Consider the following 72,089-nt stretch of genomic DNA (forward strand, 5'->3'; position numbering starts at 1 on the left):
CCTGCCTTGTTATTAAGAAAAGACCTGTTCTGTCCCATGGTAAGGAGAAGCCTTCCTGCTCCTCCTGCTCTCTGCGGCTTTTTCTTTTTTCCTCTTTCCCCCTTGCTTTCTGCACATTGCTCTCCTAGTTTTTTATGTTGCCTATAATTTCTAATTTAGTCCACTCTGCATTTTCCTTCTATTCTTGCTCTCTCCTCCTGCTCTGAAGTCACAACAATGCTCTTACTCTTAATGTCTTTCCTCCCAATGTTGTGCCTAAACTTCTGATTCTTCTTGAGTTTAGTTTTGTCTTAAAGGTGTTCTGTCTAAAAACTTTTCAACCTAGTTCCCTCTCACAGTTCAATTCTTCTCTGCTTAGTTCTGACTCTTCTCTTTGTCCTCAGCACTTAAATATCTTTCAGAATACATGATCACATGTTCAAAAGTTCATTAAAAGTTCATATACAAAATCAAATCATAAATTGAAATAGAAGCTTACAACAGAGAATATTTACATGCACATCAATTAGGAGTAATTATCTGACTAAACATCCATTACCTCTCATAGCTCCACAGGTTCACTGAAGGTTTAAAACCATAACTAAGATAGTAGTGAAGTTTTACATAGATAAACTCAGTCAATATTTTATCTTCTGTCCTAGCATCTATAATAAATCATTAGTTCCCTTTTTATGACCTTTGGTTAATTGTTTTACTACCTCTTACAATGTTCTCTGAGTATGAGAAAGTCTGGTTTCCATCTAAGAGGAATTAACTGGTGGCACACAGAAGACTGGAAGAGTTCTCATTGCTGTTTTGACTATCAGAAAAGGACCTATTAGCAATTCCACTATAAATGCACTTAATAATCATTGATAATCAATTGAATAATTTTAGGAATTCATATTGAATCATCATTAAGACCTAAGAAGAACTCTATTTGTCTATATAGCATCACTACAAGACAGTACATCTTTGTAGATCTATAGAGATTTGCTTAAAGTGGATGGAATAATACCTAGTGATTGTTATATATGTTTAGTAATTACAGAAAATGCATATTAATAGCAGAAATCACTCAAAATGAATTTTCCTATAGTCTTTCATTATACTAGTGAATCTGTCACAGATAATATAATAATCTGAAGCAGACCATCTCAGGAAGATTACTTGCTAGTTATTAACTTGTCCTATTATGGCTCCTGATAGACTTTCATAATAGAATATTCTTTTTCCAGTAGACAGCAATTTTTAGAGCAACCCACAACTTACCAGAATGCAGAAAACAACTGACCATGGTGTTCCCAATCTGATTTGACACATCTAGAGCAGAGTGGCTATACCAAAGGTTCAGAAACATCATGATAGACAGAACTGAAAGACTGTAAGAGCCAGAGGACCAGGAAGTCTACTGTAAGTTAGTGTTTTTATAAGCCCTGGTCTATGACAGCAAGCTTGCTGTACCAATATTAATAATATAATTACTTAAACAAGACCAGCACAAGGTCAATGCTAGTTGATGTGCACAGATGAGTGAGAAAAATCTCAGAGGCTTCACCTCTATGACGAGGTGAAGACAATTGAAAGAAAGCAACTCAGTCTTCTCCAGGAAAATATGTCAATAATAATTAACTAGAAACATGTTGGCATGGATTTGAGAGGAAGGAATGTGTAGAAATAATGTAAATATGGCACTCATGTATAAAATACTGAAGCAGTTTAGTATATTTTTAAATTAATTTTTAGATTATCATTACATCATTTACCCATTTTCATTCCTATCCCAAACCTTTCCATATGCACCTATATCTCTCTGTTTTCTTTCAAATTAATGTCTTATTTTTCATTAGTTGCTGTTACACAGACATATATACACAGTGTGAAACAAAAACATTTAAGTACAACATGCTCAGTTTCCATAATGGCATTTGTAAGGACACTTCATCTGGAAAGAGACAGCAATGATAGACATGCTAACATTAATGGGATAAAGCCTTAACCCTACAATAAGAAGTGCAGACAACTATGGAATCTGGAAAGTGAGAAAAAGATTCTGTTTTTAGTTAAAAATAAGGGCAGTGTGTACATGCCCAGCATAATGGCTCAGTGGGTAAGGCACTTGATGCCAACCTTGATGTCCACAGTTCAATTCCCTAGTACCCAGGAGGAGGAGAACTGAATCCTGAAATGGTCCATGAATCTCCACATATGCATGTGCACATAAATAAACACACAAATAATAAACAAACAAACAAATAATAAATCTATTAATGTAAAACTATTAAAAAATTTAGTGCCTGTAGTATTTAGGAATCCAAGATTTTGGAATAATTTCTTTTCCACAGTTATTGATGTACACATGCACGTGTGTGTGTATGCACATGCATGTTTTTAAATAGTAAGAGGCTCCCTATCTACATTCTAGCTCCTTTCTGAACATGCAGATCTTTAGTAAGCTTGCTTCTCTGTATTTGACCAGATTTGTGGGACTGTCCAATGACCAGAAAGCCTTTGGTGACCACTCCCATGTCCCATTTTACTCTTACAAGTAATGGACCAAATGCCAAGTCTAGGGTGGCTGTATTTTGGCTTCTTAAATACCAGGAATTTTCTTGTTTCCAGAACACAAAACAGAACGAAAACAAGCAAACAAAAACAAGCAAACAAATGTTTCAGCACAGCCTATTCTGGATGAAGTAGGCAAGTCTCTTGTCTGTCAAGATCCATGAACCATGTACTCTTTATTGCTCCTCCCTTGTTCCTCAAGGGAATTTTAACCATTTGTTCTCTTCCTTGGGTTCTTGGAAGCACACAATTTTGCAAGCCAAGCTACAATTGCATAATATGTACCAATTGTTAGCTTTCTGCATTTTCTCTTTTATTCTTCCCTTTCTATCAAAGCACTTGCTAATTCCTGTTGAGGCAAAAATAGAAAAGGGGTGGAACTGGTATGCATATCCTAGAGGTCTTGCTCTCTCACTAGTTCTGGCTCCAGTGGACCATTGGAATTAGTGCTAATTTATATCAGGGGCTCCATGTTGCCCCCATTCACTTTCTGACCTGCTAACCATGAGCCATTTCAATATGGCACCCTGTCAGGCCATCCAGCCCTCACTCACAGCTCACTTGGCTGGTTTCCATCATGCCAAGCATACACATCCCAATTCCATGGTCTATCTGGCCACCATACACTCTCTTGAACCCAATTAAGTCACCACATGAAAGAACACATCACACAATATCCTCTGATCCAACTGATAAGATATAATTTGCCCATCTAGACAACACAAAATCCTGTACACATGCATCCCTTAAAAACAGTCATAACAACATATAATATGTCAGAGAGGAATCTTAACATCTGCCACCATGTTCTCTCAGCTACCTTCCCCGTCGCTCCTACCTCCTCTTCCTCCCTAAAATTTTCTTTCATCCATCCTTTCTTCTTGGCCAATGACAAGCCTCATTCTATCCAGTACCTGCCTTCACATGCATATTGATATCAACCTACAATTCCCAACTGGTTGAATTTGGAACTTCAGTCGTTTTGCTGATATATAATGTTCTCTATTTCTTAGACTTATGAGAGTTCAAGGGAAAGATCCTTTGGGGAATAAAAGCAGTGCAGATGTTGAAGAGTACCAGGAAACAATAGTGCACAGTTTCACAGTGTGTAGGATGATCTAAACTAGTTGTACTATGATACAAATTTAACTTTTATTTAGCAGTCTAATAACTTGTACATTTGTTTCTTATGTTCATCTGTTTTATAACTAGATCTTTCAAATAATTTTTAGCATATTTGGTAAAGAAGTAAAATAACAAGTATCCAATGAATAGAACAAAATGATATGACAAAATATATCATAAGTATGTGATATATTTTTAGTAAGGAAGGTTAAAATTCAAAGAGATTATTTTGGAATAAAGGTTTTTAAATGAAAGAAGCATATTTTTTCATCCCTAGATAGGATGCCTAGATATATGTAAAATGAAAATGAGACAGACACAAAAGCAGAAACATTAACATTGCAAGATGTTTGGAAGTGATGAAACTCAAAGGTGATATATGTAAGATATTGAAAAGTTATTTATAGATCTCAGGTTAAACTCAGGCTAATAACATAATAGACCATACTCTTCTGTTTCAAAAGAAGTGAGGTTTCTCAATGTTACTCAAATTCATTAGTAGCAGACTACTTTTTTCCCTTGTTCTATTTCATCCGTGGTGCTAAATCATAAAAATTTCACAAATAATAAATTTCTATTCACTAAGAGTACACATGACTCCCAGAGTGGGTCAAAACACCATGCAGTGATATTTCCTAACAGTGATGGGTAGCTTTTTTACAAAATTTGTCAACAAAGATGCCATCAAGAGAATAAAAAGTCAATAAGAGGAGGGAAGGCGGGGAGTGAAGAAGGGGAGAACTATTTATTTACACATGTGCATGAGTAACTATCTATTATTCCATATCTCTACAAATAAATTAAACATATAAAACTTCAAAAAGACTGAGTAAAACCCAGAAGAGCAAAAAAAAGTCAAGAAGCTTGTTTTTAGGTGTGTGCTTTGTTCTTTGGTGTGTGTGTGCATGTGTGTGTGTGCGTGTGTGTGTGTGTGTGTGTGTGTGTGTGTGTGTGTGTGTATTTCATTTTTGTTTTTTTATTTACTAGGTGGGATTCAATGTGTTAGAGATTTGAGTGACCGCAGAGAAAAAATACTAACAGCAGTAGTTTTTAAGTGCTACTACAAAAGAACATATGTGTGATTCAGATTCATTGTGACTGTTACCTTAAATCACAATACTAACCTTCCTGTCTTTTCAAAAATCATAAGCTAACGTGATTTCACATTATAAACCTAGTGTATATATATAAAACACAGGTGTGCTTAACAAACAAATTCATTTGACAGGATATCAGCCAGTAACTGAAAAGTATGTTTAAAAAGACCCATAATTTTTATTATTTCAAAAAGGCACTCTACATTCCACCCCTGTAAATGAAAACCCGGCCTCTTGTGTCATAAACAGAAAGTAACCTTAAAAATAAGCATAATGAAAACAAAACAATGTCACTGAACTCCCCCTGGATCTGGTGGCCGGGACAGGGCTTTGGGGTCCCTTTCTCTGTTGAAAAAGGAAGTGTTCAGAGTGTAGAAAGCATGCCAGTAGTCAGGAAGACTGTCTCCGTAGTAACAAACTGAAGAGAACTGCAAAGAGAAGGTTCCACTCAGACCCACCACTGTTCTTTGATTAGTGTGGCTCCTAGGTGTGTCCTGTATGCCTGGCCCATTCAGAAGCCTGTGATTTTCTGTTCTTCCTTCCTGTGGACGGCTGGACACTCTCTTGCACACTAGGTAGACAAAAGGTCAGCTCGGTTAGCTGATGGCTCCAGCCTGTGCTCTATCAAAATAATGACCACCACCGCAGTTGGGACATTCACGTGCCCTTATAAGCCTCCCACGCTGGATGGAGTGGGTTGCGTCTTACCTCATATGCACCTCATTCTGTCTAACATCTCTTCCTTTCAGGCTTGAGGCAGCACAAGTACTGTGTACGTCCTTTCATCTCCATCCAAGTCCCATCCCACGATGCTGTCAGGTGACCTTGTCTTCTTTGAATGGGTTTTCTTTCAGATCACCTCTGCCAGTTCTCAAACTCTCAAAGGACACATTCTCTGCAGAACCACTGTGAAAGACTCATTAACATATGCTTGGCCTGAGTTGGTGGCTTACTAGTAGACTTGGACAGTTTTATTCTTGTATAAAGGATTTCATATAATACATTAAATTGACAGATATAGAAAAATGTCCTCAATCATACAATAATTCAAGTAAATATAAATAAAATGGAAATTTTTAGGAAATTACAGACCTAATTGTTGCATATTCCAAAAAGAGGAAGAAAAAAGGATGGGTGGGGAGCATTCTGTGTGGTGCTTAGAGCACACCCAGAGTCTCATGCATTATAGTATGCAGTCTTTCACAGAGCTCCAGCCTCCAAACCCACAAACAGTCATTTCAAATAGCAAAATAAGTGAAAGACAGTGGTTAACACTTGGAAGAAGAGTAACTCTTAACCAGTACTGAGTGTTGGTTGCTTATCTACTTTGGGAAATTACAGACCAGTAGCACTGCTTGTGTCATTCATTCATTTATTCATTCATTCATTCATTCTCCTGAGTGCTAATACATATGACAGTCTATGATCTATTTTCCCATTAATTTTCTGAGTTATTAAAGAAATAAATTACTCCCTTGTGTTTCCACAAATGGCTTACCATTTTGAATGGTCACATTTGTAGTTGTTACACAATTAAAATAATATGAAAAGCATTTTTGTACCACTCGTATCCTCATATGTTGTGTAATAAGACCTTGCTTTGATTTTATTGCTGAAGAACAAAGGAGATATCGAGTGATGTAGATCATTCCTGTCCAGGCAAGACCAGCTTAGATCAGTCACCATTTAATGCCAGCTTACACCTGAGCTAGTCAATGAGTAATAGAAACACCATACTCAACCTGGCTGTCAAAAACAGGTAAGCCACAGGTTGTTATCTTTGTTTATTTTATACATAGTCATTATACAAACATATTGTAAAAATAAAAATGGGATAAAAATACTGTTTCATACTTTTGATATTTTGGGCTTTTCTGTCCTACAAATGTCCATGTGTAGAAGGCAAACATCAAGGGTAACATTTCTAGGAACTGGTGAGTCATTGAGAAGTGGGGACCAATGGGAAGTTGTCAGATCATGGAGGTAATTCACTGGAAGGTGTTATGGAACCTCGTCACAATTTCCCTTCCTCTCCTTCACTTTGTGACTATGGAGTTAGCTGGTTTGCTCCATGACAAACTCTCTGTCATGATGTATTTGCCCATCTCAAGGCCAGAAGGAAGATCAGTCAATCCACCCAAGGCTAGAAGTGACTGTCTCAGATGTTTGCATAGGAATGGAACTCTAATCCTTTGAGTAAATTTGTATACCTTATAACTTCACACAGACACAGACACACATGTACATATATGTGCATGCATATGTATCTACATATATACATGCATACATGTATACATATGTACACATCTAAATACCTACATATATACATACATATCTATATATCTACATATCTACATATCTACATATCTACATATCTACATATCTACATATCTACATATCTACATATATACATATATACATATATACATATATACATATATACATATATACATATATACATATATACATATATACATATATACATGTATGATAATCCTAGGAGCAGATTTCACAAAAGGAAACAAAATGAGAGAAAACAAAATAAATATAGAAAGAGCTCAAGTGCTAAGCCATAGCTGGGAGTATGAATAATTTGTGGTGTCCTCGCCTGCTGAGTTATCATGCAGAAACAAGAATGATAAATTTGCACCGGCATATTTGTGAGCATATGAAGCCAGGGAGAAAGGAAATCATCTATGCTGTTGGAAGTAGGGTATCTAGATATCTGCAGTGAGCAGTGTAGCTTGATGAGAGAAGAAATAAATGAGAAGTTTCTCTGTTATGAAGTAATAATCTATACTATTTTTTGTGTCTTCCATTTGTAAGAGCATTCTCTATTGGATTAGACCCACATTTCCTAAAATGTTTTTCAACTCTCAACATGATAAACACACAAAAGGGAATGCTATAGTCAAACATGTTTGAGGTATGGTGTATGCTCTATATCCTCATGGAATTGTACCTTTCTTATCTCTGAGCATTAATAAACCTGACAGAGCTAACATATGTTTCCTTCTGAGAAGCATCAATTACTAATGAGCCCATAGGAGCAATATTCTACAGATTCACTGCAGAAAACTTCAAATTGAATAATCCCCAAAGCCTCTTTTAGGTTGAATAGTTTATAAATTCCAGTAGTAAATGCTTTATATGTCTTGAGAATATTGTGAAGTCTCTGGCTGGTAACTTCATACTTTATGAAAATCTTGACAAGCATGTAAGGGAGAATTAGGACAAAGAAAACCATTATTCTAGGAGCCAATTTCTCTTCCAACTTAGTTTCCCTCTGACCATCAGGGCACAGGTCTATGTCTGTGCCCTAACCTTTGCATGTGAAACATTGAGTCCATATCTGTAAGTAAGGTTTCAAAATAAATATGAAAAACATGGCTTACATTATATTTCACCTCTGTAGAAATCAAGGCAGAACAAGTTGCTTAATTTGAGGACTATAAAAGCAAAAGACAGACTAGAAATGTTGATATGTTTTGTGCCATTTTCAGACACCTTTAATTCTGAAACAGAACATTTTGGAGTTGTTGAAAATAGTTTTTCCTTAACCTAAAAGTAGTAGCAATAGGAGCTCTTTTGTTCTGTTTAAGATTATTCAGTTCAGGAGATAAATATGACTACGCGTGCACACAAAATATGCACATACCCAAAACAGTGGCCCGCAGATGGAATAACAGCAGCTGATTCACAGGGACAAGCCTGGCTTTGTCAACTGAGCTACCATGGTTTAGTGGCCTTCCGGTCCTTACAGGTGGTCCAGCCTTGCAATTCAAACTTTTCCCTGAGTCCCACATAGAGTGAGATAGGCAAGGTCCCTATCCTTCGCTGGATCTCATGTTAGAGGTATATCCTGCTGCATGCTTGACCCAATGTCCATAAGTGAAATACTCTGTAAGAAAACAGTCATGAAGCTGTCTCCGATACATAACGCATGTTTGACTTATGCAGTGAGTGCCCATCACTGTTGAAACTCTACAAGGAGTGTCATGGCACCGAGAATGACATAGCGTGATAAAATCATATGATAATCTCAAAAATAGAAATTTATTTATAAAAGTTCATTATTTGTACATAACTTTGAATTATTGTTTTTAATAAATTGCTTGAAATAGGTAAGTAACAATTTACTTAATAAGAACCTAAGTCTAGCCAGAGGAGATCATTAAATCCTGAAGTAGCAAGAAAATAAAGAGTAATAAATTCACTATATTTTAGTTCGACTTTAGTAAGGCCCATCGGGTAACTCACCAAAGTGATTTGCCTATTTGTCCTCCTGTGAATCTTCATGTCCAGTAAGACTGTTGGAAGCCAGCTCAAGGGGTCACCCTCGTATTGAAACTTTGGTGTTTATTTGAAGACAGGAGCCTAGACCCACAAGGATCAAGATCACCTCTACATGACTGCTTCACAAACTACAGCTTTCTTGTTCCTTAAAACCCAGTGTTTTCCATAAATCTTTATCAGATTACAGCCTACTCCTAAGTATAGTCCATATAATTGAAAGAACTTTGACTGACATGTGTGAGCTGACCTTATAGTATTTGGGTCCAGTTGCAATGACTCTGGCTACCCTATACCCTGACACGCATAGAATAACATCATTTCAAGGTGGCACCTCCGTTGGCAAGATTTTGAAACTAGTTTCCAAATGAGTATCTATCCGAAGCTAATTAATTCCGTAATGCCTCCAAACAGCTGATTAACACCAAGTAAACAGGCACTAGCTCAGCTTTATTTCAAAAGAAACTACTCACAAGTGATGACTGTTCAAATAAGGACTCGAGGATCAGAATAGACCACCTTGCTGTTTGCTGAGATCACCCCTGACTTGATTTCCTGTCCTAATTTCTATGCTTGGGGCAGAGTTCTTTGGAAACTGACTATGCCTTAAAATAAGGTGGAGATTTATGGGTAGATTATATAATGTTTTAATCATATTTTGGGTCTACAATGAGTTGGGATAATGGTAGAAATATATCTGTATTTATCTGTACATATAACCCAAGATTTTTTGGTAAAACTTCACTTAGGAAAGTGCACAGGATACAAGTACACATTATTTTTCTAAATAAATACATTCATGAGGTCAAATTGGAAATCAAAAATAGAACATTGCCAGAACCCAAAAGCTGTATTTTCCTCATTATATTCATTAACCTGTGCCCGCTCTAAGGACTAGTTCTTAGCCCATGATTTAATACATGAAATGGATTATGTAAATAAAATTATGAGTTTTAGAGATATGTTCAGAGAGAAGAAATTACTTGCTTTAGGTCACAAAACAATTTAGCATGGGAATTAAGGTAGCTTTCAAGCCTGCTATGGCCCATCCAGTATTCATCCTATCTTCCCCCTGATTTTGCTTTAATTAAAACATGGCAAGAAACTGACAAGTCTGTTGGATGTTACCTCACTATTTCTCCTCTATACAGTCAAGCCTCTCAAACATGAAGGTTTAGACTAAGCATCACTTCACCATCTTCCACAGTACCTATTTCAGAAATCTTGTTGTTACGACAAAGACAATTGGATGCACAGAGTTGGGTCTCAAAATACATTTGAACAAAAAGACAAAGAATAAACAGAAAACATAACTCTCCCTTTATCAGAAGCTTTCTTCTGGCAAAGATTCAACCAGGTAGTATTTCTCATTGGGTCAGCTCAATGTTGAAAGATGGTGACAACGGAAGTGTGGTGATTGTCATTTGTGTACTCCAAGTCACAAGATATTTCATGCTACAGGCTGGATTTCATAATACATTCAAAACTCCCTGATGTCCCAGTTTTCCAAATACAATACTTGGATCTATTCACTTTTCTCTCTATCTGTCCCTGAGTGTGTGACACAAGCGGATGTCTACTTGTTCTGTGAGAGCATCCACATGAGCTAGTTCTATATTTTGATTAGACTGATAAGTCCTGATACATTATCTCTCAACAAATATTCTTTTTCTAATTCCATCCACTTTTCGTGAGAGATAAAGGTATGTTTAAAAGGCACACCTGACCAGACATGATGGCACATACCTTCAACCTCAGGAGAAATGGGAGAAACTTGGAGAATTTAAGACTAGATTGTCTCCTTAGTGAGTCCAAAACAGCTAGTGATACATTGTTAGGTCATATAAAATAAATAAGAAAAAAAAAGAAGCAGGTAAGCTTGATCATACTTCCATGTTTCCTCAGCAGAAAATGTTTCCACAGAAAGTAGATCATCAGTGTTTCTCCACCTATTGCTTCTTACCCTTCCCTTGCTTTGTGTTTAGCATCCCCCAGTGTCTCCCCAGTGGAGTGATCAAGAACCTTTTACCAGTGGCAGTAAGAATGACAAGGATACCTTCTGTGCATGAAATGAATGCCGTGCCCATGGGCTCTCAGTAATATGGGTGCCTGCATAAGAACCACTCAAGGTCACACAAGTCAGCATGGAACCTTAGGTAAGGGATTATTACACAAGGGAACACCAATTCAGGGAGAACAATAAGTAGTGGTTGACTGCTGATGGAGAAAAGTCAGTCTTTTTCTAGAACGAGTCAATGGATAGTTTTTCCAGTCCTTAGTGGTCAATCTTAATACCTGTACAGATAGGCAACGCTAATTAAACTCAGTAGGATTGTGTGTGTGTGTGTGTGTGTGTGTGTGTGTGTGTGTGTGTGTGTGTTGAATTTGAGAGGGCATGGTGATGATATTATTATACTGAGAGTGGGATTAGAGTGATATAAATATAGTTTATTCCTTTATGAAACTATCATAAAATAAAATCCTGATTTCCTCAGAAGTCCTTATTGAACATCCTACATTTCGGCAATATGCATATCTGACCCTGCCGTATTACTGATGAAATCCATTCAATGTCACTTCATTGACTTCTCAGTAAAACCCATACTCTGGTGCATATTGGAACAATAACCACTGACTGACTTAACCTCTTTTACATACTTAACAGTTGGTTCTTGAGTTAACACCATGGGACGTTGGTGGATGGCTTAAAAGGGGAAGCCTAGTGGGAAGTCTGTGGGTCACTGAGGTGTGCTTTTAAAGGCGAGAATCACTGAACTTCATCCGAATCTTTTTCTCTCCCTGTGGCTTCTTAGTGCATTATGTAAGTAGTTTTGAACCTCCATCCGCTTCTAGCCTGATTTGCGATATCACCCACAGATCCAAAGCAGTAGAAGCAACAGATCAAGACTGGAAACTCCCAAGTTGTAAAACAAAAGAACTATTTTTAAACTTCCTTTTAATATTAATCCTTATACAATTAAAACTTGGCTATTTTTATTATAGAAATGAAAACTAACTAGCATACTACCTTTTGAATATTGGCATTCTTGTTTTTTTCTACCTATATTACATACAATTTCTCTACTTTATAATACACAAATGTAAAAAACAATAATTTAGCATCATGGTCTAATTTCTTTTCATTTCATTCTTGTATGTGAGCCTTGCTAAAAGAAAGACTCAGTAGAAATAAAATGGGCTTTGAACATTGTGTCTATCACTTGTCCTCCTCCAATATCTCATGTGTAAATTAGAGACAATATTAGCAGTTAGTGTGCAGGGTTGATTGACAGCAGCAAGTGTGGTAATAAGTACTTGGCAAACACTCCATAAATGTTAGCTATCATTAATATTCTCATTTCTTGTGTTCATTTCACAGATCTTCCACCATTTTTCAACATGCAGATTATACTTTTTCAAAGACCTACTTATTCATGCAACATGCTCACCCATTCATTCTCACAGTATCGTGGACATACCGAAAACAATTGGTCTTCCTTCAGAGGTCTGTGAACATTTTGAAGACAGAATTGAGTATTATCCACATTTGCATTCCTAGTACAAGGACTCAATGTTTAAAAAAAAAGTTTCCTTCATGCAACTTGGGTAAAATTCCTTGTGCAACAAGGAAGCAAGAAGCAAGGAAGCACAGTCACAGAAGAAAGGTCATCAAAAATGAGATTTCCTGGCTGGTTGAGGATTCTTCCTTCTATTGTCTCCCAAGTCAATGGTTAAAGGAATATTTCTTGATCCAGATGAGCTTTAGTAAATACGAAGAGCTGGTAAACCAGGGATCCCACTGACCCCCCGGATATAAACAGTTACAAGCCAATCAAGCCTTGGCTCACGTGAAGAACAGCTGGGTTTGATTTGTCTTTTCATGCATTTGCACAGCTCATGGTCCCTTGGATTTTAACTAAAAACTTTTCTTCAAAAGTGTCAGTAGATTATTTATTGTCAAAATAAATTACACCCAAGGAGACTTACGTTTGTGGTGAATACCAAGATTTACTATTCCCAAATTCAAGACAGAAGGATAAAGGCTTTTTTTTTTTTTTGTAACGATCTGACAATTCCCAGAGCCACATGTCTGGACATAGAAATTATATTCTTTTACCCGTAAAATTTAAAAATACTGATCTTTACTTGGACACATTCTCCTGTCAAGAAAGATCTTTAAAAACAGAACTAAAATTATAACAATCCCTGAGGCCATGTTAGTAGGTTTCATTACATTTCTTTTTTTTTTTTTTTTTTTGGTTCTTTTTTTCGGAGCTGGGGATCGAACCCAGGGCCTTGCGCTTCCTAGGTAAGCGCTCTACCACTGAGCTAAATCCCCAGCCCCTCATTACATTTCTAATATGTAGTAATTGGTTATTTTTCTCTTATTGTTTTCTCAAAATACATGGTAATTAGTCATGAGATACAAAATAGTATATATGAAAGGAACAAATGACTCAAAACATTAATATGAGTGTATGAATAATGTATATACACACATGTCTACATATTTTATAGATACACATAGATAAGTGATACATACATAGATGACAAATAGATGTTAGATAGATAGATAGAGGGGGGATTTTTCCTAATACTAGGTTTGGTATTATATAAAATTATTCTGAAGCTCTCTGAATTTGGATGGACTTTTTTTGTTCTGATCAGACTTATTTGGCAATAATTAGCACATTTTTTGGTGAGTACAAGCAAATAAACAAAACACAGAGTGAAGCTACTGTCTTGCAGATTGACTCTACCTTCTTTTTTTTGGTTTATCAAAAAGATTGCAATTAATTACAATTAATTGTATAATATATATGTGAATATATATATATATATATATATATATATACTGCCTAAAGGTACCTAATTTGCATGCTACATAGATAGTGCCAAGGATATCTGGGAAGATACACAAAATACATTCTAAAGAAGTTATAAAATAAAGCCTTATAGACCATGCTAACATAATTACGAACACAGAACCAGATCCATAGTACCTACGCTTTGGTTTACCCCTAGGCAGCATGCCCTATCTGTTGGGAAAATAAGGCTGTAGTTTTCAGAGTAGTAATTATAAAAGAGTGAGGTCTGGTGAACATCTATGCCCAGTTCCGTCCTCTGTGCCATGTAAGGATTGAAGAGATGGAGCTGTCATCCCATCCCAGGACAGCTTTCAAAGAGCAGACAGTGCAGGCTTCATAGAAAACTGAAGAGCAACTCATCTGCTTTGATCAATGATTCATGGCGGCCCTAGGGTGCTGTAGGGCTTGGGTCTGCTTAGTGACATCCTCTGACTGTACCAGACTTCAGCCAGGAAAACTGCCATAAACACGACTAACATGGCAGATATTCCCAGCTGGATGAGATTGCTCTTGGTATGACATTCTGATACGGCACTTGGGGAAATTGCCACTGAGATAGCAAGATGGTCACTTGGATGTGAGGCTCTGAAAGGGGATTCTGTCTGAAGGTACACACACCTCTGCCCTCCTGTATCACTGACTGTCACAATCTGAAGTGTGAAATCCACCATGTCACTTACTGAGTTCTGAAACTGTACAGGTGGTGAAGTTCCCTCCTTCAGCAGAGTGGACATTTTATAGTGTATCAAATTGTATGGCTCTCACACCTTAGGTTGACCTTTTCTGCTGTGGTCATCAGAGAGGTGGCAGAGGAGAGCCTCAGGCGACAAAGAAGGTACTAAGTTGGCCTAAAGTCAGAGTCTAGCAGTGGGAGCATGCAAGCCCTGAACCTGTGAACTCAGGGTCTGAGCTCAGCTGGAACCTCTGGAGTGCTCCTCAGAAGCAATGACAGTAATGAGGTGCCTTTCTGCAGGCCCTTGTACCTCATTCATGACTGTTTTTGCAAATGCAAATGTTGACCAAACAGACAGGAAGGAAGAAGTTACCCTTCCCAAACCCAGCCTCAGTGTTTGGCCCAACACAGTAGCATCCTAGAATAGCAACATGACCCTGCAGTGTGTGAGTCCCACCCTGGACATACAGCTTGTTCTCAGAAAGGGAGATATTATTTTGGATTCCAGGCTTTCACATCGTTTGAAACAGAGGACAGCTGGGTTTCATCTAATGAACCCACGACAAGCAGATGCTGGATATTGTACCTGTGAATACTAGCCAAAGGAGTCCCCTGATAGACTGTCACCTTCCAGTGATGGTCTCACACTATTGGTCACAGAATACTTATATAAGCCTTCCCTCCATGACTCTCACGTCTTAAGTCCTCATATTTTTCTTATTTGTGCCTTATGTGAAAATAGTTCGCCCCTTGTATGGGAATAAACTGAGCTGAAATAAAGATGTGTGTGTGTGTGTGTGTGTGTGTGTGTGTGTGTGTGTGTGTGTGTGTGTGTGTGTGCTATATAGATAGAGAGAGAGAAAGAGAAAGAGGGAGGAAGGGAGAGATGATTATATATACATACATGTGACATATACCACTTCACATAAAATGTTTTTATAATGTCTCACTTAATGAATTAAGCCACTCAATCAACAAATTCAAACTTGCATTATTTATTGAAAGATGAATAAATTGGATGGTTTATTTACTTATATTTCAAACATTATATTAGTACAAATGATTTAATTGCTTAGAAAAGGACAAAGGATGCTAACTCATGCTGACAGGCTGAAATAGACACGTGACCCACAGACATGTTATTTGTAACTGAGTGATCATTATGTTTATACGTTTTACATGTTGAAATAATTATTTAGACTATAAAACTATTTAAGACAAAATAAAGAGGCGTTGAGTTCCTGGTGAAGATACATTTTCACTCTGCTGAAAGTCATCATGATTCACGGTCTAACTGACATCTGACTTCATACCTATGAGCTGTCTTCAACTTTAATGTTGGAAGCTTTCTTTTTCACCACAAAAAAAAAAAAACCATTGTATTCAACTTAGCTGACCTTAGAATGGGTGATGAAGACACTTCAGTACAGTCAGAAAACTGTTTCAGTGTGCTTGGTTTTGTAATCCTTTTATCTAAGTGCCAACTGACGAAACATATATATGAAGAAACATATGTATATTTGTATGTATGCATGTATATATGTATATATGTATATACATATGTATGTAACAAATATAAATGCTTAAATATATATATTTCTTCCACATGGAAATTCTAATTTGTTGTACTACTAATGCCTAGTAATTTATTAGTTATTACTTTTGTGTCCTATTTCTCTATGTGACTCATCCCAAGAGTTATTTTTTATAAAGTCAAATAGAATTATAACCACTAGTTTCTACATCCTCACATGTCTGGATTCTATACAATCACCATGACTGATATCTTTCAATAATTCACCAGGACTTTCTGTCACACACCCTTGCAATAAATTTCTTAAGTAGAATTTATTCATATAGACATTTCCTTTTTGTTTACTCTGTCTGTTGTGTTGATAGGCAGAAGTCCTATCACCAGTCGCGTTTTCTTGCTATATATTCTTTATCCATTGCTATTTCTGTATGGAAATAATGACTTACATCATTAACTATCCTTTCTCCTCCTGTCCATTCTTTTTGTTTTGGCCAATCTAATTGGGAAGCTAACACATATTATCCACCATCAGATGACATCAAGGTGTCACAAAACCATGATAAAAAAATAAATGTTTTAGAAAGTGCCTGAATTCCTAGCTGACATCTTTGTAACTTCAAGACCCCAAAACAGCCAAGTGTGCTGAATTACGAAACAAGGTCCTGATATATTTTGTACAATGATCTCTAACTTTAGTAGTGAATTTGGCAAGGTACAATATACACCTAGGAAATTTTAGTCAAGTGACTGCATGATAGCATATACATGAATTGAGCTATTAAACTTGCCTGTGCTATTTTCAGGCAAATAGCATACCATTTTCCTTACTTTTCCCCTCTTCCAGCAACTTCAAGCATTTTTGTTAAAAAGCTGTTAGCAACAACAACTGGGCATTGAGTTACATAGGAAAGATAGAGATAAAGAAATAATGCCAGGTGGTCCTTTAGACTCCGGAGACAGTTTTAATTTCAGAAAATTTGTTTGCCTTTATGTGAGTAAAAAAAAAAAGTCTCATTTGCATCATCCTGTTCTGGAGAAAAGAGTAAATTAAGGCAGTGAAAACCCTTTGCTCTTTCTTGCAACATCTGTACAGACACTGAAAATTAAAATGTTCAACACAGCCAACACTGCTGTACTTTCCCCCGGAACAGGTCATCTTGCTTGAGTTTGCCTTACTTATTTCATTTTCTTTGAAATCTATTACAGAGTTCTGTGTGACTCTAAGAACTGCATTCATTAAACATAGGCAAGCATCCCGGAGCTTTAATCACGTGGATTTCTGCACAGAAGTACATTTTTCTGGTCTTTCTTGTTGACTTACTTCCTCTTTTGCTCACAGAGACTCAGAAGGCTAGTGCCGTGTGTGTGTGTGTGTGTGTGTGTGTGTGTGTGTGTGTGTGTGTGTCTTCAAAAAAAGCAGCACTGTAGAATCCAGTGCTTGAAGTCTTCAATGATGTTCTGTCCCACAAAGGACCTGGCTAGAGTCATACATGGCCATGAGTCCCCAAAGCCTAGAAAAACGCATTTGCTTAGAGATATTAATTAGAACATTCTCTGTTGGTATTGTGGCATATGAAGTTTATGGAATGCCATTCCAGTTTCTCTGAAGAATGGACACCTTAAAAATCATCTGTAGGGACCTGATGAGTAATACATGTTTTCTGTGCTTTACTCACTACATAGTGGACTAGATGTCATTTGTTATATGTACCACATGCATAACATCATTTCTATAGGTTTCAGATGAGTAGGGACATATACACATTAACATCCTCATCTCATCCAAAAACACACTGCTCATCTAAAAGTTGTCTCCTAAAGGGATAGCAGATAGATCAGTGGTAAAAGCATTTTCTGACCCTAGGACCTGAGTTTAAACCTTGGTAAATGTATAAGGAGTGATCCAACCCCACAAAGTTGTCCTCGGTCCACCACATATGGACTGTGGCATAAATCTTTTAAAAATAATAAATATGATTTAGAAAACTGATATAGAATTCAATACCCCTTCATGATAAAAGCCCTGGAAAGATCAGGAATTCAAGGCCCATATCTAAACATAGTAAAAGCAATATACAGCAAACCAGTAGCTAATATCAAACTAAATGGAGAGAAACTTGAAGCAATCCCACGAAAATCAGGGACTAGACAAGGCTGTCCACTCTCTCCCTACTTATTCAATATAGTACTTGAAGTCCTAGCCAGAACAATCAGACAATGAAAGGAGGTCAAAGCGATGCCAATTGGAAAGGAAGAAGTCAAAATATCACTATTTGCAGATGATATGATAGTGTAACTAAGTGACCCCAAAAGTTCCACCAGAGAACTACTTAACCTGATAAACAACTTCAGCAAAGTGTCAGAGTATAAAATTAACTCAAAAAAATCAGTCACCTTCCTCTACTTAAAGGATAAACAGTCTGAGAAAGAAATTAGGGCAAGGACAGCCTTCACAAGAGTCACAAATAATATAAAATATCTTGGTGTAACTTAAACGAAGCAAGTGAAAGATCTCTATGAGAAGAACTTCAAATCTCTGAAGAAAGAAATTGAGGAAGATCTCAGAAGATGGAAAGATCTTCCATACTCATGGATTGGCAGGATTAAAATAGTAAAGATGGCCATTTTGCCAAAAGCAATCTACAGATCAATGCAATCCCCATCAAAATTCCTTCTCAATTCTTTATAGAGATAGAAAAAGCAATTTGCAAATTCATTTGGAATAACAAAATACCCAGGATAGTGAAAACTATACTCAACAGTAAAAGAACTTCTTGAGGAATCACCATCCCTGACTTCAAGCAGCATTACAGAGCAATAGTCATAAAAACTGTTTGGTATTGGTACAGAGACAGGCAGATAGATCAGTGGAACAGAATCGAAGACCCAGAAATGAACCCACACAACTATATCACTTGATCTTTGACAAAGGAGCTAAAACCATCCAAAGGAAGAAAGATAGCATTTTCAACAAATGGTGCTGGTTCAAAGGGAGGTCAGCATGTAGAAGAATGCAGATCGAGCCATGCTTATCACCCTGTACAAAGCTTAAGTCCAAGTGGATCAAGGACCTCCACATCAAACCAGATACATTAAAACTAATAGAAGAAAAAGTGGGGAAGCATCTGGAACACATGGGCACTAGAGAAAATTTCCTGAACAAAACACCAATGGCTTGTGCTTTAAGATCAAGAATCGACAAATGGGATCTCATAAAACTGCAAAGCTTTTGTAAAGCAAAGGACACTGTGGCTAGGACAAAACGGCAACCAACAGATTGGGAAAAGATCTTTACCAATCCTACAACAGATAGAGGGCTAATATCCCAAATATATAAAGAACTCAAGGAGTTAGACTCCAGAGAGCCAAATAACCATATTAAAATATGGGGTACAGAGCTAAACAAAACATTCTCAGCTGAGGATTATCGAATGGCCAAAAAGCACCTAAAGAAATGTTCAACATTCTTAGTCATCAGGGAAATGCAAATCAAAACAACCCTGAGATTCCACATCACACCAGTCAGAATGGCTAAGATAAAAATCTCAGGTGACAGCAGATGCTGGCGAGGATGTGGAGAAAGAGGAACACTCCTCCATTGTTGGTGGGATTGCAGACTGGTACAACCATTCTGGAAATCAGTCTGGAGGTTCCTCAGAAAATTGGACCTTCCACTATCTGAGGACCCAGCTATACCTCTCTTGGGCATATACTAAAAAAAATGCTCCAACATATAACAAAGACATATGCTCCACTATGTTCATAGCAGCCTTATTTATAATAGCCAGAAGCTGGAAAGAACACAGATGCCCTTCAACAGAGGAATGGATACAGAAAATGTGGTACATCTACACAATGGAGTACTACTCAGCTATCAAAAACAACGACTTTATGAAATTCATAGACAAATGGAATGGACGAGAAAATATCATCCTGAGTGAGGTTACTCAATCACAGAAAAACACACATGGTATGCACTCATTGATAAATTGATATTAGCCAAAAATCTCAAATTACTCAAGATGCAATCTACATACCACAAGAAGCTCAAGAAGAAGGATGAGCAAAATGCAGATGCACCCACTCCTTCTTAAAAGGGGGAAAATATTCATAGGCAGGGATATGGAAGCAAAGTTTAGAGCAGTGACTCAAGGAATGGCCATTCAGAGCCTGACACTCTTGTGGCCCATATATATTCAGCCACCAAAACTAGATAAGATTGATGAAGCTAAAACATGCATGTGGAAAGGGACCGGATATAGATCTCTCCTGAGAGACACTTCCAGAGCATGTCCAATACAGAGGTCAACGCTAGCAGCAAACCACTGAACTGAGAATAGGACCCCCGTGGGGGGAATTAGAGGAAGTATTGAAAGAGTTGAAGGTGCTTGCCACCCCATAAAAACAACAATGCCAACCAACCAGATCTTCCAGCGACTAAACCACTAAAGAATATACATGGACTGACCCAGAGCTTCTACTGCATATGTAGCACAGAATAGCCTTGTTGGGTCACCAGTGGAAGGGAAAGCCCTTGGTCTTGCCAAGGTTGGACCCCCAGTGCAGGGGAAAATGGGGGAGGGCAATAAGGGAAATGTATTGGGGGAATAACCGTATGGGGAAGGGGGAGAGGAGGGAATGGGGGCTTATGGACAGAAAACCAGGAAGGGCAATAACCTTTGAAATGTAAGTGAAGAAATATATAATAAAAAAATTTAAAAAAGAAAGAAAACTGATATTGAGTGTTGTGTAAATACCTCACAACTATTTAGATAACTTGAGACCAAAATGCCTCCTGAAAATTCTGCCCACATAACAGCTTTGACAAATCATTTCCTTCTCCTATACAAACTTTCTCTTATTTCCTTCACCCAGTGACTAACGAAAGCTGCCGGGGCTGTGCAGAAGCAAATATTGAGCCTCTCATTTCTCAGTTATCTGTTCTGTCTTCTTGACTGATGTACTGTGAATTTAGATGCCAGACTCCAAACCTTCATGTTCATGGTTATTAAACTCTTAACAAATACAGTCCTACTGCTAAGCACACAGATGTCTAAACACATTCTGAGTTTTGATCTGTGTACCACCTTTGGAGTCTCATATTGACCTAATCTAATCTCTTTAGCTTGACAAGAACAAACCAAGGAGACATATTATACAGTCACCTGTTTGAACGTATTTGTCATCTGCTACAAAGGAACAGTTATGTCTTTAAAAGGGCTGTGTTTTTTATCAATAATGTTATAGACTGCTCAAATTTGACATAATAGATTATCTAAGAACTCTGAGATTTTAGACTAGTAGGAAGTTGGTGCACAGGTCATGTAGAGACTATTGTATTAAAGAAGGAGGCAGTTGAGACTCCAGAAAGTCATACATCTCGAGTTTATATATCTATTGTTTATCGAATGAAGGGAGGCCTGTTTGTTGCTTCTATCATAGTGTCTGTCATACACTTCCTCTAAAAGAAAGACTGCTTTAGCACAATACCAGTAGGCTGACCACAGCCCTTTTGTAAGGCATTAATCCATGCAGGAGCAGAAGGTCCATGACCTAATCAATCAGAGCTCTTTTCCCCCTCTTTACCCCTCTCCCTTTTCTCCTTCAGTAGAGGGTTGGACTCAGAGGCTGCTGAGTATACGTATATACTAGGCAAGCATTAAACTACTAAATCTGTATTCCCAGATCTCACACAAAAATTACAACTCATATCAATAACTAGCACAAGTATCATGGCCAACACTTAGCATCCAAATGTGGTTTACACAGAGCCCAATAGACACTTAAAATCTATAAATGCTCAAGAGTCTTATATACTTTAAATCAGCTCTAAATTTGTTTTAATATATAATGCACTTTTAATGATATGTATATAATTATTCTCTATTGCTTAGGGATAGTGAGAATAAAAATATCTGTTCAGAACAGATGCATTTTTATAATTTTTATTTAATTTTAAATCTCTCTCTCTCTCTCTCTCTCTCTCTCTCTCTCTCTCTCTCTCTCTCTCTCTCTCTCTTTCTCTTCCTCTGTGTGTGTAATTCCCACAGAGGCCAGATCTGCAAGGTCAGTATTGTCCTGATCATCACTCCAGCCCTCATGCCAGTTTGCCAGTTTGTAAATCTTTTTAATTTGTGTTGAATCTGTGGATATAGGAACAGTCATTACAGAAATGCTCATCCATGATGCTCTTCCTTTTGGTGAGCTCCTTGTCGTCCCAAACTGGACACTATTGATAATGCCAGGCACACTTGCTGATAAGAGCCTGGTATAACTATCTTTTGAGAGCCTCTGCCGGCATCTGACTAAAACAGATGCAGATAAAGCCAGCCATCAGACTGAGCCTGGGGAACCCAATGGAAGAGCTAGGGGAAAGACTGAAGGGGATTGCAATCCTATAGGAAAAATAGTATCAACTAACCAGACTCCCCAAAGCCCCTAGGGACTAAACTACCAACCAAAGAGTATACATGGAGGAATCCATGACTCCAGCTGCATGTGTAGCAGATGATTGCCTTATCTGGCATCAGTGGGAGGGGAGGCCCTTGGTCCTGTGGTTGTTTGATGCCCCAGCATAGGGCGATGCTAGAGAGGTCTTGGGGGAATGGGTGGGTAGGTGGGGGAGCACCCTCATAGATGCAAATTGTAGAGGGAATGGGATAAAGGGTCTGAGGAGGGAAAACTGGAAAGGGGAACAATATTTGAGATGTTAATAAATAAAATAACCAATAAAAATTTTAAAAATCTGTGATCCAAAAAATAATTTAAAAACAATAATGATGTAATTTCCCCCACCTATTTTTCAAATTCATGACCACTCTTTTCCAAAATTTTGGTTGCATGTATACACATGCACACACACACACATACACACACACACACACACACACAACCTTCCCAATCTGTGTAAAGTTAGTTGTATATATTTTTCCAGGCTTATCATCTGGTAGTGGATAAGGGTGTGCTCTTTCCTGGAGATGACTCTGTCTTGTTCTTTCAACACTTCTTAGTTGTCTGGAGTTCTTTGTATATTAATTTATGCCTTGTGGGCTTTCTACTGTCTACTTTACATTCCTACTGTTGTTCCTATTAAGTTGCTGTTTAGGCAATTATGTAATGCTCATTAATTTTAATGTACCATTTTCATTATACCTTAAAAAGATGGATTATTCCTTACCTTTCATTTTGTTTTCTCTTTCAATTAGATCTCTATAATTATTATCGAAATATTATTTTATATTCTATTTTAACTGTCATGTGATTTTAGCTTCTGCACACTTGTACCAAATATGTGTTTGTTAAATGACATAATAAAATATATTATTATGGTTCAACAGCACTATGTTACAGAAAGAAGAAAACAACTGCGTTGGTCTGATAAAACAGATGAAGTAGTGCCCCATTTTATTTTTGTAAGGAAAGCCATGTTTCTTCTATAGGATTTCATATTGTGTCATTCCCCAACTTTATGCCAACATTGAATATTGATGTATTCCTCTGTCCCATTTTCAGAACACATCATTTGCCCCTGCTTCAAAGAAAAACAAAATGAACCAAGGTCAGAAGTATGCTCTATTATATGGAAAAAGAAAAACCTTATTCATGCCTTAGAACAACTCAAATACTGTTGATCTGTGCTAACTTAGCTACTATAAAACAGTGAGGCAATGTTTTTCCTGCCTTTTTCCCACAGAGATGTAGCTTGACCCAACCACCTAAGGTAGGAGTTACAGTTGGTTTAATGGTACCATTTATGTTCTGGAAAATGAATCCAGGCCACAGTAAGATGCTTTTAGATGACAGAATTATCTCAAAATCATTGCCATGACACAGAAAGTATATTGATGATATCACTTAACTGAAAAATCATGAAATGATGGGAACCAATTTTACACTGGCTTCTTTATTTTCTAGTCTATGCTTTCAACTCTTCTTCTAGTGTATAACTTGCTTGGGGGGTTACTAACACAATATATTAAAATCAATTAGTCTGTAGATCATGGGTCAAGCGTGTGTATATACTTTGATGTTTATGAACAATTTATAAAATGTTTAATTTTTTAAGTTTAGTTTGCAAAATTGTTTTTTCATTTGGCCCAATATGTTTGTAACCTGCCTCGAATCTTCTTGGCAGTAAACTATAAACGAACACATTTCAAATCATCATTTAGAGGCCTGCTTGGTTTCTTACAAATTCAAAAACCTTGAAAACTGATGATCACTCACCAACTTATCAGCTGTGTACCTCTATTTTCTCTTTGCTGTTCCTTAATATAGGGAACTCTAATAACATCTGCATCCCCAAATTTTGGGTGTTGATTCTCTGAGAAAATCAGCCTTTACTTAAGCTTCTAAATTTAAATAAGCAAATTCATTTCCTAACATCCAGTGTAACACTATCATGATAAGAACATTACAGCCCTGCCCTCTCTGTCTTCAGGAGCCCTTTGATGAGCAGCCCTTGTAACTTAGTTAGGGTTTTACTGCTGTGAACAGACACCATGACTAAGGCAAGTCTTCTTATGAAGGACAAGATTTAATCAGAGATGGCCTACAGGTTCAGAGGTTCATTCCAGTATCATTAAGTCAGGAACATGGCAGTCTCCAGGCAAGCATAGTCTGAAGGCTGATGGCAGAATACTGGCTTCCAGGAAGCAAGGATTTGGGTCTTAAGCCCACACCCAAAATGCCACACATACTGCAACAAGGCCACACCTCCTAATAGTGTCAGTGCTTGGGCCAAGCATATACAAACTGTAAGACCTGAGAAGAGGCTTCTTAACGAGTGTCTCACTTTGGTTTTCTCAGGTTGGGAAACTTGGTGTCAGCTCATCAGTAAAGTATTATGGTTCTATACTCAAGAAGACTTATTTATACATTTTTAATCTATCCTCCCTTATACTGAAGATTTAGAGTAATTGAAGGAGGATATTCCCCGTGCATTGTTCTTTTCACTGAATCAGGTCTTAACATGTTCTCTGGATGGACATCTACCTCAAGACATACCATTAATATGATTTTTCATGTCCTTGTAAGGACTTCTACTAATCACAGTGAACCATTTCCTTATGGAAAAGATTAGACTCTGTTATCTACAGCTGACCCCATTTTCACTGAAGTTTCCTTCCTTTATCTCCTAATTAACTGGAGGCTTTTCAATGAGCTTCTTAAGAGTTTTATTTTTTTTCAACACACATGTCAAGACAAACTGAAAATTACCACATGTTCATAACACATTGCCTCAAAACCAGCACCAGCAAAGGCTGTATAAACATATCAACTTGATGAAGTACTAATCAGCTATTAAAAAATGACTTCATGAAATTCATAGGCAAATGGATGGAACTAGAAAATATCATCTTGAGTGAGGTAACCCAATAACAAAAAAATACACATGGTATGCACTCACTGATAAGTGGATATTAGACGCTCAGATAATCCAAGATACAATCCATAGACCACATGAAGCTCAAGAAGAAGGATGACCAAAGTACAGATGCTTCAGTCCTTCTTAGAAGGGGGATCAAAAATATTCCTAGAAGGAAATACAGAGACAGAGTTTGAAGCAGAGACTGAAGGATGGCCATTCAGAGTCTTCCCCACGTGGGGATCCAGCCCATATACATCCAGCCACCAAACCCAGACAATATTGCTGATGCTAAGAAGTGCAAGCTGACAGAAGCCTGATGTAGCTGACTCCTGAGAGGCTCTGCCAGAGTATGACAAATACAGAGGTGGATGCTCACAGCAAACTGAAAATGGGGTCTCCATTTGAGGAGTTAGAGAAAGAAATGAAGGAGCTGAAGGGGTTTGCAACCCCATAAGAACAATAATACCAACCAACCAGAGCTCCCAGGGACTAAATCACCACCAAAAGGGTACACATGGACAAACCCATGTCTCCAGCTGCATGTGTAGCACAGGATGGCCTTGCTGGGCATCAATAGAAGAAGAACCCCTTAGTACTGCCAAGGCTAGACCCCCCCAGTGTAGGAGAATGTCAGGATGGGGAGACAGGAAGGGAGAGGTGGTTAGGGGGAAACACCCTCATAGAAGAAGGGGGAGAGGGATAGGGGTTTTATGGATAGTAAACCAGGAAAGGTGATAAAATTTGAAATGTAAATAAAAAAATCCAATTAAAAAAAGCAAGGGCTGGAAGCAACTGTATTTAATAAAGAAAGGAAGAGAGAGAGAGAGAGAGAGAGAGAGAGAGAGAGAGAGAGAGAGAGAGAGAGAGATGGGGAGGAAGGGAGGGAGGAAGAAAGGAAGGAAGGAAGAAAGGAAAAAAGGAGAAAAGAAGAAAGAAAGAAAGGAAGAAAGGAAAAAAGGAGAAGAGAAGAAAGAAAGAAAGAAAGAAAGAAAGAAAGAAAGAAAGAAAGAGAGAGAGAGAGAGAAAGAGAGAGAGAAAGAAAGAAAGAAAACAAGATTATAGTACCATAGGATGCTGAGCTCCAGAATGGCCTTTAGTGGACCTGCTTTCTTTCTTGCAAACTTGGAAAGAAATCAGACTCTTCATACTCAGGTGAATGGACTGTCTGTACCACCTTTAGGCGTAGTTGAGCTCTTCTGTGACTTCCGTAGAGCCTGAGAATTACCAAATTCAGAATAAGGCTGTTGAGTTTAGGACCCAACACAGAAGCAACCAGCAACAGAATTTCAAAAGTCAAGTTCAGTGATTTAATCTGAGAAGTCAAATCCAGAGCCTATTTTTCCTTGGATGGTAATTTTTTTATAAACTGTCTCTATTAAAAATGTATCTATCTGCCTATTGTTAATAATCTAACTACCTACTTATCCATCCATCCATCTATCCATCCATCCTTCCTTCTATCCTCTCTCTCTCTCTCTCTCTCTCTCTCTCTCCCTCCCTCCCTCCCTCCCTCCCTCCCTCCCTCTCTCTGAAGAGTAGCAAGAAAAAGGCAGTCAGGAGAGAGGTGAGCAGAAGAGGGACAGTGTTTCCACATGGCATCTGGGGTGCAAAGAGCTATACCACCCTATCTTGCAACAGAATTAGCACCTCACCCACCTGTGCTATTTCTCTGGACCAGGGGTTTGAGGAGATGAAATAATGGTTAAGGAGGGAATTAAGGAAAAATGAGTTTAAAGAAGAAGCAAGGGTCAAGAAGTCCTATAAAAGACTAACCGGAAGTCAATTTGATGGTAGAGCAGCTGTAGAAAACCATTCCTGGACAACAGGATGGTTTCTGTTCTCTTCCCTCTGCCTTTCGGTTTCAATAAACACACATTTTTACAAGTATTGATTCTGTACGTTTTTGTCCCTAGGTATTCAACTCTTTCTTCAGCCTTGCAATAGTTTGGATTCCTGAACCATTCCACACATGTCCATCTATGTATCAACTTCCGATGTATTATGCAGCTTTAAATGAATAGTGTAATGAAATTTTGCCAACACGTATAATTATTCAAACAAAGAAAGTAGTTTGACTTGGAATCTAGCTCATTTAAATTTGAAGTAAAAGACCTTAGACTATAGAGAACAAACTACTTGACAAAGTAAAATTAGAAAGTCACACAATCCATTGCCCCAGTTTTTCATGTGGTTATCAAAATAGGATCAGATTAGATGTGATCAGAATATAAAATTCCCCTAACTTCTTATACTCAAGTGTCTGGAGACATGGTCCTAGTCGATGCTGCTACTTTTAAAGCCTTAGAAGGTAAAGAGTCAGAGGGGTTCAGACTTGAGGTTGATAGTCTAGTCCTAATTCTCATGCTTTCACTGTTGCGTGGCTCTAGAGGCAATGCAACCCACTTCCCAATACCCCTGCCATCATGCTATTCCCATCATGATTGACTGTAACCCCTGACTATCACACAAAATTCTCTGAACTTCAAGATCTTTTTGCCAGATATTTTGTCAAGGAAAGAGACAAATATCTAATACATTTAATAAATAAAATCCCCAAAATGGGATCCAGCTCAAGGGGAGGCCCTAAGACCTGACCTGAAGCTATGGGGCATTCACAAAAGGGATCTATCATGACTGTCCTCCACAGACCCAACAAGCAGTTTAAAGAGTCAGATGCAGATATGTGCACCCAACTAATGAATGAAAGCTGCAGACCCCTCTGGTTGAATTAGGGAAAAGCTGGAGGAAGCTGAGGAGGAGGCAAACCTGAAGGAGGACCAGCAGTCTCAATTAACCTGGATCCCCGACACCTCTCAGTCACTGGATCACCAACCAGGCAGCATACACTAGTTGAGATGAGGCCTCCAACACAGATACAGCAGAGGACTCCCGGGTCTGGGTTCAGTCAGAGAAGATGCACCTAGCCCTCAGGAGACTGGAGGACCCAGGAAGTTTAGAGACTTCAATGAAGAAGTGGAACCACTGTGATGTAAAGTTGGTAAAAGAGCTTGGGGCCAAGCCTGGGAACAATGTGGGACCCACAAGGTGAAATAAGAAGGGACACCTAAAGGTTAAACGTCATCTGCTGATTGTGGCACGTGTCTACACACACACACACACACACACACACACACACACACACACACACACACACACACACATTAATAAATATAATGAGAAACGATTTACAAAAATAAATAAAATTCTGAGAATTTATATAGGCTACTTTTCTACTCAAGATCTGATATTGCATGTGCATTCTTTTTCTTTTGAAATTTCATGACAAAGGAGAATCAGCTTTGTCCAGGGACAATATCCCTGATAGGCTTCTCAATCCTATGTGGTCAGCCCTAAACACATTTACATATGGGAAACACTAATGAGACTCAGTAGATTCAATAGGTTTTACATATGAGTCTGTATGCATGGTGTGTGTGTGTGTGTGTGTGTGTGTGTGTGTGTGTGTGTGCGTGCATGCATATATGAGAGAGAGAGAGAGAGAGAGAGAGAGAGAGAGAGAGAGAACAGAAAATAATGTGTAAGAGGTTGGGAAACTGAGATGATGAAGTACTAGTGAAGGTACAGGAGGAATTTAATGAAGGCAGAAAGGAGTGGGAAATTATGTAAATCCAGTATACTCATATGAAATTCTAGCAGAATTTAAATTTATTTTTAAAAAGCACTAAGGCTCAAGTTGTTTCTTAAAGCTGTGCTGGTTTGGGAATTTACATTTTATGGCTTCAAAGAGTCTGTAGATCTGAGTTCTTCAGCCTGTGTGATGTTGTTAAAAAGCCTTTTTTAACAGTGATGTAGTTAAGTACATTAGTGATGTAGCATGGTGTTCATAGCGAATCAGCAGTCAACTTTGTCACATGGCAGATTCCATCACCCCCTGTCTACAGCATCAAGGTACCACTCGTTATCCTGCCATTTGATTGGCAGCTATTACTGCTGCCACTCCCACTGTACACTCCCGACATTCCACTGTATAAGGCATTTCTTCATGAATTTATGGGTATCAAAACTACTCATGTCAGGCTGGGCTGTGGTGCTGAGATTAGTGTAGGTGTTAGACGGTGATGAGTGAGTAGAGAGAGAGAGAGCTTTTCACAATCAAAGAGTGTCTCCCATCATTCTCCCAAGTTCTTCCTGGCATCATGATTTTACAGATATATTAATAATGCAAAGTATTCAGTGACAATGATGGTCTGTCAATCCCTTTAAAGTGTAGAAAATGCACTGAGCACACAACTGAAGTGAACTAGTTATGTGCCTATGATAATTTTATGTCCTAGCAGCAAACAATAACAGGTCTGGATCCTGGGCAGACAGTTCTTAGATTCTGTATATAGAGGAAGATTATGGCTGCCTTTTTAGGGCAGCTTTTGTGTTTGTTTGTTTGTTTTCGTTTGTTTTTGGACAAGTCCTCACTATGTAGCTTAGGCTGCCCTCATCTGTGACTCTTCCGTCTCAGCCAGCTTCCATGTGCTATGAGTACAGGTGTGTGCCATGATACATAAGTTTCCGGGGAGGGTTTTCTGCTTTTTATTTTATTTTTTAAGTAAAATATACCTTTTGGATGTATGAAGTATATAGAATAACCTTAGACATACAGAAAAATACAAGACACAAGGTGATTACTTTTCTCTTGCAATGTGGTCAGTAATAAAATACAAAATAAAATACAAAATAAAATACAAAATAAACCCTAATTTAGTAATGTTTACCTCAGTGTATTTTTGGTAAACTTATGCAATTCAGGTATGATGGTGAAAGTCAATTAGATTAAAATAGTCACCAATTAGAAGTGGTGTTTCATACGTGCCCTTTAACTAGATGTTAGTGCACATATCAGTTCTTAGAGGCAGCAGGCTCTCACTCTGAGTCATACCTTTTTAATCCTTGATTGTTTACAACAAACCTTTTATCCATCACTCCCTATGGGATGCCTTCTAATAGTTCCACATTATAATAATTACAGAGCAGATGTTTTAAAAAGTAATTTGATATAACATTATGTTAATTATCTTCATACATTTTATATATTTCCTATTAGTTATAAGGGTCTCTAACAATATTAGCTGTAACTATCATTAATATACCTAGTCTTAATAGGTAAGATTAGAGGAATGTTTTAAAGGGGGTATGAGACATGTAGACACCACCAATGTGTTCATTGGTGGTGATATAAGTTACCACAGAGTCATTTATCTGAAATCCACTTGTTATGTAGAAACTCAGAATAGACTTTAGAAATTTAAGTTTTAACTCAGAAATTGACTGAAAGTCAAGCTACTTTTTTGGCCTTTGAGGGTAAAAGGAATAAGCCAAAATAATGCTAATGAACTGTACAAGGAGTGTACCTTACTGACACGTCATCCTCTATTAGATCACTACAATGTGTCTAGTTTAGACATCTTAACTACCATTCGCTTATCATGTAACTTTGAGACATTGGGACATCTCCTTGGTAGTGAATGGCTATTGAGATCCCTGTAGAAAGACATGGTCTTTATTAGCATAAGCTCCACCCACAAAGCTCTCTGTCCAGTGATTACAGAGGATCATCCTATTCTCATTTCCATTTTCTTGATATTAAATTAGTTATCAACTACCAAAATCTGGCCACTAGAAGAAATGGGCCTGTTGTAGCAGATTTACTTGGCCCCAGATAAATTGTAGGGAAGAAAAGTTAGATGATTAAGAACCATAGGACATAAACAACCCAACCATTGAGGACATTTCTCTGATTCAAAGCTAAAAACCAACATGCCTGTGATTGTCCCATACAGACATGACTGGGATTGTCCCATACAGACATGCCTGGGGTTTGTCCTGTATCATATAGACATGCCTGTGGTTGTCCTGTATCATACAGACATGCCTGGGGTTTGTCCTGTATCATACAGACATGCCTGTGGTTGTCCTGTATCATACAGACATGCCTGGGGTTTGTCCTGTATCATACAGACATGCCTGGGGTTGTCCTGTACAGAGCATACAGAGCTGCAGCTATGATAGCCACCGACACTAGTATTACCCTGGGCCTCATAAAATAAAACAGTAAATGTGGCACTTTGTTGTTGAAGCTGTTTATCACAGAATATATGAGGCCATTTTTCAAGTAATCAGTTTTACTTGCGGATCTCATAAAACATTTTAATAATAAAATCAAATGTAAATGAAGACACAGTGGAATCTTAAAGAGGAATAAAAACTCCAAAGAGGTGCTTCAGTCACAAATAACTATTTTATGTGGATACTTTAGGTCACGCAATACACTTTCATTGAAAGTCCGTAGTATAGGGATTCTTGAAAATTGGAGGAAGGAAGGGGAAGGATGTTTGGGGAGGGGGAACACCCTTATGGAAGAAGGGGAGGGGGAGGGGAACTGGATGTATGAAAAGGTTGTATTAAGTGTAGGATGACCCTGCTATGGTTTGTGAAGATTTTGCCACAGTCTCACTGTGTGAACTCAGTCCCAGTACGGAACCCTTGAGTGGTAGACCTGGATAGCAGTAGTTGAATGGAGATGAACTTATTACCTGGTATCTAACTGGTTTCAGTTTTGACCCAAATCTCTCTCTGCTTCCTATTTGCCAGCTCTCCATACCAGGAGCACAGAGCCAGTGACACAAACAGCCCTTCTGCCTGAGGAATGCTTCTTGTCAACTGATCCAAGTAATGTTTAATACCCTGGGAGATCAAAATTTCTAATGTTAGGATTCCCCACCCTGTCTTTTAAAGATTGATTAATTCAGATGAGTCTTCAAAGTTTTTTTTTTTAAATATTTATTTATTTTATATATGTGAGTACACTGTAGCTGTCTTCAGACACACCAGAGAGGGCATCAGATCCTATTACAGATGGTTGTGAACCACCATGTGGTTGCTGGGAATTGAACTCGGGACCTCTGGAAGAGCAGTCGGTGCTCTTAACCGCTGAGCCATCTCTCCAGCCCCGAGTCTTCAAAGTTTTAAAGTTAGTGTTTCCTGCCTCTATGTCTTAAAGACAATTTCATGACCACGTGACAAAACCGATTTCCCATTACTTGATGCACACCCAAATCTCCCCATTCCTTATAGGAAATCTCAAATTCTATTTTCTAGATGTACACACACACACATACATACGTGCATTATTTCTTCAACAACTCTTAACTTCCTGCCGCTTTAAGGTAGGATAATATATTCAGCAAATATTTATTAAATCTCAAGTCTTTGAAGGGAGGATATTGGATCCCAGTGTTGAGACTTGAAAAGGAGTATCGGTGTAGGGCGTGTAGGATCCTGTTACCAGACAGACAGACGTAAGAACTGACAAAGCTAAGTGAGCTCGGACCTTGGGAATCTTTGAGACCTGAGACCAGTACGAGTGGAGCTGCTCTCTACCAGTCTATGCAGGTAGAGACGTGTACAGCTCAGGACATGTAACCACTGAGGAACACGGCACTGAGGAACACGGCACTGAGTCACGCCGGCATTAAGTCATGAGTAACACATAGAGTTCTTCTCCAGGCTAATGAGGCATCTAAATGGCCCTGAGCAGTCAACCAATGAGCTTCCTTTCCTGGGTACTCCTTCTGGTAACAGATATTTAATTCCTTGTTCACCTGGAATAAAGTGTATGTATTTACATCCACCATCAAATAAACCAGTATAAACAAGCAAGGATCATCTCACTGAGCTGCTTCTTTAAGGATCACCTAAAGAGCCTTCCACTAAAGAGCCATGCCTAAGACTCCCAAGGAAGGCTTTCTCCATTTTAGCACCTCCATTACTCTGGGCACTCACTTCCAATCAGACCTGGCTCTGCTCCTCACAGGCTCTGCCTTCTTTCTCCACCTGGTGTGTGGATGCCCTGAGGGGAAGCAAAGTCAGTGGACCTGTTCCTGACCTCAGCAGTACTTCGGGCTTGCTCAGGTACTCAGACAGGTGAGCAGAACCGCAGCATTTATCCCAGATTCCATTGTTTCTTCTTCTGGTCCAGCGAATGAAGACACAGCCTGTGGACCCTCATTGCAGACTCCCTTCTGCCTCTCTGAGTGCAATGGTGCCCATGGCTCCCCTGGCGGATAGACAGAACACCATTTGGCAAATCAGGTTTTATCTTCTTCGTTTCAATTCCCTATTTTATACTTTGTAATAGTCACTGCCATTCATTTTAATATGTTATAATTTCTTATAAGCATAATGCAGCAGAAAGAGGATGAAGTTTGTATTCAGCAGACGAGCTGCTAACACACAGCTGAACAACAGCAAACATGTGACCTGTAAAACGCCACTAACTTTGCCCGATCTTATCCTCTGTTTCCTGAAACATAGCCCATTCTAAGTTGAAAACTGTATACACACTCTTCATCTGTTAAATAGACACAGATACTGTTATTCTGCTTCTACTGGCCTCTAAGTTTTAAAGGCGAAATCTCATAGCATTCACTAAAAAATAAGAAGCTATTAGGAAGAAACAAACACCCAAAGAGTGCATATGTTCTAGGGAGAAGAAACAGTCACAAGCCCTTCTTCCATGCACAGGATAGGTTGGGGAGCAAAGCAGAGGAGAAGGAACAAACAGCACCGTTTCTTATGTGGAACTGTGCCAACTCAGTAGGGAGAAGCTGAGATTCAGACTGACAATGGCATCAAAGTTTATGAAAGACCATCTCTTCCTACAGCACCCCAAAAATTTGCTCTTTCACACCCTCCCTTTCTGGGTGAGGGGGAGGAAGTATTTCAGGTCCAATGCCAAGGCCAGACTGGCTCCCCTAACCCAAGTGTGTCAGGTCACAGCTTCCAGTGCTCTGAGTCTATCATTGTAAGAATCTGAAGTGCTGACATCTATTTGCCAATCAAATTTATAAAATTGGAATACATTTGAGATCGTTAAGTAATGACGGTCATGTAGTCAGTTTATGGAAAGTAGGTCTGTAAATGTCAAGCTTAAGGAAAACTTTAATCAGATCTTGTTTTCCTCTAGTACATTATTTTTTAAAGTTGCATTTATGTGTTGATGTGGATTGTATGCTATGGAGTGCATGTGACATATGAACTATCTCATAAAGTCAGACTTGACAACAAAAGCACTTACCTGCCAAGCCATCTGACCAGCACCATCCAAAGAAAGTTGGAGCATGGTTAATCTTAGAGCATACGCCATTGGTGTTCTCTTCAGGAAATTTTCCCCTTTGCCCACGTGTTGGGGATTCTTCTCTACTTTTTCTTCTATTAGTTTCAATGTATCTGGTTTTATGTGGAGGTCATTGATCTACTTGGACTTGAGCTTTGTACAAGGTGATAAGAATGGATCAATTTGCATTCTTCTACATGTTGACCTCCAGTTGAACCAGCACCATTTGTTGAAAATGCTATATTTTTTCCACTGGATGGTTTTAGCTCCTTTGTCAAAGATCAAATGACCATAAGTGTGTGGGTTTATATCCAGGTCTTCAGTTCTATTCCACTGATCTACCTGCCTGTCTCTGTGCCAATACCATACAGTTTTTTTTTTTATCACAATTGCTCTGTAATACAGCTTGAGGTTAGGGAGAGGAGAAATGGGATGAGGAACTGTGGGAGGGCTGACCAGGAAGAAACTAGAGAAATTTTAAAAATTTAAACATTTTTTTTCAAATTTAAAAATAAAATAAAAGTTGTCAGATTGATGAACAACAAAATGCAGTTTAGAGGCTACACTCATCCAATCTGTTTTCCTTCCATAATTCTATATAGATTTTCTTCTCTCTCTCTCTCTCTCTCTCTCTCTCTCTCTCTCTGTCTGTCTCTTTCACACACACAAATGCACATACACACACTCCACACACACACAAACACACACACAAACACACACACAAACACATCAAGTTAAATCTTAATACTATTAAAACAAGGAAACATGCTTTGCTTGTGTCCATCTATTTAAAAAACAGGTTTGATGGAGTCTGATTTGTGAGTTTCAAAGGAGAAAGTGTACTGATTCAGCGATGATGTTGGAATTTACCATTAAATATTAATATTCTGGGATGTGACCCTCCTTCTTCTTACGGAAAATCCTACATTATTGCCTGTTGCTGCCAGAGAGAAATGATGAGCTCTTCTTGCCGTTCTTTGGATGGCAAGATTCAATTTCCAGCGTTCCATCTGTATGCTGCCATCAAGCCTACGTCCAAAGAGCAGCTGTGAGCGTTGCTTTGGCTCCATGTCAAAGGTGAGGAAGTGGCCTCAGCAATAACAGCCATACACGAGCAGAGACGTGAATATCCCAGTGACCATCTGAACCCCTGGTTCCTTGCTCTATGTTGATTTAGTAAATATTTATATTCTATCTGCAGTTACAGCGATGGCTAGAAACACTAGGCCCTTTCTGTCTAGGAACTCGGACACCCCTTACATCCTTTATATAAAACATTCCTGATTCAAAAGGGAACACCCCTCCAAAAAGGATTCTATTTTCTGCTTTCTGATGCTTTATCCCCAAGGCTTGCCATCTTTTAGATGATGCAATGTCGCAGCTATGGTCGAGCACACCCATGGGATTTGGAAAGAGATGTCTTGCCTTTCCAAACAGGACTCATGTGAAGAACTACAGAGGCACCCAGCAACTGCTCATATTGTGGCTTTATTTCTAAATGAGTCTGGCTATAATACTGTCTATATTTGAAGATTTGTTTAGGTGACTTGAGAATGCTTGTGTGAAACATTGACCATCTGCATATGATGGTCATGTTTCTAAATGACTGAAAGAGAACATAATTTAACCATAATGTCATAATAAAGAAAGAACACTTGCAAAGTAGAATTTTAATTAAAAAAATAGATCAATGTGACCCACACAATCTGGACATTATCTCCTGTGTGACAGAGAGAAATGATACTTGAGATATAATTTTTAATTTTCTTGTGTGTTTCTAAATAAAGAGGTGGGTTTTTATTAATCCAAAATAAAATCACATCATCCTTCCATTTTCTCCTTTACTTCTACATCTTCCCATGATAATTCAGGACTTCATATTTCAATCATTGCTGTTAAATATACATATAAATGAATAAACATGTAAATACAGTCTGTTGAGCTAATTCAGTGATATATATGTGTGTGTGTGTGTGTGTGTGTGTGTGTGTGTGTGTGTGTGTGTGTGTGTGTGTGTTATTGATTAACCATTCAGGAGGAAAAATCATGTCTGGCTCTGTAAACCTATCCATATGAATGGGGCTAGTGATGTCATCCACTGTAGAGGAAAACATACTATCACTGTTCCCAAACCTATAGAAGTCCTCACTGTAATCCAAATATTTACCTCTATATTCACAAGTTGTGTAGATCTCACCCATTATGTTCTATTTTCATACTTAAAATAATCTATGATCAATATCAAAATTATCTATCTTTGCATCTGCAAAGTGTGATTCAGAGTGAATTACAAACAGCGATGGATTCCATACAATATCATTAAATTTTTATCTGCAGTGAAGTGGGTTTTAATGTTATTTAAACATTAATAATAGGACATTATACCCACAAGTATATTTTCCATAATATGGTCCCCCCTTTTTAAATTGATTTCAAAGTCCAACCATTGCTAATGAAAAAGAATGTTAAGTAGCCTATATCAGTTTCTCCTGAGAAAGAGGAAAGGGAGAAGGAGCCGAAGGAAGAGGAGGAAGAGGAGGAGGAGAAGGAGGAGGAGGGAGAGGAGGAAGATGAGGAGAAAAAAAGAAGTAGTAGTAAAAACTCCTTTGACATTCACTGTGAGAAAGTGTTTAAAGAATTTTTGCATTCATATGTCTAGAAATTTACTAATGAAATGGAAGATTAAAAGAAAGTTTAATGTGTGTGTGTGTGTGTGTGTGTGTGTGTGCATGTCTGTGTGTATGTGTGTTTGTGAGTGTGTGCATGTGTGTGTGTTGTGCTTTTGTGTGTATGGATGTGCATCTGCTACGGTGCACATGGGGAAATCCTAGTACAACTTAAAGCAAAAATCTGAATGGATTTAATATATCATGGAATAACTGAATTACCAATAATGCATCAGTGTCACCTTAAGGAGAAAAGGAAAAACCTTCCCTATGGAGTTGCTTAACGAAAGGCAAGTCCACTTTTGGATTCTCTACTTGATGCCCCCTGTGGCTTCCATCTATGTCTCTACGTTGTATGAATCTAAATCTGCATCTGCCTGAAAGCTGTCTTGTGTATCTGTCTGTCCCTGTGCCTGTGGGTCTGTATTTGTGTGGCTCTCCTTCACAAATGGCTTTGTTCTGCATGTACTGAATGGGATACTTTGCAGAAGTCTTTTTTTTTTTTTATTAACTTGAGTATTTCTTATATACATTTCGAGTGTTATTCCCTTTCCCGGTTTCCGGGCAAACATCCCCCTCCCCCCTCCCCTTCCTTATGGGTGTTCCCCTCCCAACCCTCCCCCCATTGCCGCCCTCCCCCCATAGGCTAGTTCACTGGGGGTTCAGTCTTAGCAGGACCCAGGGCTTCCCCTTCCACTGGTGCTCTTACTAGGATATTCATTGCTACCTATGGGGTCAGAGTCCAGGGTCAGCCCATGTATAGTCTTTAGGTAGTGGCTTAGTCCCTGGAAGCTCTGGTTGCTTGGCATTGTTATACTTTTGGGGTCTTGAGCCCCTTCAAGCTCTTCCAGTTCTTTCTCTGATTCCTTCAATAGGGGACCTATTCTCAGTTCAGTGGTTTGCTGCTGGCATTCGCCTCTGTATTTGCTGTATTCTGGCTGTGTCTCTCAGGAGCGATCTACATCCGGCTCCTGTCGGCCTGCACTTCTTTGCTTCATCCATCTTGTCTAATTGGGTGGCTGTATATGTATGGGCCACATGTGGGGCAGGCTCTGAATGGGTGTTCCTTCAGTCTCTGTTTTAATCTTTGCCTCTCCCTTCCCTGCCAAGGGTATTCTTTTTCCTCATTTAAAGAAGGAGTGAAGCATTCACATTTTGATCATCCGTCTTGAGTTTCGTTTGTTCTAGGGATCTAGGGTAATTCAAGCATTTGGGCTAATAGCCACTTATCAATGAGTGCATACCATGTATGTCTTTCTGTGATTGGGTTAGCTCACTCAGGATGATATTTTCCAGTTCCAACCATTTGCCTACGAATTTCATAAACTCGTTGTTTTTGATAGCTGAGTAATATTCCATTGTGTAGATGTACCACATTTTCTGTATCCATTCCTCTGTTGAAGGGCATCTGGGTTCTTTCCAGCTTCTGGCTATTATAAATAAGGCTGCGATGAACATAGTGGAGCACGGGTCTCTTTTATATGTTGAGGCATCTTTTGGGTATATGTCCAAGAGAGGTATAGCTGGATCCTCAGACAGTTCAATGTCCAATTTTCTGAGGAACCTCCAGACTGATTTCCAGAATGGTTTTACCAGTCTGCAATCCCAGCAACAATGGAGGAGTGTTCCTCTTTCTCCACATCCTCGCCAGCATCTGCTGTCACCTGAGTTTTTGATCTTAGCCAATCGCACTGGTGTGAGGTGAAATCTCAGGGTTGTTTTGATTTGCATTTCCCTTATGACTAAAGATGTTGAACATTTCTTTAGGTGTTTCTCAGCCATTCGGCATTCCTCAGCTGTGAATTCTTTGTTTAGCTCTGAACCCCATTTTTTAATAGGGTTATTTGTTTCCCTGCGGTCTAACTTCTTGAGTTCTTTGTATATTTTGGATATAAGACCTCTATCTGTTGTAGGATTGGTAAAGATCTTTTCCCAATCTGTTGGTTGCCATTTTGTCCTAACCACAGTGTCCTCTGCCTTACAGAAGCTTTGCAGTTTTATGAGATCCCATTTGTCGATTCTTGATCTTAAAGCATAAGCCATTGGTGTTTTGTTCAGGAAATTTTTTCCAGTGCCTATGTGTTCCAGATGTTTCCCTAGTTTTTCTTCTATTAGTTTGAGTGTGTCTGGTTTGATGTGGAGGTCCTTGATCCACTTGGACTTAAGCTTTGTACAGGGTGATAAGCATGGATCGATCTGCATTCTTCTACATGTTGCCCTCCAGTTGAACCAGCACCATTTGCTGAAAATGCTATCTTTTTTCCATTGGATGGTTTTGGCTCCTTTGTCAAAATTCAAGTGACCATAGGTGTGTGGGTTCATTTCTGGGTCTTCAATTCTGTTCCATTGGTCTATCTGTCTGTCTCTGTACCAATACCATGCAGTTTTTATCACTATTGCTCTGTAATACTGCTTGAGTTCAGGGATAGTGATTCCCCCTGAAGTCCTTTTATTGTTGAGGATAGCTTTAGCTATCCTGGGTTTTTTGTTATTCCAGATGAATTTGCAAATTGTTCTGTCTAACTCTTTGAAGAATTGGATTGGTATTTTGATGGGGATTGCATTGAATCTGTAGATTGCTTTTGGTAAAATGGCCATTTTTACTATATTAATCCTGCCAATCCATGAGCATGGGAGATCTTTCCATCTTCTGAGGTCTTCTTCAATTTCTTTCCTCAGTGTCTTGAAGTTCTTATTGTACAGTTCTTTTACTTGCTTGGTTAAAGTCACACCGAGGTACTTTATATTATTTGGGTCTATTATGAAGGGTGTCGTTTCCCTAATTTCTTTCTCAGCTTGTTTCTCTTTTGTATAGAGGAAGGCAACTGATTTATTTGAGTTAATTTTATACCCAGCCACTTCGCTGAAGTTGTTTATCAGCTTTAGTAGTTCTCTGGTGGAACTTTTGGGATCACTTAAATATACTATCATGTCATCTGCAAATAGTGATATTTTGACCTCTTCTTTTCCGATCTGTATCCCTTTGATCTCCTTTTGTTGTCTGATTGCTCTGGCTAGAACTTCAAGAACTATATTGAATAAGTAGGGAGAGAGTGGGCAGCCTTGTCTAGTCCCTGATTTTAGTGGGATTGCTTCAAGTTTCTCTCCATTTAGTTTAATGTTAGCAACTGGTTTGCTGTATATGGCTTTTACTATGTTTAGGTATGGGCCTTGAATTCCTATTCTTTCCAGGACTTTTATCATGAAGGGGTGTTGAATTTTGTCAAATGCTTTCTCAGCATCTAATGAAATGATCATGTGGTTCTGTTCTTTCAGTTTGTTTATATAATGGATCACGTTGATGGTTTTCCATATATAAAACCATCCCTGCATGCCTGGGATGAAGCCTACTTGATCATGGTGGATGATTGCTTTGATGTGCTCTTGAATTCGGTTTGCCAGAATTTTAAGGAGTATTTTTGCGTCGATATTCATAAGGGAAATTGGTCTGAAGTTCTCTTTCTTTGTTGTGTCTTTGTGTGGTTTAGGTATAAGAGTAATTGTGGCTTCGTAGAAGGAATTCAGTAGGGCTCCATCTGTTTCAATTTTGTGGAATAGTTTGGATAATATTGGTATGAGGTCTTCTATGAAGGTTTGATAGAATTCTGCACTAAACCCGTCTGGACCTGGGCTCTTTTTGGTTGGGAGACCTTTAATGACTGCTTCTATTTCCTTAGGAGTTATGGGGTTGTTTAACTGGTTTATCTGTTCCTGATTTAACTTCGATACCTGGTATCTGTCTAGGAAATTGTCCATTTCCTGAAGATTTTCAAATTTTGTTGAATATAGGTTTTTATAGTAAGATCTGATGATTTTTTGAATTTCCTCTGAATCTGTAGTTATGTCTCCCTTTTCATTTCTGATTTTGTTAATTTGGACGCACTCTCTGTGTCCTCTCGTTAGTCTGGCTAAGGGTTTATCTATCTTGTTGATTTTCTCAAAGAACCAACTTTTGGTTCTGTTGATTCTTTCTATGGTCCTTTTTGTTTCTACTTGGTTGATTTCAGCTCTGAGTTTGATTATTTCCTGCCTTCTACTCCTCCTGGGTGTATTTGCTTCTTTTTGTTCTAGAGCTTTTAGGTGTGCTGTCAAGCTGCTGACATATGCTCTTTCCTGTTTCTTTCTGCAGGCACTCAGCGCTATGAGTTTTCCTCTTAGCACAGCTTTCATTGTGTCCCATAAGTTTGAGTATGTTGTATCTTCATTTTCATTAAATTCTAAAAAGTTTTTAATTTCTTTCTTTATTTCTTCCTTGACCAGGTTATCATTGAGTAGAGCATTGTTCAATTTCCACGTATATGTGGGCATTCTTCCCTTATTGTTATTGAAGACCAGTTTTAGGCCATGGTGGTCCGATAGCACGCATGGGATTATTTCTATCTTTCTGTACCTGTTGAGGCCCGTTTTTTGACCAAATATATGGTCAATTTTGGAGAAAGTACCATGAGGAGCTGAGAAGAAGGTATATCCTTTTGCTTTAGGATAGAATGTTCTATAAATATCCGTTAAGTCCATTTGGCTCATGACTTCTCTTAGTCTGTCGACATCACTGTTTAATTTCTGTTTCCATGATCTGTCCATTGACGAGAGTGGGGTGTTGAAATCTCCCACTATTATTGTGTGAGGTGCAATGTGTGTTTTGAGCTTTAGTAAGGTTTCTTTTACGTATGTAGGTGCCCTTGTATATGGGGCATAGATATTTAGGATTGAGAGTTCATCTTGGTGGATTTTTCCTTTGATGAATATGAAGTGTCCTTCCTTATCTTTTTTGATGACTTTTAGTTGGAAATTGATTTTATTTGATATTAGAATGGCTACTCCAGCTTGCTTCTTCTGACCATTTGCTTGGAAAGTTGTTTTCCAGCCTTTCACTCTGAGGTAGTGTCTGTCTTTGTCTCTGAGGTGTGTTTCCTGTAGGCAGCAGAATGCAGGGTCCTCTTTGCGTATCCAGTTTGTTAATCTATGTCTTTTTATTGGGGAGTTGAGGCCATTGATATTGAGAGATATTAAGGAATAGTGATTATTGTTTCCCTTTATATTCATATTTGGATGTGAGGTTATGTTTGTGTGCTTTCATTCTCTTTGTTTTGTTGCCAAGACGATTAGTTTCTTGCTTCTTCTAGGCTATAGCTTGCCTCCTTATGTTGGGCTTTACCATTTATTATCCTTTGTAGTGCTGGATTTGTAGAAAGATATTGTGTAAATTTGGTTTTGTCATGGAATATCTTGGTTTCTCCATCAATGTTAATTGAGAGTTTTGCTGGATACAGTAACCTGGGCTGGCATTTGTGTTCTCTTAGGGTCTGTATGACATCAGTCCAGGATCTTCTGGCCTTCATAGTTTCTGGCGAGAAGTCTGGTGTGATTCTGATAGGTCTCCCTTTATATGTTACTTGACCTTTTTCCCTTACTGCTTTTAATATTCTTTCTTTATTTTGTGCGTTTGGTGTTTTGACAATTATGTGACGGGAGGTGTTTCTTTTCTGGTCCAATCTATTTGGAGTTCTGTAGGCTTCTTGTATGTCTATGGGTATCTCTTTTTTTAGGTTAGGGAAGTTTTCTTCTATGATTTTGTTGAAGATATTTACTGGTCCTTTGAGCTGGGAGTCTTCACTCTCTTCTATACCTATTATCCTTAGGTTTGATCTTCTCATTGAGTCCTGGATTTCCTGTATGTTTTGGACCAGTAGCTTTTTCCGCTTTACATTATCTTTGACAGTTGAGTCAATGATTTCTATGGAATCTTCTGCTCCTGAGATTCTCTCTTCCATCTCTTGTATTCTGTTGGTGAAGCTTGTATCTACAGCTCCTTGTCTCTTCTTTTGGTTTTCTATATCCAGGGTTGTTTCCATGTGTTCTTTCTTGATTGCTTCTATTTCCATTTTTAATTCCTTCAACTGTTTGATTATGTTTTCCTGGAATTCTTTCAGGGATTTTTGCGATTCCTCTCTGTAGGCTTCTACTTGTTTATTAATGTTTTCCTGTGTTTCCCTAAGTGTGTTCATGTCTTTCTTGAAGTCCTCCAGCATCATGATCAAATATGATTTTGAAACTAGATCTTGCTTTTCTGGTGTGTTTGGATATTCCATGTTTGTTTTGGTGGGAGAATTGGGCTCGGATGATGCCATGTAGTCTTGGTTTCTGTTGCTTGGGTTCCTGCGCTTGCCTCTCGCCATCAGATTATCTCTAGTGTTACTTTGTTCTGCTATTTCTGACAGTGGCTAGACTGTCCTATAAGCCTGTGTGTCAGGAGTGCTGTAGACCTGTTTTCCTCTCTTTCAGTCAGTTATGGGGACAGAGTGTTCTGCTTTCGGGCGTGTAGTTTTTCCTCTCTACAGGTCTTCAGCTGTTCCTGTGGGCCTGTGTCTTGAGTTCACCAGGCAGCTTTCTTGCAGCAGAAAATTTGGTCTTACCTGTGGTCCCGAGGCTCAGGTTCGCTCGTGGGGTGCTGCCCAGGGGCTCTCTGCAGCGGCAGCAACCAGGAAGACCTGTGCCGCCCCTTCCGGGAGCTTCAGTGCACCAGGGTTCCAGATGGTCTTTGGCTTTTTCCTCTGGCGTCCGAGATGTGTGTGCAGGGAGCAGTCTCTTCTGGTTTCCCAGGCTTGTCTGCCTCTCTGAAGGTTTAGCTCTCCCTCCCACGGGATTTGGGTGCAGAGAACTGTTTATTCGGTCTGTTTCTTTCAGGTTCCGGCGGTGTCTCAGGCAGGTGTCCTGCTGCTCCTGGGCCTCGCAGAAGTCTTTAATAGAGTCTTACAGGGAGTTTAGATGCTGACGCTTACTCATCCCAAACGACCCAGACAACAAGCAGCACAATTAAAACCCATCGTTTATCAAATAATATGCATAAATGTTGCTTTCAACATTTACGGTGCATTTCAGGAAGCTGCTTTCGACTTCTGTATTTGCTACCTACACTCAATGATACACATACACTGTTCTGTGTCCGGGACGTGGAAGAGTCTGTAATCTAAGAGTGCATTATCTTAGGTTATAAAAGTTGGTTACATGGGAAATACACGCCAAATAAGGTTGGCTGTTATATTGTTATCTTAGAAGCAACCTAAACCTTTTGAGAGGGCTGGCACTCTTAAGTGGTCACAAGGCCTCTTATCAACTTTGGCTACGAGGTCAAACAAAGCTTTGGGGCTAATATCCACTTATCAGTGAGTACATACAATGTGTGTTCTTTTGTGATTTCAGTTCCTTAGAGGGTAAGAGGTATTTTTAGAATTTTGCATCTTCAAAGAAATCAAAATATAGTAGCTTCAAATGGCAAGAATTTTTAGCTATGGAGAAGTTCATTGACCTCTCCCCCAACACACACACACACACACACACACACACACACACACACACACACACACTTTATTTTTAGGAATTATCATAATTGAGTGGGAAAAACAGACAAATGAGCTAGGAATCAGAACACCTAAACAATGTCTTTGTAAAAATTTGGAAAAACAAGGGTGTTTCTCAGAGGTTAGGAAACTTTCTGATCTCCTGCTACACACCTCTGTTCAATTTCCTGACCTTGTGTACACCTCCCCATCACCTGTCTCCTCCCACACCCGATCCTGCCCTCTTTTCAGCTCCCTCTCCTCTCTCCCTCAAAAGTCCCTCCCTCCCTCCCAGTCCTGTGATTATTTTGTTTCTCCTTCTAAGTAGGACTGAGGCATCCACATTTTGGCCTTTCTTTTTCTTGAGCTTCATATGGGCTGTGAGTTACATCGTCAGTATTCCAAGCTTTTGGGCTAATATCCACTTATCAGTGAGTACATACAATGTGTGTTTTTTTGTGATTACATTATCTCACTCAGGATGATATTTTTCTAGTTCTATTCATTTGCCTGCAAATTTCATGAAGTCATTGTTTTTAATAGCTGAATAGTACTCCATTGTGTAATTGTACCACATTTTCTATATCCATTCCTCTGTTGAGGGACATCTGGGTTGTTTCACATGTCAAGCTATTATAAATAAGGCTGCTATGAACATAGTGGAAAGTTCCAGGTGCCAGGAAAGCAGGAGGTTTCCAGAACCCAATGAGAATGACATTAGCTAAAATTCCCAACAAAGGGGAGAAACAACCTATAGAGAACATATCCAGAGGTTAGGCATGGCCCCAGTTTAAGGGATGGGACCACCCCCTCACCATAAAAATATTAAGCCATAATTGCTCCCACCTAAAGGAAATGCAGGACAATGAGTGGAGCAGAGATAGAAGAAAAATCCATCCAGAGACTGCCCCACCTGGGGATCCTTCCAACATGCAGCCACCAAAACCAGTCACTATTGCTGATGCCAAGAGTTGACAGGAGCCTGAAATAGCTGTCTCCTAAGAGGTTCTGCCAGAGCCCCATAGGAAGTACAACAATATCAATCAACCAGACACCCCTCCAGAGCTCCCAAGGACTAAACCACTAACCAAAGAGTACACATGAAGGAAACCATGGCTCCAGCTGCATATGTAGCAGAGGGCTACTTTATCTGGGATCAGTGGGAGGGGAGGCTGTTCGTTCTGTGAAGGCTCGATGCCCTAGAGAATGCTAGGGTGATAAGGCAGGAGAGGGTGGGTGGGTGAGTGGGTGGGGATAACCTCATACAAGCAGGGGAGAGAGGGTATGGAATAGGGGATTTGCACAGGGGAATCTGGAAAGGGGGATAACATTTGAAATGTAAATAAACAAAACAACCGATGAAAATGTATTAAAGATGACAAAAAGGGAAATATGAAACACAGAGATTTACTCCGTGGTTGATTATTTACATTTGTATATAAAAATATCAGCCATATTCTGCATAATTTAATGCTGGCACCTTAGAATCATATGTGTTTTTCAGTCTCCAGTACATATAGTATCTGATGTTTATCGCGGGCTTTGGAATTCCGTGCGTATCTGTGTGTTTCGATATCTATTTAGAAAATGTTACGGCTTCTCTAATCACAGGCTTCCCTCTTCAGCCTGTGCTGATCTGCGTTAACCAAAACAAGCTTCCGGATCCATACAAGGTCTCAGGGTCTCTTCCCCAGCATATCCTATGAAGAGGCGCTGATTAGATTGCTTGAATCAGCACAAAGTAACCTGCGGTAAGCCTGCAAAGACCACGTTTGCTATTTCCCTTCTAATGACTCAGCCCAATGGTGTAATCTGGACTGCAGTTTGAGCAGTGAATTAACTTCCAGAACAGGACAAGAGTCAGGAGGGGGACAAACAGTGACTGATGTTGCTGCTGTCATCCGCTCAAGTCATTTCACATCACAAACACTCGCTCCCCATTACCTCACCATGGTGATGCTCAGGACCATAAATTACCACTTCCTGGAAACTGGTCAATAGGACACTCAAATAAGACAATATTCAGATCCATGCAGTGCTTCCATAAACACAGTAGAAGGAGGATTTTTCCTTCGACTATCTGGAATGAAAGAATCTGACATTTTCCTGTAATAGGCAGAGATACGGCTTCGCCTCTTCTCTCACCTAGAGGAAAGTTAGTTAACCATCGGTGCAGAAATTCCAGAGTGGATAAAAGATGGACCCATGCAAATATTATATAAAAGCAGTAGAGAGTCTGGCCATATTCCACTGGTTGGTGTGGACCTTGATACAAAGATCCATGAGTCTAGATGTTTGGTTTAGGACTCATGGACAATAACACTCTCAAATTTTACAATGGCCCAGAGTAGTGACCAATTGTGCAAACTTCCCTCTGAGAATAATTGTGATAGCATCAGTATCATGAAGATAACGCAGAGCTAATATAGATAAGGAACATGGGAAAAAATAGTATCCAAAAACAGTCTACTCAATTCTGTGCCTGGTCTAAATAATGTCTCTGCTCTGCTGTCCCACGGAGGCTTTTGTTGTTGTTGGTAACATTCCAAAACATTTCATGAAACATCAGTATCAATAACAATATCAACATCTCTAGAATTTTCTCCAGCTCCCTTCTATAAAGGAAATATCAGCCTATTTAATAAAAGTATCTAGAATGGTCATGTCTACCAGCACTGACACAAACGCTAAATGAAGCGAGAGTGACCTGAACACAGCAAGGGTGTCAGCAAAAATTTGGAGAGGAAAGGTAGTAGTTCTTTTGAAACATATCACATGTGTTTTATTCTATAACTCATGTGGTGTTGGAGCAACAGGTTTCAAGGTAACTGCTGAGAGCGTGAGTCATAACTTAGGATGCCCTGGAATTTGAATTCGCCATGTGGTGGTCTCAGAATTGTGTGCCACACATGACAGCAATGGCAGCTTTGAGAGAACTTTGCCATTGCTCTGACTTGTACCTGAGTTAGAAATGATCACACCAGTGAAGGTTTATCTGAAACTGTTGGCTTTTCGGGGCCATCATAGTAGAAGGAATGTTGGCACAGCCTTTGTCTGAGACCCAGATAGAATGATGGTTTAGTTCTTCAGCCTCAGATCAAGGTAATGGTGAGGCGAAGCTCTTCTAGAGGGATAAAATCAACTGCCTAACCGTCATATATCCAAAATGCCCCATCCTCACTAGAACATGTCCAGTATTCCCTAATAGCTCTGTTCTATTAGCCCAAAATAAAAGAAGCCACATACCCCTGTCCCTTGAGCCTGCTCCCCTGCCTCCCATGAATTTCTCCAGTTCTTGGCAGACACAGCAAGAGTCTGTTCTCCTCCGTGGGCCTCCCCACCTTGCTTGAATGCACACCCACAAATCCAAACAGTGTTAACGGAGGTGGGCAAAGTGAAATATTTTCCAAGAATGTTTGCTCAGGCAGAAAGCAGAAATAGGGTAGAGCAAGCAACCAGGAAATGCCATAGATTTCAGAGAAGCCCTTCAAACATCAAAACTAATGGACTGTTGGTAAAGAGATGTGTGCTTGCCTGGAAAGGGGAGGAGGAATCGAAGTGAGAAATGAAGCACCGAGCTGGGCTATTATTTAGTAGCTGATAGAATGAAAGCACAAACTCACAAACTGCAAGTCTATAAACCGCCAGAGAACAAGCTCAAGATGGAGAAGATGTGTGCTGGTTTTGTCTGGCCTGAACTCATTTTTGTCATTTAATTACAGTTCTTCATTTTCCACTCCTGTATTGTCTTAACATATGACGATGCGTTTATTTCACCTGTACTAAGCATAACCATGTCACTCAGGAGTGTCTACTAAAGAATGCCCCGAGCTCCTAGGCACAGTGTATGATGTGGGGTTAGTCACAGTTTGCAAGGCAGAACAGCCTGAACTATTGAGGCAATTCCTTTAGTCTCTCACTGAACCCAAATAAACATACTTTTGGAAGTATAGACCAAGATTAAATCAAAGATGCAAATGAGAAAATAGATGAGATAGATATTGATGGATAGATAAATTAGATAGATTATAAACACACAGACAGACAGACAGAGACAGCTAAGGCTAGTAGAAAAGGGCCTCTCTTCTTTGTACCAAGCTGCTATGTGATTATGGAATAATACTTTTAGAATACTTATAATTTCTCTCATTAAACTAAGAGTCAGATGGTAAAATCTTAAACCTTATAAAGATTGCAAGGAGGAGTATTTATTTATTTATTTATTTATTTATCTATTATCTGTTAGTTATTACCAATGATGTGTGGCTGTGTTGTGCATGTGTGTTGGCATGCATTCAGAGCACAGGTATGAATGTCAGAGGGCAGCTCTTGGAATTATACTCTTTTATTCTACTGTGGGTTCTTAGCACCACTGGCAGGTTGGGCACACACCACAGAGCTATCTGTCGAGCCTACCAGGAAGGTCTTTAGAATTAACCTTTGATTTGCTCTTTTGTCTGAGTCACATTTCACTTTAAAATCTTTACTTTCCAGAAAGACTGAAGATAAACAATGGTACAGCCAGGTGAGTCCTGGCTGGCTGTAAACGCTGCGTGCCAACTCAGCAGTTCCTTGCTCAGTTCATCTCTTGGTCCTGCTAACTTTTTACAGGCTGTAAAATGAAGCCAAATGGAGCATAAAATATTCTGCGTGGGGATCAACTTCCCAAGTTCGCTTTCATTATGGAAATTGTTATCTTCCAGATACCACAAGTGGTACTTTCACTTCCATAATTTAGGCTGCCACGTTTTTCCGGCATCATATCACCTTTTCCTCACAGCTTTCCTAACATCATCGTTCACCATTTATATAGGCTTCTCTAAGGTGTTTTGCTGAGTTTTATTCAAATGTGATTTTAATTTCTAAGCAGAGTATATCCTACCGCTATCAGAGAGCACAGAGGCTACAAAGAAAACAATGTCAATGGAACGAAATTAATTTACTACATGTTAATCAAGCAGAATACTTCCGTATGCCAATAAAAATATTTTCTTGACACATATTTATTATCTTCCTGTATTTCCCACAGGAGTCCTACCAACAGTAATGAAGCAGTAAAATTATTCGTGTTATGGAATTAATGTGCTCCATAATTGCTTATAAACTTGTACATCTTCATTGCTTATGCACTTTTGATAAGCTTGACAAACTTTAGACCTCTTCAATCAAAAACTGTGGAAGCAATTTCTCTATCTATCATTAGAATGGTTTGGTGTTCTCATTAATCCACCATTGTACAAAGAGTAATTTTATTATCTCTTTCAATCTCTCCGCTGGTTTTTAAAAAGAAAGGGTGCTATTTTATAAGGATGCCGAAATCTAGACTTCAGGCAAATATCGTTTGAAAATCGTGATTACAGAGTCACAATTTAGATAGGAGGCTGCAGTTGTCAGCAACTCTTCTGCAGCTTTGAAGATACGATTTGCCATGGAGAGAAGCTGCGTCTAAAGAAATCAGAGGCATTGGCACTGAAGTAGAGTATTTGATGCTTGCTTTAGGGCACACATTTCCTACTCATCCAGTCTGTGGAATTGCTTCTTCACCCCTTCTCTCTCGTTCTGACCCTCAGCTACTTGCTGAGCAAATGTGCCATGCTTCAAAATGAGAAATACCTAAGTGTGTATATACACTGCTTCCTGGTGAGCATTACCTGTGGTCTCGTTTACCAAATAGTCATTTATTAGGATTGTTTACTTCTCCAAAAAGAGCATTTGGTTAGATTCAAAATGTACCACAGTGAATATCATAAAGATATTCCTTTAATGATGCAGTATTAAATTTATGGGCTCACATATTGTGTGTACCCTATGGAATCTCATGAATTTATAGTAGTTGTACATTATAAAAGACGGAGTAGAACATATTCAAAATATGCTGATGGACAATCAGAATTCAATACTCAGAGGCGAGGGAAGTACACGGATATCTCGGAGTGGCAGACACATGGAAATTTGGTCTCCACATCGCACTGCACTTCAGAGAACTTTAGACTCCAGCTGCCTTAGAACTTGAGTAAAGGGACCATGAATCTAGACTTGTGAACTTGAATAAAGTAGTCTGGTCCGGAGAGTCAAATAAATGAAATAGCTGCTATTGATGAAAATGGATATCGATCTTTGCTAGTTTTATAGCAAACACCATTCACGTAATAGTTATTGCCGTGTAACAAACTGACCCAAATTCAGGGATTTAAACTATAATTAGACTATAGTGCTCTAGTCTGCAGGTGAGCTGGTCTGTGCTCAACGCTACCACGCAATGCTTGCTCACGTATTTTTTCCCAGGGAATGCTTGTTCATCTGCAATCAGCAACCGAGCTGCCTTATGGCCGAGTCAATTAAGATGGTTTTGTTGGAATAGCTGATCTTTGTTCCTAGCCTTTAATTCTCCAGAAGGACAGAACTGGCCCATCGAAATTGTATAAGTTCGCGAGGTTTCTAAAAATAACAGCATAACACTCCTCTATAGGGCTGGCGAGATGTTTCAATTGTTACGAACAATTGCCTTGCAGTGGACTGGGGTTTCTTTCTCAGCACCCACATGGTGACTTACAACCATGTATCTGTAACTTAGTTCCACGGCTATCTTCTTCTGAATGCTGTGGAACCAGGCCTGCATGTAGAACATAGCCGTATCTACATACAGGCAAAATACTCCTCATCATAAAAGACAGTTAAAGAATCTCAACAATATAAAAACTTCTTATATCTTTGCTAAGAAGTTTCCATTACCAATTTAAGTTATGAAAGCCAATACAGCACTAATCAAAGAAGGGAAAACAATTGCTTTGTATGTGAGAAGATTTTTTTAAGCCATTTATTCAAACTCTAATCTACTATAAATCACTTCCATTTGATGTCAGTCCTTTGAGCTGTCACTTGGAATTTCTCAATACCAACAAAATTAAGTTGGTTAGAATATATGACAAGTTTGAGCATTAACTTATACAGTTACAACTAAGATAATCATGTTTGATACAACCTAATAAAATGATACGTCCTAACTTGATGTACCCTAATCAGTCAGTCAGGGAACTGATAAAAATTATTTTGATCTAAAACATCCAGAATCCTTTCTTTTCATTTCCAGAAAACTTATTGTTTAAGCCACTTATTATCAATGTGTTTTTCTTTAAATGTTGAGAAACTCATGTGTTGTATTATATATAATTCATTAATTTAAAAGTATGTATTACAGAAATGAAATCCTTTGGCATATGAAAGGATCAAGGCAAGAATTTTTCTCAATTAAAATTTTAAATGTGCCCATTTATAAAAATTCAGTTCTGTAGAAACCGCATATTTTGTAAAAGGAGAACTTAAAACAAACAAAAGCTTCTAGTTCTTAATAAAAACAGCTGGGGAGGTTTGTACACAAAATAGAATATTCTCTAGAGTAATTTGTTTAATTATCTGCTTAAACAGGTTGAGAAATTGGGAAAATGGATGGCATGTAATGTTTCTCCAAGTCCTAAATATCCTAGGGCTAAAGTTAGAGATTGTTTTTATTATTTTATTTTATTTAGGCCTTCGTTGTGACCTATTTTGGATGAAAACCAACTCACTAAGTCTGGAAATTCTGCCACTGACATTAACAACACCTCAAAACTCTAAGTAGAAGTTAACAGGGAAATAATATAATAACACACCACAGAGGGAAATGCTACTTGTTTATCCTCCAGGCATTTGTTACTGAACCACAGTATGCACTCTTTTAGCTCTCATAGTGTAAGTTACCAAATATATTATTAGAAACCAGGACATTATCTAGCCTTGCTAAAGCTACAGTAACAACAGACTATTTAATCACATCCCGGGTTCACGTATCATCAAAATGATTGACACTGTTTGTGGTCATACCACTAATCCAAGTTCTCAGGAACATGCTGTGTCTGCAGCCCACAAAATAGAATCCAACTCTTAATACCAAACAGGAATAAGTTAGAACCTACAGATAGCATTTTCACATTTTAAGTCAGTAAATAAATCAATTAAAATGAAACACGAGAATTTAATGGAGATGTTTATGTTTGGGAGGACCTTGAGAGAAAGGCACTGGGTCCAAGTCATTATAGGATGATAGTCTAAGCCAAAAATACTCATATATGTTCCGTTTCACTACCCTCCTTCTCTTCGAGACGTGTGACCTAAGTAGCTGTCTGTATACGGTAATATACTTGCCAGTTCCTGAGATAAGCAGGCGCACAGTGCCCCATTCCGAAATAAGTGTGCAGCCAGTGTTCTAGCTTTAGTCTCCGATGGAATCCCCTGGTTCAAGCATGATCTCATGTTGTCGCATCCCATTTCCTTCCAGGGAGTTCCCTCAGGAGAACGACTGCTCACCCGCGACCTTTCCACAGGATTGAAGCTCAGGGAAGGAAACAATATTTGAAGTTTCAGTCCAGTGGTGCATATGAACTTTAGAATCACTCCACCACTATCTACAACGACAAAAGTTACATGGCTAAAGAAGAGTGTCAGAAAAGAGCTCCTTAAAAAATAAAATTCAATTCAATTCAATTCTTGAGCAGTCCTAGTCTCGTCCATCAGCCTTCTCTCTGGTCCCTCTAATTCTCTGACTCACTCTCTGACCAGTGTAGCCAGTAAAGGGGACATTTTCTCTAAATAAATGTTTTCTTCCAACTTGAAACCTAATGTTTACAAGCCTTTATATTACAGTACCTTGGTTTCTCCACTCTGATGAAATACAAACATCTTACCTATCATTCAGTCATGGGTTTTCTTTCTTTGTTCTCAGCTCTCTGGGTACCTGTCATGGACTGCCACATGATGATTGGCTGAGCAGTGGTGAAGACACTAACCTCACTGGAATCATAAAGTAGATTTCTAATTAAGAAAAAGGAGTGCCACCCATTGTTCAAAGGAACACTGTGTTAATTTAGTTAGAGTAGAGGGTGCAAATTCTAAGAGGAAAGCTAATTTATAAACACGGTGCCAGAACCTGTTTCCCAAAGTTCTGTTGTGCCGGGCTAGAACCACACATTTGAGGTTGTAGTCAATGGCTGAGAACAGGAGAGATCAAGCACCCCCAGAAAGGTCCTCTTTTTGAACAAAGATTATCAGTGCATCCAGTTAAATAAGAAAGTTGACAGTGGTTGAGAGAAGCAACCAGGTGCTTGCCAGCCCCACATAACTCCAGGCTAGCAGCAAAGATGACCTTACTCTCCCGATACAAGCTGGGTCACTTACAGTGCTATACTTCGCTATTTTCCTCTACTCATACCCTTTAGAAAACTGCCAAATTGATATGTTTTCCATACCTATAATCAGACTAAGAAAAAGAGGCAGAAACAAGTTTTAAAAGCTTTCATGGATGGCACTGGAGAAGTTAAATTTTTTTGCTGTATAACCTATGTTTATTTTATACCATAAGGACTTCACAAACTAACTTAACGTTATTGGACCAGTACAAACCTACTTTCTTTAATGGCTTCTGAGTTACTTGAAGACAAGTAACGTGTCTACTTTATTATGGCGCCTACATTGGAACCCACTGCGCATCACAGAGATTTTTCTCAGCAAATGTTTGTTGACTTAATTGAATGCTGTCATTGACAGAAAGTCTGGTTTGCATTTCCTCTCAACTCCTTGAAAATAGCTACCTTTCCTAATTGACCCTGTTGGCAGATGTTTAAACTGGGGTGAACGCTGTGCTACTGAGGCCTGATGCTTTGTGGAAAATCAATTAGAATGAGACCAAATGTTCCACCTAATTCAAATGGTTGTCAAAAAATAGAATTTGAGTATCTATATTTCGTCCCAGCTGACCCCTGAGTGGGCTATGGGTTTGTGGAAGTAGAGATAGAGGAGAAGGGACCATTACATGTCCTGCTGCCTGAGTTCTGCTTTCCTTCTCCCTTTGAAGGTGAGCTGGGGTCTCAGCTGAGCTAAGAATCCAGCTATCAATAGAAACTATGAAACAGTTCCAGGGACAAAGATACCAGGTCCCCAACAACTGCAACTTTCTGGGAAATGAGGTGGAAAATGCTCAGCCAAGGAAAAAGAGGGCCTTACCCTCTCTGGGACAATGATTGTGCTGTGAACTGCTTCATCAGGCCATCTGGCCCCTTGTTAATAATCTAATTACCCTAGGTCTAAGTAGAGTTGTTGACGTCCAATGAGCGCTTTCTGCAGACTTAGCACTAGGCAAGTGTTTGGAAATTACAGCTTCAGCCCCTCTCGCCATCTGCCTACCTACCCCTCCTAGAGCCCTTAATGGGCCAAACGGCAAAGTCCAGGGGGCAGAGAGGAGGTGCTTTGGACTATAAAGCTAGTGGAGACCCAGTAACTCCCAACCCTAAGTGACCAGCTACAATCATAGACCATCAGCAAGCAGGTATGTACTCTCCTGGGTGAGCCCGGTTCCCCCAGCCAAAACTCTAGGGACTTTAGGAAGGATGTGGGTTCCTCTCTTACATGGACCTTTTCCTAGCCTCAACCCTGCCTATCTTCCAGGTCATTGTTCCAACATGGCCCTGTGGATGCGCTTCCTGCCCCTGCTGGCCCTGCTCGTCCTCTGGGAGCCCAAGCCTGCCCAGGCTTTTGTCAAACAGCACCTTTGTGGTCCTCACCTGGTGGAGGCTCTGTACCTGGTGTGTGGGGAACGTGGTTTCTTCTACACACCCAAGTCCCGTCGTGAAGTGGAGGACCCGCAAGTGCCACAACTGGAGCTGGGTGGAGGCCCGGAGGCCGGGGATCTTCAGACCTTGGCACTGGAGGTTGCCCGGCAGAAGCGTGGCATTGTGGATCAGTGCTGCACCAGCATCTGCTCCCTCTACCAACTGGAGAACTACTGCAACTGAGTCCACCACTCCCCGCCCACCCCTCTGCAATGAATAAAGCCTTTGAATGAGCACCAAAATGAGAGAGTTTTTATGAATACAAAGGGATTGTGTGAACGGGAATCTTTTTCTCTGTCATTTAGTATCGTGCTAGCGTATTACTAAGCAGTTGTTAAAACTGCATGATTGTGTAACCATTTAAGAAGCTCATGATAAAACAGACATAATTCAAAGTATCCAGAATTTGGATAATAAGAGAGTCAAAGGGTAAATGCCACTGAAGTTACTAGTCCAAAAGTGATTTGCTTCTGTCTTGGCTCACCCCCCTGGTACTATTTAGCTCACAATTCCAGGTTACAGTTCATCCACAGAAGGGGAGTGGAATAGAGACGGATAAATAAATGTACCCATACATCAACCTATCTAGATAGTGTCCCACTGAGAATCCCCTTCCTAGATTATCCTAGACTATCAAGTAGACAGTTAAAACATCACAATCACTTTGCACATCCCACACCATCCTGCAATAATTCATTCACTTTCTCATATACATCAGAGAGATCACTCCTTCCACAGATAACTACAGTGGTAAAGGTCAGTGTGAGTTAATATACAGCTGTGGAGTGATACAGTCTGTGCCCTTAAACACTTTGGTGTCCAGACAGAGGAAGGAGGAAATAAACACGAGAACACAGGTATGCGGTTTGTAAACCAGTACACGAATGTTTAGATTTTTAAAAAGATTTTTGTGGGCCAACTAAGGAGTGAGTGTCTGTGCCAGAAAATGTCTTTCCAACCTTGGTGTGAACACTGAACCCATCAACACTTTAGAATACAAGGTTCTGACTTCCAGGCTTTCTAAGTCAGAACTCCTGTTGTCACAGCTGTAGCTATGAATCTTAACAAAAGCTCTTCAGTCTTCGTATGAATAGGATCCACTGAGAAGCACTAGCCACTATACTGAGACAAGCAGAAGTTAATTCAAAATTTTTCTCCTCACTGTATTTGTAGCAACAAATCTAAGTCCATGGATGTGCTATATATCAATACCTTTTAATTAAGCATCAATCCCTGGACATATTGAGTGGCATTTCTAAGTAGCAGCCATCCAATCTATCACATAGCCAATCACAAGCCAGGAGGTAAGCGTTTCAAACATTGCCTGGTTTTAAACCATCATTTTGCAACTTGCCAGCTAAGTGGTTCTGAGCAAATTATATTCACATCCTGAGAATAAGTTTCCTCATTTGTAAGATGAAAATAATAAATTACTGGGTTTTAGCTCACAGGCAGAAAGGAGGAAAATAACATAAATAATAAAAATCGCATCCAGCATGAAAGGATCAAGCATTGGGTGCCATTGAGTGTTATTACCAATACCATTCTGTTTATCCAATTCTCAGAGTCATAACCCACACTCCAAGTCAACTTCTATTTAATTACATTCCCTTGCTTGCTGTTATTTATCTTGTTGCTCTTACAGTAGTGCGTGCACACACACACACACACACACACACACACACACAGAGAGAGAGAGAGAGAGAGAGAGAGAGAGAGAGAGAGAGAGAGACTGAGGCCTTACTAATGCACATGAGAAAGAAACCTGATCTTCCCCCAAGAAATACACAAGTGCACAAGTGAAATGTTTGCTTTCCTTATAGAAATGAATTTATCTTTACTTGTACTCTTCTTTGGAGAGAAGCTGCGGAAATGAATATTGATGTCACCTGACTCTTCCTGTTGGAGAGTAACCCCCAGGTCATAGTATTGGGGAGTATAGAGGTACAGTCATGGAGCGTGAGGGTCCTCACAAATGGAAAACTCATGTAGAACAGATGTCCCAGGGAGCTCCCACGCTCCCTCTGCCTGTGTGAAACTTCAAGAAGATGGCCGTCTCTAAGACAAGAAGTGAGTTTCACCGTGCACCAGATCGGCAGGGGCCTTTATTTCGTACTATTCTTTCTCCAGAATTATAATATATAAATATTTATTGTTTGTAACACCCTTAGTAGATGGAAGACACTGTGTTATAACACAGTCAGGCAAGAGAAACTTTGTTCTATATGGTAGTTTGTCTAAGGACCTTAAATATTATTTTATTAGTTATCAGGAAAATAATTTCTATGACTTAACAAACCATTGATGCTTTGAGGAGGGATAATTTATACATAAATAAATATATATTTAAAAATTAATGTTTTATCATAACAAGAAATCCTCCAAAGTGTTAGATACAAATGCACATTTATTCCTTATCCATACCACACATGCAATTACTGTTATGTGATTAAATTAACCTCTCTCTATTTTTAGATTTTATCCATCTATATCTCTTGGCTCTTAATTAAAGAACTTATTGAAGTTCTCTCAATTTTTATAAATTCATTTATTTCCATAAAAACCTTCTGATAAAGGACTTGAAAGTGAGACCTGGGTAATTTCCAATTACACCATATCTCCAAAACTCTAATACTCTATGAAGCTAAACTGCGTTAAATGAGTTTAAAATGATGTAAAAAGAATGTTTAATGATCGTCTCCAAGAAGACCTTGAATGTACTTTTATAATATATATTCATCTAAAAGTTAAAACATTTTAGGTATCTAGATGAGAGATATTTTAAAGCCATGCTGATGAGTATATTTATTTTAAAATGTCATTAGAAGTAAAGTGGAATCACTGAGAATTTCTCCTTCTGGTCAAAGAGCCCAGAGGAAATACATGCCTTCCCACAGCTCTGTATGTTTGATGGCATCCCATTGTAGAAAAAAATAAAAGAACAATACAGAAAATGAGAATGCTAAAAGAGGCCCAAGTTTTTTGCCAAAACCAACTGAATGCTAATAGCTTTGAACGAGTGGAAACATAAATATATAGGATTCTGTTGAATCACAAAGGATACTTCTTTAGTGGGGAAATGTTTACAAATGCTCCTTAGGAAGAGATGCAAGTGTCACGCCTTGTACTTCTAGAGCAAACCGCCCCTACATGCCGAAGAGGAAAGGACCCTAAGGAGGAGCCATTATTTGTCAAGGTGATGTTGTAAGTGAAGCTGCCTCATCATAGTGAATGCACGATAATCGACTCGATTTCGTGCTAAACTGCTTAGATGGTTGAAAAGGTTTTCAAAACAAATGGCAAAAGATAGTTAGAGAAGAAGAGAGAGAGAAAGACAAGGGAGCGAATAACTACAAAAATATTAAGAATCTTCAAATACTCAAAATATTGCCAATATCTTGCCAGGTACTAAAGGAATATAGAAGATCCTGTATACATGGCTGAAATCATAAAACTAAAAATGCATAAAAGATGAATGCTAACTTGTCCCGAGGAGTTTGAATGGACTTAGATTCTATGGGTACAGACAAAAAAAATGGAAAGAAAATATAGATATCAGAAAAGGACAGACTTGTCAAATGTTCTCCTCTAATATCATGTTCAAATTATGGTGCACTATGTGGATCATATATGACCTGTAGTAGAAATAGAAAAGGCAAAATGTCTTTTGTAAACATCATATAAATAAAGTAAAATATTGCTTTGAAATTTACATTGAAAACACTTTATATCATTTAAATTTTTATACATTGAGTTAAAGTAAGTGTTTAAAGTCAATTTCATTCAGTTTTAAATTGTGACTACTGGAAAATTGAATTAGATGATTGTCTTGCACCCTATTTCTCCAGGAAGAACTGATCTGGAATTTCTTACTACCATTCTCATAATATTGTAAACATGAATCATTGACTGAAAATTCAGGAAAGATGAAAGAAATGAGACATGGGATATAATATATTTCTGCCACCTAAGGACTTAAGGATAGAGCCAGGCTTTACTGACTAATAGAAATTTGATGAAAGAAAATGGAAAATTGAAAAGAAATGATCTAAGTCATGAAGTTGGCTATGAATTTGACACAAGAAATTGGTTATTTGGCTATAATTATAATCATTCCAAACAGCATCTGCAAAAGATCAAGCAAGAAAGATTGGACCTGAATAATTTTATTTTCAAGTTAACATCATACAAAGAAAGAAATAATGTATGTTTCTAATTTGAAATGGTAATGAACAACAAGAGAAAAAAACCTAATCACACACTATTTGATAGTCCCAATACTTGCCTCCAATTTGAAACACTTTTGGAGTGCTCAGCACAATTATTGGGATGTAAAAATCAAAGCTATTCTGTGTGAGGTTAAAGAACTTTCGAATATTGAGAAAGCTTAAAACTTCTAGAGTCCCAAATAGCCGGAATTCAGAATGGAGCCAGGTTTCCCAAGCACAGGTTGTAGGCATAATTTCTTTCCAACCTACTTTAATAAGGGGTCAACTTCTCCTTAGCCCACCACCCAGAAAAGGTAGGAAGAAAAAGCTATTAGGACATGGAGGGAGTAGACATCTTTAGAAGTAGCTCCTTAAGGATGAATCTAATCTTCATCGTCAGGTTATCAGCAGTTCAGTCCAGCAGCGAACACCAAAATATGAGTCGGCCACTGCAGTTCAGTCTTCTCAGCAGTTACCACCCACCAACCAGCCAGAAGTTCACACTGAAGTGTGGATGCTATAGTCCTACTGTAAGGAAGAAGAAAATAATCTCTGGGAAGTAAAGAGAGAGAGAGAGCTAGGAGGGAGAAAGGAGGGGGACGGAAAGGGGGGCAATTCAGATATAGGAGGAGATGGAGGAGAAGTACAGAGGGTCAGGAATTTGAAAGTAGATGTGTAGTGGGGGGGAAGAAACTGGGTGTAGCCATTAGAAAGTCTAAGATGCCAGGGACCCAAGAGTTTCCCAGGACCCAGAAATACCCAACAAAGGGGAGACAGAACCTATAGAGACCATATCTAGTCAATAGGCAGTCCCCGAGTTCAGAGATAGGGCCACCCACCCACCTCAAAAATATTAATCTAGAATTTCTCCTGTCAAAAAAAATTCTGGGACAATGAGTGGAACAGAGGCTGAAGAAAAGGCCATCCAGAGACTGTCCCACCTAGGCATCTATCCCATATGCAGCCACCAAACCCAGTCACTATTGCTGATACCAGGAAGTGCTTACTGACAGGAACCTGGTATAGCTGTCCCTTGAGAGGCTTTTCCAGAGGTGCGGCTAAATGCAGCCAAATATCAGAATGAGCACAGGAATCCCGATGGAGGAGCTAGGGCAAAGACTGCAGGAGATGAAGGGCTTTGCAACCCCATAGGAAGAACAACAATATCAACCAACACTCCAAACCTAGGAGTACACAGCTGGGGGATAGGGGGTGAATATGTAGCAGAGGATTGCCCAGCAGACATCACTAAGAGGTGAGCCCCTTAGTCTTGTGGAGGCTCGATGACCCAGAGTAAGGGGATGCTAGGCAGGAGTAGGTGGGCAAGTGGAGGGCATCCTTACAGAGGCAGGGAGAGGGGGGTTGGAAGGGGTTTGTGGAGGAGAAATTGAGAGGGGGGGGATAAAATGAAATGTAAATCAATAAAATAACCAATAAAAAATGAAAAGAAGGAGGAGGAGGAGGAGAAGGGAAAAAGGAAGGAGAAGGAGAAGAGGAGGAGGAGGGGAGGAGGAAGAGGAGGAGGAGGGGAGGGGGAGCGAGGCTCACCAAGTAGCCAGGGTCCATAGAAGCAGCAAGAAGTCACAGGAACCTCACTAGAAGTTCTTTGGCGAATTTCTCTCTAAGGCATCACCACAAGCGGAGCTCAGCAACACCACAGTGTAAAATGAAGCGATACAAGCATGCCATAGCAAAGAATAGTGGAGCGTAGCACAGCAAACCAGTACTCGAACTCCCACTGTCTGTGGGATCATATTTATATTCCTTCTGAACATCATACATCCTTTCATGTGTTTGCTACAGCAAAACATCCTTGCATCTGTATCTTCTTCAGGAAAACATCCGTTCATCTGTGTCCCGCAGCAAGACATCATTTGACAAAACTGACTTTCCAAAGAAAAGAGAAGTTTCCATTTCAGTGTTAAGTAGCAGAAATCTGCAGAGGGAAGCTTTCAATCAGTTGCTGAATAATACCCCAAACCACAGTGGTTTCAACTCAACAACCATTACAATGCACCCATCGCTTTAAGTTAAGGTGCGATGATCGCTTTTCCCAAGGTGTCACCCAGAGACCTCAAACATCTAAAGTCTGAAGTAGAGGCTTCAGCCACTGTTGTTGATGCATGTTCTGTCCCCTGTCTCTTTTTTCACTCATGTTTCCTTAGCCAGGTAATGAAATTATTTCTTCACTCATGGATTGTGGATTTGAAAGTATGTTTCTTCTCATACCATGTAATATGTCCACATAACTGCAATGGGGCTTTTATGATGTGATCCTGTTCAGGTAAGTTTCCATGACAAAGGTTTACAAAGAGGCAATATGGACTCAGCATTTTAATGGCTTACTTTCAGAATTTCTAGCAGACTTTTGAAACATTCTACTGGTTGGATGAGCCAGTAGATTCAACGATGAGGTAATTGGCTTAAGTGTTTCAATAGCATTAATAGGAAAGAATGGGAAATACTTATTTCTAACATAAATGTATTCAGCTTATTTCTCAACATACTATAAAAATAAAAATCTCAAGCATAAAATACTTAGCATTTCTCAATATGAATTTTTTCATGAAATCACTAAAGAGCTACTGCCTACCAAAATTTAAAGAAAAAAAGCATATTGCTTAAAAGTATATGGAATGAGAACAGCTGATTATGGGGTGCCCAGATCCTTTGGATACATAAAATAACATTCTTATACATAATTGCAGAAAATGTGCAGAAAAAAATGGTAAGAGACAGAGAACCAAAAGAAAAAAAGTTACTGTGCAATTGTTTCTCTTAGAAATGACAGGAATATTTCATTCATGACAATTTCTCAATATAAGCTGCTTATACTACAAATCCCTGCCCCGATTCATGTTATTTTTAAGGCTAATAATCCACCAAGTCTACTTATATGTAGATGGATATGAGAATATCCATTGAAATACAGGGCTTCTATCAACAGCCACAGGCTCAGAAAAGAATGTCTCCCTCTCCAAGTAACAGCTGTGAATAGCTCCTCACTAATGTGGGGGCCTGGAGATCTCATTGACACTGGGATCATCTATGCAGGAATTTTGGTTGGCTTGGCCTTCAGATTATTTGCAGCTGTTGGACGTTCAGTAGCCAAGTCATGTCCTGAGACGATTTTGTCAGGCTCTTCCTCATTCCTTAGCTCTTGTATTTTTTTCTACCTTCTCTTTTGTCAGGTTCTGAAGCCTTAGTTGGGAGGCAGGAGGTTGATGCAGATGCCTCCTTCAGGGAGGCACACTCACGTTTTAACTCTCTTGCACTCTGCCTGGTTATACATCTCTAGGTTGACTGCTACGCATTGCTAGAAGAAGCTCCTCTGACCAGGGTTGAGAGTAGCTCAGGTCAATGGATTAAATATGAATATGTAGAAGGCTTTTGGAGAACTCTTTGACATGCGGGGTAGAGAACTCTTTCTTTGCCTTTGGTATGATTCAACTAGAACCAAAAGATCATTGAATACAGAGCTGTCTAGATGTCAGCAGCATGAGAATCAGCACCCTTTACTTATTTCACTCATTTCACTGCCTTATAGTAAGTCAAACTATTTTTTCTCACTGAGGAAGTTTATGACCCATTCGTGGAGAGTGCAGTAGACCTCAAGCTTGCTCCTGAGAGGGAGTGACAAATAAATATTACCACAGTCTTTTTCCATCTATAACAGTCATTTACATAAAGGCAGAACACTGATCCATAACCAAAGTACAATCTTGACTCCTACTGAACACAACATTCAGCCACTATCACTTATACTTGATAATATCAAATGAATCCTGCTTGTCATAGCTTCTTACCAAATTTTGTCTCCTGCTAGATTTTTTTCATCAACACCTGTCCATCCTTCCAGCATTTCATTTTTTGGAATTTTTCACTCTAATGCCTACTATGCAATGTTAATAATCCATGTTTACATTAGTAATTAAGTATTGCTTGTCTATTTTCACCACATATGGCCGTGGAAGTTGTATATTAAATGTACAGGAGACAACCATATTTGCAATCAACATAGATACACATTTATTACACTTAGAAGGATTTTATTTTTAGTTACTTGCAAATAACTAGCAGAGAAATAGTTTAATAAATGATTAAAAACAAACTTTTTATTGGAACTTATTCAAGGTTAGAGCTTTACAAGTGTTTGAAAGTGTTAAGTTCAACTCCTTGTTAACATCCATAAAGCAAAGTTCCAATATTGGTAAGGGATTTTTATCTACAATAAACAGTGGATTAAACTTAATAAGAATGGCAAACCTTCTTCAATAGATTTCCATGACACTTCCAGTACCTAATGTTCTTGTAACAGACACCAGATCCTAGAAATAGCACATTTTAAAACTTTTCTTTTATCTGTACTTAGAAATCCTGTATCTGAGATAATGTGTATAGAATTACATTGAATGACAAGAAGCCAATATGAACAAACAACTTTGGCATCTCAAAAATGTAACTCTATGATATTTGGGAGTGTTGTAGGCTTCTGAGATAACAATGCTTATGAACAGCTAAGTCATTAAGAGGATTTTTAAGATGTATTAAAAATTAAGAAAAGAAAGAAGGTAGAGAAAGAGGGAGGAAGAGAGGGAGATGGAGAAGGAGGGATGAAATATCGATATTCCAGGTAAGCCACAGTCTGTGCATACTTGTGGCTTCATTAGCTTTACACTGAGTAATATTCTTAATGGCTTGATGTGAGATAATTAATGCCAAAATACAGTAATTATTAAGTGATTATAATTAAACTCAACAATTAAATTTATGGGCTAAAATGAGATAAAGGAAATAAGATGCATACTTCATCAATAAAAATATCAGTTAATGAAAAACTAATTAAACACTTCAAATGATGTCATTTATAGACAGTTTTCACGCTGTTACTTCTCACAGCAGGAATAAGGATGTGTCTCCAGCATACATCCACCAAGTAACTGATTTCTCCCTTCATGCTGAGACATCATTATAGGAGTAAGTAAGCACTGAAATGGAAATTGCACCTGTCTGTCTAACCTGTAAGTGATTCTGTTTATGGCTACCATGAAGTTCCTTCATGTAGTGGGTATTTTGTATTAATGTTTATCATAATGAAATCTTGCTCACATTTAACTTGTCTACATATTCTAGTTTTTTCTCTTTTTTATTGGATTTTTATTTATTTCTTGGTTTTCTGTCTATAAGTACCCTATCCCATCCTCCTCCCCTTCTTCTATAAGGGTGCTCCCCCTCCCAAACCACCCTCTTCCCGCCTGCCCACCCTGACATTCCCCTACACTGGGGGAGTCCAGCCTTGGCAGAAACAAGGACTTCTCCTCCCATTGCTGCCCAACAAGGCCATCCTCTGCTACATGTGCAGTTGAATCCACGGGCTATGTCCATGTGTAGTCTTTGAGTAGTGGTTTAGTCCCTGGGAGCTCTGGTTGGTTGGCATTGTTGTTCTTAGGGGTTGCAAGCTCCTTCAGCTCCTTCAATCCTTTCTCTAATTCCTACAACAGGGACCCCATTCTCAATTCAATGGATTTGCCTCTGTATTTGTCATGCTCTGGCTGAGTCTCTCAGGAGACAGCTATATCAGGCTCCTGTCAGCATGCACTGGATTCCCAGGAGGGGAAGGCTCTGAATGACCATTTCTTCAGTTTCTGGCCATTTTACCAAAGGCAATGTACAGATTCAATGTAATCCCATAAAATTTCTAACTCAGTTCTTCATAGAGTTAGGAAAAGCAATTTGCAAATTCATTTGGAACAACAGAAACCCAGTACAGCAAAAACTATCCTCAATAATAACAAAAACTTCTGGGGAAATCACCATCTCTGACCCCAAGCAGTATTACAGATCAATAGGGATAAAACTGTATGGTATTGGTACAGGGACAGGTAGGTAGATCAAAGGAATAGAATTGAAGACTCAGAAATGAACCCACACACTTATGGTCACTTGTTCTTTGACAAAGGAGCTAAAACCATCCAATGGAAAAAAAGTATCACTTTCAAGAAATGGTGCTGTTTCAACTGGAGGTCAACATGGAGAAGAATGCAAACTGACACATTATCATAGTCCTGTACAAAACTTAAGTCCAAGTGGATCATTGAACTGCACATAAAACCAGATATGCTCAAACTAATAGAAGTAAGAGTAGGGAAGAGCCTTGAACACAAGGGCACTGGGGAAAATTTCCTACACATAACACCAATGGCTTATGCTCTTCAAGAATCAACAAATGGGTCCTCATAAAACTGCAAAGCTTCTGTAAGGAAAGCTTTAGGACAAAATGGCAACCAACAGAGGGGGAAAAGGTCTTTACCAACCCTACATCTGATAGAGGGATAATATCCAATATATACAAGGAAAGAAGTTAGACTGCGGAGAACCAGATAACCCTAGTAAAAATGGGGTATAGAGATAAACACGAATTCTCAACTGAGGAATATTGAATGACTGAGAAGTACCTAAAGAAATGTTCAACATCCTTAGTCATCAGGGAAATGCAAATCAAAAAACCCCAAGATTCCACCTCTTGCCAGTCAGAATGGCTAAGATCAAAAACTCAGATGACTTCAGATGCTGGCGAGGATGCAGAGAAATAGGAACACTCCTCCATTGTTGGTGTGATTACAAGCTGGTACCATCACTATGGAAATCAATCTTGATGTTCCTCAGAAATTAGACATTGTACTGCCTGATAATGCAGCTATGCCAATCCTGAGCATATACCGAATGATGCTTCCACATACAACAAAGACATGTGCTCCATTATGTTCATAGCAGCTTTAATTATAATACCCAGAAGCTGTAAAGAACCCATATGCCCTTCAACAAAGGAATGGATACAGAAAATGTTGTCTACATATTCTAAAACCCCTAAAAATGTTCTGTAATTCTGATTCCATGTTATTTCTAGAAAGCAATATTTAAATGGATGCTCAAAGGATTTATCCCACTTATCTCAAGTCTCAGGACTGGAAGGAAGTGAAGAGATAAGAATCTAAAATTGGTCACCTTGACCAATCTTCTCTTCATCTGTTTATGCTGCTCTGAGATCTCTGACCTCAGAGCTATTTGCCGTGCGTTTCTTACCTTTTAAATCACTCATTAAAAATTAACTTAGGCTAAATAAAGACTTGCTGAGTTATACATTATACCTAGCTTTAAATCGTTAACTATAGACCACATCCTCAAGTCAGGACCTTCTAAATGCCTGGCTTCTCTGAACATAGACATAGCATAACGAAGACAGGTGTAGAAGTAATGTGAACAGAGTTAAGATGATGGATCTGTGTGTGGCTAGAACAGGCAGCATTAGTTGCACATTACTGTAAAGGTAGCCATCAACTTATCTGTCTCCTCTCTTATGAGTAATAATGATGTTAATGAAATCCCTGTTTAAAAAAGAGAACCAGAAGCCTATACACATCCTATTGAAAATAAAGTGCACACCCCCACACTATTTGTTCTCTTTGGGGTCTCAATGGATTGGAGGACAACTATTCACACTAAGAACATTCGAACTTGCTCAGTCCTTGGACCCCAAGTGTAGCTTCATCTAAAAATGTTCTCACAGATGAACTCAACATGAATGTTTGGTTCCATGTCTACATTCCCTGCAAACTTATTAAATGAATGCAAAAATTAAGTCCCACTCGGCATCCATACCATACAGTTAACAATCTATTAGAATGTGTCTTGCCCTTTTGTAAGGAGAGCTTTTGCCTAAACTGAATTTAACTTCCACTTTGGTGTCTGAACTAACTCTCACCAAATGGATGATTTGGCCCTTATTTCAGATTATGTTATAATCTGAAATGTTAACTCCCTCTTACTTAGAAAAAAGGACTTTTTGTTTGTTTGATTGGTTGGTTGGTTGGTAGAGTTTTCTTATTATAGTTTCTAAGTTTGTTACTAAATTCTAGAAAACATTTTCTATTTCATTTCAAAACAATGCAAGTCTCACACACTGAGAAGTCAAACTAGAAAAAGAAACTTTAGAGATATTCTTCTCCTAGAGCCATCTCATTTCCTCTTTTATTCAATGTTTGAAAGGAGGAGCTAAAGAGATAGCTTAGTGCCTCAGAGTGAGCACTGCTCTTAACAGAGGACAAGAGTATATTTCCCAGCATACAAGTTTACTCACAACAACCTAGAAATGCAGCTTTGGAGGATACTGATGTCTCTGGTCTCTGTAGCCATTTACACTCATGTGCTCATGGCTACTCACAAACACATACACACAATTAAAAATTACAAAAACGGCAACGAAATTAAGGAAGGAGAAGGCAGCTGCAGAAATCCCACTGAATCAAAGCCAAACCTTACAAGCAGGGAACACAAATGCTGTGAAAAGGATAGGATGTTCAGGAGAAGAAACACACTAAGTATGCATTTCCATGTGAAAGAGTAGGAGGACAATTTCATTAGACTAAGTGATGGATCTGACACATCAGGGCCCTGAGTGATCAATTGACAATAACCCCAAACTTCTTTTTGGGAGAATCCATACAGAAAGAGAACTCAGTGAGCGGTAGAAATTCATTTTGTAGTGATGCAAACTTCAAAGTCAATCTTAATGAGTGTTTCTCTACCCAGGATAAACCTATAGTGAAACAAATAACTTTAAAATGTCAAAAAAGTGAACTAGAGACAAGTATGCAGTATGTCCATCAGAGAAAGAAAGGACACGAAGCATTAAACCAAATTGGCTTTTGTATGATGTTACAGTATGAAGATGGTTTGCTCTCACTCAAAATCTTTAGAGACTTGACCTTCCTGGGCTGATGTTGAGAGGTAGAAGAGACTTTAAGAGTGTTTTTGGTTCATAGAAGCACCACCCTGCAATGGGCAATACCTGTCCCAAGAGAAATGCTTAGGTCTTCCAGGACTAAGTGAGTTACCAAAAGAGTGAGTTTCTAGGAAGGCTGGCTACACACACATTGTTTGATGTCCTTGTTTTTATTGTTGTCATTATTTCCATGTAGTCTAAGGAATTCCTAACTTGTATATCTTTCATGATACTATTTTTCTTACTCTCCACACTATGATAATTTCTATTTTCAATAGAGATCTGTGAATTGCTTTTAATTAAGAAAAAATCTTCTCTACACTCAAATTTACAGTCATATGTTTTTTCCTCCATAGATCACTTTTCTCTGTTTTTCTGGGGCTTGTTTTAACAGTACTGTATGGTTGTTTTCCATCAACGGAACTCGGTGTAAGGACTTTGACACTTCTGAACAATAAAATTACGTTAAATCTCAGGAGCTGGGCAGAGAGGGAGAACCCTCCTCTAAAAAGATGAAATGAGATGAGAGACAGAGAGACAGAGAGACAGAGACAGAGAGAGAGATAGAGACAGAGACAGAGACAGAGACAGAGAGGGACAGAGAGAGACAGAGAGAGACAGAGACAGAGATAGAGACAGAGATAGAGAGAGACAGAGACAGAGAGAGAGATAGAGAGAGAGACAGAGACAGAGACAGAGAGAGACAGAGATAGACAGAGAGAGAGAGAGAGCTCAAAAATTGATACAAATTTGCGTGTAGTATACATGAGTCAAACTTAAGTGTCTATTGAATTACCCGTCTCTAAGATCTCCTATCACTAATGAAGGAGTGAATGTATCCATAAAGATCTCAGAAGCAAAAGTCAAAACTCCCAGTTAATTGGGTGGAACACAAATTGGGAGAACTTTTAGAATGGGAAAGCATTAACATATGTACACAAGCACACCCATTGTATGCATCATGTGTGTGCATGTGCATGAACAGACACATACACAAATACACACATAGATGAGAACAAGAGAGTGCTACTCTAGATCTAAACAGAGGTTGCCTCTTTTGTGACAGTTTCTGGGGTCATCTCACCCCTCTGATTAGAGAGATCTTGCTGAGATTCCTTAGAACAGAATAGTTGGTTTTTTTGTTAAATTACATCTCACCTAAAGACCAAATTTCAAAATGAAAAATAAATGTTTCATGTGCATGATTCCCGATATAATGCAAATAACTGCATTTCAAGATAAATTTATTCTTCAACCACACTGCTGAATGTGGAATACTCAAATATTAGCTTTCTGTAACAAATATTAACAGTATAATAAAGGCCCAAGATTAATATTTTATGAAATATGAGGTGAATATTTTCTTCCACTATTTTTCCAATAGATAACAAAAATTCTGTCTGAGTTGAAAATCAATGTAAAATAGTTGCTTCCTTGTGTGCCTTTGATTTTCCAAAGCATGATGAATGTTATTTATTGTATAAATTATTACTAGATAGTCAACACAGAAAAAGATTGATTTATAATTTTTCTCAAAGAAATTCTTCTTTTATCAGCATTAATAAGATGTCACTGCCTTGAATAATTCAATTGCCAATTCTTTTGCCTCTGTAAGTTTTCAGAAACGTTGAAAACATACTAATTTTAGAAGGCATAACTATTGTTCCTTTGATCTGGCTTTATAATAAACTATGGTTTTATAAAATGGACATTCTAAAAAGAGTCTTACAGACAAGGATACACCAGATTTTCTTTGGAATTTAATTCATTTTGAAGAATTGGAAACTATGCACGAATGTGTCTCTAGGAGGAATTCCAGCATCTCGTAGGAACGATAGAACATGGGGCTTTCCCCATCATGCCACTCCTTCCAACGGACCCTGTGAAGCACACGGAATGTCTGCTCCTCTCTTTGTGTCTAGGTGAGGAAGCACATCACAGTAGAAGTGCCTGGATAAATTGCTCTCCTCTTCCACAGGGTATAAAAGAGAAGGAGGGAGATGTAAAGATGCCAGTTTCCCCATCAAGGGCAAACTCCCAAAGTTTTGTCTTCCTCTCATTGGCTCTGACTTTAAAAGCCCTCTCCCCTCCCTGAATCACAGTAAGTCAGTAAACTAGCCTTGGATATGTGAACATTTGAGACTTCCAAACTAGAGATTTTTATTATTCTGTTTATCCTCAAAGTGCCGTGCGGGAGATTCCGCACTTAGTATATTCGTGGAATGTAAGGGGTCAAGCACCTATGTAAAGAATCTGTCAGTCTGAGACGTGGAACTAAGTCTTATAATTCAATTCCTGAAATACCAAAATATTGAGGCTTTAAGAAAATGCTCAAATAAAACGCCATATTCTGATCTTGCCAGGAAAGATATTCAACCTGCCAAATATTTCATTACATGGTTTTGATTTCTTCAAATCTCCCAATAAAAGAATAAAATTGTCATAGAGAAAAAGAGCATTGCATTAGACAAAAAATATCATGAAAACTTGTTACAAATAACCTTCTAAAACATTTATGAAAACATACACTCATCTCATGGCATCAAATAGTATTATTAAAAAGCTGCTTAAGCTAAGGACTTTCACTTAAGGCTTAAATCAAAGAAATTTCTCATCAATTATAGAAAGGACTAAAACAAGTTGTTTGGAAGTAAAATACACATAGCAATAAAGATGGTCAATCAACAAGAAAGAGCTTTAATCCAAAACAGCAAACAGTGCAGAAACTACGTTCCCTGACTCCTGTTATGTAACATGTATTGTAGTATCTACTCTATACCAGGAAAAAACAAAAACAAGGTATGTGTGTTTGGTGTGGGTGTGTGTGTGTGTGTGTGTGTGTGTGTGTGTGTGTGTGTGTGTGTGTATGTTTATATTAAGATCAACAGCTATAATGTAGTAAGGACATGTTCCTGAAATTATTGTCTATTGGGAGACTGATGGACTCAGAAAATGATATGTATATGAGGCAAATTCTAACCATAAATACATAGATATCTTAGTGTTTCTATTAGGATAAAACATCACAACCAAAAGCACCTTGGCAAGGAAAGGTTTTGTTTCAGCTTATCACAGTTCATCACTGAAGAAATACTCCCCAGACTACTAATCTTAACGATTCTTTTCTTCTTCTTAATCACAATTAAGTCTTTAGCCCCAGATGACCAGTATCCATTAGCCCTGTAAAGCAGAGGTTTCCATCTAGAGGTTCTTAATTCAAAATAGCAATGTCCCCAATTGAGTCTTTAAGAAACTCTTAAAACTTCTGAGGAGAGTTCTGAGAAACTTCCCAAACCCTATCACCATTATTTGAGCTATTCTCAACAATATCCTCTAAATTCCCACATATAGTCAGACTTTCTCAGACCTGCCTGTAATGGGATTTTTATTATAGATTAAAGCTTAGGCCCTTTGCTAGGGAAATCCCCTAGCTAGCACATCTAACTTTACCTGACTATCTAGCCAATGAACTGCCACATGGCTAGTTTTTTACCACTCTAATCTGCTGTGGTCTGGTCCCCTCCATGTCTTCTCCCAAATCTCCCAGATCTGCCTTCTTCTCCAAGCATTTGTCTCTCTCTTCGAAGTTCTGCCTCCACTTCCTGCCCCAACTACTGGCCATCGCCACTTTATTACAACCAATCAGAAGTCAGACAACCTCTGATATGATTCTAGATTGAATTTAGGCTGGTGAGAAGGACAAATATTTTCAAAATATAATGGCAGGTGATGGACCATAAAAATGACAAAATGACAATACCAAGATCCTGCCAACTTTTAGTTCTTTGCCATTACAAAATTAACAATGGAATGTAAAGACTCTGT

General features: G+C 38.8%; 1 protein-coding gene, 1 long non-coding RNA gene and 1 pseudogene across 2 annotated transcripts; 1 reads left to right on the forward strand and 2 right to left on the reverse strand.

Annotated features, from left to right (window-relative positions):
• Positions 1 to 14,304: 14,304 nt before the first annotated feature.
• LOC148007924 (T-cell-interacting, activating receptor on myeloid cells protein 1 pseudogene) lies at positions 14,305 to 14,661 on the reverse strand (annotated as a pseudogene).
• Positions 14,662 to 23,507: 8,846 nt separating this feature from the next.
• On the reverse strand, positions 23,508 to 47,988 carry LOC147997151 (uncharacterized). Its single transcript, XR_015653526.1, has 8 exons — positions 47,881 to 47,988; positions 46,579 to 46,714; positions 45,101 to 45,385; positions 34,593 to 34,900; positions 33,299 to 33,572; positions 26,570 to 26,718; positions 25,544 to 25,669; positions 23,508 to 23,665 (listed from the first exon to the last, which is right to left on the reverse strand). It is a non-coding gene; the product is annotated as an uncharacterized LOC147997151 (long non-coding RNA).
• Positions 47,989 to 54,948: 6,960 nt separating this feature from the next.
• Ins1 (insulin 1) lies at positions 54,949 to 55,516 on the forward strand. The gene is made up of 2 exons (NM_019129.3): positions 54,949 to 54,991; positions 55,111 to 55,516. Exon 2 carries the CDS (start codon positions 55,125 to 55,127, stop codon positions 55,455 to 55,457), a length of 333 nt encoding a protein of 110 aa, NP_062002.1. The 5' UTR covers positions 54,949 to 54,991; positions 55,111 to 55,124; the 3' UTR covers positions 55,458 to 55,516.
• The last annotated feature ends 16,573 nt before the right edge of the window (positions 55,517 to 72,089 follow it).

The sequence above is a fragment of the Rattus norvegicus genome, chromosome 1, assembly GCF_021556685.1.
Source record: "Rattus norvegicus strain SHRSP/BbbUtx chromosome 1, alternate assembly SHRSP_T2T, whole genome shotgun sequence".
Lineage (NCBI taxonomy): Eukaryota > Metazoa > Chordata > Mammalia > Rodentia > Muridae > Rattus > Rattus norvegicus.

Bases quoted from the DNA above. Each gene is read 5' to 3' on its own strand.
- Ins1 (NM_019129.3), top strand. From the start codon at position 55,125: ATGGCCCTGTGGATGCGCTTCCTGCCCCTGCTGGCCCTGCTCGTCCTC.